This window comes from Staurois parvus, unplaced genomic scaffold, assembly GCF_062004578.1.
Source record: "Staurois parvus isolate SC_StPar_1 unplaced genomic scaffold, SC_StPar_1.0 ptg002166l, whole genome shotgun sequence".
Lineage (NCBI taxonomy): Eukaryota > Metazoa > Chordata > Amphibia > Anura > Ranidae > Staurois > Staurois parvus.
The window spans coordinates 27,189-99,277 of record NW_028319962.1 but is presented as its reverse complement, the minus strand read 5'-3'; the positions used below and the strand labels follow the sequence as shown (position 1 = coordinate 99,277).

Here is a 72,089-nt window from a genome sequence, read left to right as displayed (position 1 = left end):
ATTGCGACCGATCCCCCGATCCCGAACATTGCGACCGATCCCCCGATCCCGAGCATTGCGACCGATCCCCCGATCCCGAGCACCGCGACGATCCCCCCGATCCCGAGCACTGCGACCGATTCCCCCGATCCCGAGCACCGCGGCCGATCCCCCGATCCCGAGCACCGCGACCGATCCCCCGATCCCGAGCACCGCGACCGATTCCCCCGATCCCGAGCACAGCGACCGATCCCGAGCACCGCGACCGATCCCCCGATCCCGAGCACCGCGACCGATCCCCCGATCCCGAGCACCGCGACCGATCCCCCGATCCCGAGCACCGCGACCGATCCCCCGATCCCGAGCACCGCGACCGATCCCTTGATCCCGAGCACCGCGACCGATCCCCCGATCCCGAGCATTGCGACCGATCCCCCGATCCCGAACATTGCGACCGATCCCCCGATCCCGAGCATTGCGACCGATCCCCCGATCCCGAGCACCGCGACGATCCCCCCGATCCCGAGCACTGCGACCGATTCCCCCGATCCCGAGCACCGCGGCCGATCCCCCGATCCCGAGCACCGCGACCGATCCCCCGATCCCGAGCACCGCGACCGATTCCCCCGATCCCGAGCACAGCGACCGATCCCCCGATCCCGAGCACCGCGACCGATCCCCCGATCCCGAGCACCGCGACCGATCCCCCGATCCCGAGCATTGCGACCGATCCCCCGATCCCGAGCACCGCGACCGATTCCCCCGATCCCGAGCACCGCGACCGATCCCCCCGATCCCGAGCACCGCGACGATCCCCCCGATCCCGAGCACCGCGACCGATCCCCCTATCCAGAGCACCGCGACCGATCCCCCCCGATCCTGAGCACCGCAACCGATCCCCCAATCCCGAGCTCCGAAACCGGATCACAATATCACCCCATTGTGGGAGGGGCAGACAGAAATATCTGGAATTCGGACTTTGTGGTCCGGTCGGGTTGTCGGGTTGGGAGTTCCGGGTTGTCGGTGAACGGCCGTTGTCAGGAGGATTTCAGTGCGTTGGATTCCGGGCCGAGGTGAGGAGCTGCCATGGGAACCGCTTTGTCCGGATGTTGGGATTCAGGGAAGGCAGTTGAGGGTTGGCAGTTGGGATGATAATTGTGTGATTGGTTGAGTCACGTTCAGTGTTTGTACAAAACAAAGTTTTATTTAGATAGAAGCGGAGACAAGGTGACGGGATTGTTCCTGGAAGAGCCCCTCCCCCCCCCCCCCCGCCAGACTTCTGCTCATTGTCTTGGTGGTGGAACCCTCCTCCCCCCCTCTATAAGGTGTCATGGCGGATGGCTCTGTAGATGACGGAAATCTTCTGTTGGTGCCTCACCCCAATCACCCCCCTCACCCCAATCACACCCCTCACCCCAATCACCCCCCTCACCCCAATCACACCCCTCACCCCGCTCTCCCCAATCACACCCCTCACCCCAATCACACCCCTCACCCCGCTCTCCCCAATCACACCCCTCACCCCAATCACACCCCTCACCCCGATCACACCCCTCACCCCGATCACTTCGCTCACCCCGATCACACCCCTCACCCCAATCACCCCGATCACACCCCTCACCCCGATCACTTCGCTCACCCCGATCACACCCCTCACACCAATCACCTCACTCACCCTGATCACACCTCTCACCCTGCTCACCCCGATCACCCGCTCACCCCGATCACCCGGTTGCCCAGATCACCCTGATCACCCCAATCACTCCACTCACCCCACTCACTCCACTCACCTAGATCACCCCGCTCACCCCAATCACCCCGCTCACCCCAATCACTCCACTCACCCCGCTCACACCGATCACTCCGCTCACCCCAATCACCCCGCTCACCCTGCTCGCCCCAATCACTCCTCTCACCCCGCTCACCCCAATCCCGACTTATAGTGAAGTCGCAGGATTTGGAAGTGGGGCGAGATGCCGCTTTCAGGTGGATTTGCCGGACGTAGCGCATGGACTAGTAATTGGTGCGGCTCGGACCGGGTCAGAACCGCACTGATAGGACCGCGCTAATTGCAGACAATAGACAAATCGCACGCCAAGTCCCACCCAGTGTGGGCGGGACTTAATGATTGTGATTTCTCTGAAGACTCTCTGCCCGTGTTTCCATGCGGCGTCGGCATCATCTGAGCATTCTGGTCGCGCTCGCGGTGTCTTTCATCGTTAATGGCGCCCCAGACGTGAAACAAATGCGGCAAAATGCAAAGTCGACAAAAACACGCCGCGCTCGACGCCGAGAAAGGTGCGTTTGTGGCACGGAGGGCTGCCCATTGAAATTCATTGGCTGCCCTCTATGTGTAGTGCGAAAAGGCACGCAAAAACTCGGAAAAACGCACGTTCTGGAGAAAGGACCCAAAGTCTGAGCCGCCTGGGAAAATGCACCCCTTCTCTGAGTTTACTGCGATCCCCCCCTCCCCCACACACTAGAGCATGAGAGGGAGGTTGCACAACCAGGAACCATGGAAGGTAAAGCCCGGCACCCAATCTCTGCGATACGCCCACCCAGCCTGGATTCATCTAATGGTGGACAGCGTGGACCTCCTGACTTTAGCACGCTTGCAGGGTTCCCTGCCCTGTATCGGTCGTGTGTCGCCTGCATCGGCTCTGGAAGGATCTCCACCTGTAGGGCGGTTGGGAATCGGTTGGAACATTTTCCCATCTCATGCAGAAGGGGGCAGCAGAGCTCAGGATATGGAGAATCCATCAGGGTTGGTCATCAGGTGGGTGAGGGGTGACCAGAGCTCCCAGCACACAATGTTCCCCCCACCATAGAGGTCACCCAACGTGTTCTGCGTGTTCTCCAGATTCCTGGAACGGATCCATTCACCTCTATGAAGACAAATCCGTATAAATCCGGAAATCGATGGGAAGGACAGTACGTATACGAGCAGGAGCGGACTGACAACTCATGGGGCCCCCGGGCAATAGGGGATCATGGGGCCCCCGGGCAATAGGGGATCATGGAGCCCCTGGGCAATAGGGGATCACGGGGCCCCTGTGTCCTTGCCCAAACTCAAAAAAACCTATGAAAAAGGTACCAGGGGCATCTCATGGGGCCCCCTACTGACCCCGGGCCCTCGGGCAGTGCCCGAGCTTCCAAATGGTCAGTCCGCCCCTGTATACGTGGTCTACCTGAAGGAAGAGGTCCATGGCTCAGCTCCAACCAATAACCCCCCAAAAATGTGACCTACCAGTCCCTGGATGTGGGGACTGCATTCCTTTTCATTGATCCCGCCAGGAACACACTTCCTGTCTGAGGGTGACAACGCTCACTGTACTGCATCTATGGAGGGAACGAAGATGTTACCCAAGGACAACACCTCTCCTCATCTCCATAACGGAGGAGGTGTTCTGTAGTACCACCTGATAGGGGTAAGGGTCAGAATCCCCTGAATCAGAGACCCCTGGGCCTTGTAGTGGTTACTTGCCTTGCCACCCATTTCCTTGACACCACCCAGTATGGTGTCACCTTATCCTTGTGCTACTGATGGTCGATGGATAAGAGTCTGAAGACTGATTGGGATTTGAGTTTCGTTACGTTGACATTTTTTGTTTCTTCTGGCAGATAATCGGCCCGTGAACGGGATATTGCCCAACACAGAAACCCTCCAGATTGGGGGATGGGTCTGTGTGTACGTCATACATGGGCTTATCTCCATTCATGAGGAAATCTCCTCACCTTGTCGTTGTCACCCACATTGTTCACCTCCACCAGGAATTTATTGGCGGAATTGATCAGCGGTTAATCATCTCCCTTTATGAGCGGAAGACAACAGGAGAACAAACACAATCAGCTGAGCAAACCTCAAAGTGATAAAGAGGACCTGTTCTGCCTGAATGTTGTTTGTCCAAAATGAGGACCTGAGGGACCCCAACATGGGCAGGAGAACATCAGACTCCCCTGAACCTTCCGGAACCCCAGAATAATGGAGAGGTCAGAAGGGTGGGAATTGTACTCCAAAATGTGAACTAAGGTCTGATGGAATCTCAATCTCCTCCCGTTGTCCATGTAGGATCATTCTTGGGAAAGAACTCTCATAGGGTTGGAATTCTGTAGCCATTTACCATCGTGCGATCTTTGGGCATGTCTGTTACCCGAACGATTGTGCTCTGTACGTGTTTCCTGCATCTGGAGACGTCAGCTCGGTCTCGGGATGGAAGGCGCCTGGGGCATCCCAAAAGTGGGTGTCGTAGTGACCACCAATCAGATGACATCAGTGTCAAAAGATTTGAAAATGAACAAATGCCAACACGACCCCAAACTGGTCAGAATCCATGGATGGACCTCTTCCTCCAGCAATAGGTCGCTCTTCCCCGGTGAAGGGTCCATTGATCATTCCAATAGGTCTCGTGTCTTTCTGTGACCTTATGAGCAGTTTGGTTTGCTGGTGACACTTCGTTCAACATTAACACTTCTAGATATTATATGTTGTGAACGGAAGATCTGGGAAATGAAGGTCACCATCCATGGAAAGATCTTCCACAAGTCTTGGGAGTTTGGCCTGATTTCAGGGAGTTGAGGAACATATAGGGGAAAGATCTGAAAATGAACAAATGCCACCACGACCCCAAACTGCTCAGAAAGATCCATGGATGGAACTCGTCCTCCAGCAATAAGTCGCTCTTCCCCGGTGAAGGGTCCATTGATCACTCCAATAGGTCTTGTGACTTTCTGTGACACATAGAAGCTCCTTATGAGCAGTTTGGTTTGCTGGTGACACTTCGTTCAACATTAACACTTCTAGATATTAGATGTTGTGAACGGAAGATCTTCTGGGAAATGAAGGTCACCATCCATGGAAAGATCTTCCACAAGTCTTGGTCTGATTTCAGGGAGTTGAGGAACATATAGGGGGAATCAAGAGCACCACAACAAAGCCTGAGAGGTCCAGGAGAATTTATTTCATCCTTCAAGTTCAAAGGTAACAAAGCAACGTGCTTCAGGGGTTGTCAGGTTCTCCATTCATCAAGACTCCAGTGCTGGTTTGGACGGAGCAGACTTCCTCAACCTTTTTTACCAGGGAGGAACCCCCTGAGATGATTAGATCTACACCACAGTGGTGGTCATTGATGGTGCATGAGAAAAACACCCAATTCAATGGTGGTCAATGTAGGGTGCCCATGTATTGGGGGTCAGTGGGAAGAATGTCCCTTACATTGGGGGTCAGTGGGAAGAATGTCCCTTACATTGGTGGTCAGTGGGAAGAATGTCCCTTACATTGGGGGTCGGGGGGAAGAATGTCCCTTACATTGGGGGTCAGTGGGAAGAATGTCCCTTACATTGGGGGTCAGTGAGAAGAATGTCCCTTACATTGGGGGTCGGTGGGAAGAATGTCCCTTACATTGGGGGTCGGTGGGAAGAATGTCCCTTACATTGGGGGTCAGTGGGAAGAATGTCCCTTACATTGGTGATCAGTGGGAAGAACGTCCCTTACATTGGGGGTCAGTGGGAAGAATGTCCCTTACATTGGGGGTCAGTGGGAAGAATGTCCCTTACATTGGTGGTCAGTGGGAAGAATGTCCCTTACATTGGGGGTCAGTGGGAAGAACGTCCCTTACATTGGGGGGTCAGTGGGAAGAATGTCCCTTACATTGGGGGTCAGTGGGAAGAATGTCCCTTACATTGGGGGTCAGTGGGAAGAATGTCCCTTACATTGGGGGTCAGTGGGAAGAATGTCCCTTACATTGGGGGTCAGTGGGAAGAATGTCCCTTACATTGGGGGTCAGTGGGAAGAATGTCCTTACATTGGGGGTCAGTGGGAAGAATGTCCCTTACATTGGTGGTCAGTGGGAAGAATGTCCCATACATTGGGGGTCAGTGGGAAGAATGTCCCTTACATTGGTGGTCAGTGGGAAGAATGTCCCATACATTGGGGGGTCAGTGGGAAGAATGTCCCTTACATTGGTGGTCAGTGGGAAGAACGTCCCTTACATTGGGGGTCAGAGGAAAGAATGTCCCTTACATTGGGGGGTCAGTGGGAAGAATGTCCCTTACATTGGGGGTCAGTGGGAAGAATCTTCCCCTATAGACAGTGAACTTGATTGTTGGTGTCTATGATGACGTACCAGAGAAACAAGAGGAGAAGATCCAGTGGTCCCATTCTGGTGGTCCTGCTGAGTGATGTTGATGCCAGAACGAAGGCCACCAGGAGGCAGAAGATCGATCCATCTCTGCTCATTGCTCAGTGAACCCCTGGAAACCTCTGGAGGAACCATGGAGTTGCACAGAACACTGGCTGAGCGATGGATTGATGGTGGAAGGATTGATGGAGGATGGATGGATGGATGGAGGATGGATTGATGGAGGATGGATGGATGGATGGAGGATGGATTGATGGAGGATGGATGGATGGAGGATGGATGGATGGAGGATGGATTTATGGAGGATGGATGGAGGATGGATTGATGGTGGAAGGATTGATGGATGGATGGATTGATGGATGGATGGAGGATGGATGGATGGAGGATGGATGGATGGAGGATGGATGGATGAAGGATGGATGGAGGATGGATGGATGGAGGATGGATGGAGGATGGATGGATGAAGGATGGATGGAGGATGGATGGATGGAGGATGGATGGATGGAGTATGGATGGAGGATGGATGGATGGAGTATGGATGGAGGGATGGAGGAGTTGGCTTCCTCAATCCTTCCCTGGTTGTGTGATGTCTGTGAACGACTTTCTGTAGATGAGAGGGAGATGACAGGAGGAAGATGGCGGAGAGCGGGAGGAGCGTGGCTGCAGTGCCTGGTGTCTAGGTGGGGTGACTCCTCTGGGAAGTGTCGTCTCATTTCCAGAATTTCTGAGATTTCTTCAGATGTTATGAATGTATTTCACCAAAATTGTTACCGAATATTTTCACCGCCTGCCCTGGGCGCCGTCCGCCATTGTTGGTGGAGGAAACCGGAAGCCTCAGGCAGATCGAGAAAACATCGACATTCTTTTTTTTCCTGAATTGTTCTTTATTGTCTTTTATTCGTCCCGAACCTTCTACAGATTGGAGGGAACTCTGGTGGCTCATTTGTGGGATCACACGGGGCCCCGCGCAGGAACCTGAACTCTGACCTCCGGAACAGAGAAGTCAGAGGCGGCGATATCTGATAGGGCAGGAGGCTGGGAAGATGATGAAAGCTACGTGGGCCCTCAATTCCCTCCGTGTCACGCCGAGCGCCCGCCATTGACACGCCGAGCGACCGCCATTGACACGCCGAGCGCCCGCCATTGACACGCCGAGCGCCCGCCATTGACACGCCGAGCGCCCGCCATTGACACGCCGAGCTCCCGCCATTGACACGCCGAGCTCCCGCCATTGACACGCCGAGCGCCCCCCAATGACACGCCGAGCTCCCACCATTGACACGCCGAGCGCCCGCCATTGACACGCCGAGCGCCCCCCAATGAAACGCCGAGCGCCCGCCATTGACACGCCGAGCGCCCGCCATTGACACGCCGAGCGCCCGCCATTGACACGCCGAGCGCCCGCCATTGACACGCCGAGCGCCCGCCATTGACACGCCGAGCGCCCGCCATTGACACGCCGAGCGCCCGCCATTGACACGCCGAGCTCCCGCCATTGACACGCCGAGCGCCCGCCAATGACACGCCGAGCGCCCGCCATTGACACGCCGAGAATTGTAGAGGATTAGCAGAACGAACGGCTGACTTCACAAAGGAGCCCAAAGATCCGGTCGTTCCCATTGTAAGCCGGGGCCCCTCCACATTCCTGGCCCCGGACGTCGGCCTACAGCGCCCAATCTGGAGGCTCCGTGCCGCGCGGTGTGTGTGTTGTAAGGCGGGGCCCCTCCACATTCCTGGCCCCGGACGTCGGCCTACAGTGCCCAATCTGGAGGCTCCGTGCCGCGCGGTGTGTGTGTTGTAAGGCGGGGCCCCTCCACATTCCTGGCCCCGGACGTCGGCCTACAGCGCCCAATCTGGAGGCTCCGTGCCGCGCGGTGTGTGTGTTGTAAGGCGGGGCCCCTATCAGCCTGAGAATCTCTGAGATGTTTTATTGTCTGATAATCCCGCTGAGAGCCGAGAGCAAAACAGACAAAAGGTGTTCAGCCGGAACGTCCCGCCCCATTGGAGGACTAGATTGTCAGCTCCTGAGACCAGAACCTCCTTCCCATTGGACCAGACCTTCACTGAGCACCACCAGGAGCCCCAAATCTACCCGACCCTTGTACCCCAACACCTCTACTGCACCCCAACCTACCCCAACCCTTGTACCCCAACACCTCTACTGCACCCCAACCTACCCCAACCCTTGTACCCCAACACCTCTATTATACCCCAGTCTACCCCAACCATACACCGCCTTAACCGCTACTTCCATGTTATAGCCCAACCCCCCCCCATTGTACCACAACCCCCCCCCCATTTCCCCCTACAGAACCCCAGCATCCCACCATACTACCTGAATCCCTCGCTCCATATTATACCCCAACCCCCATCATCTCTCCATTGTACCCCAATATACCCCTCTATCCCCCTTCATCTCTCCAATGTACCCCAATATACCCCTCTATCCCCATCATCTCTCCATTGTACCCCGATATACCCCTCTATCCCCATCATCTCTCCATTGTACCCCAATATACCCCTCTATCCCCCATCATCTCTCCATTGTACCCCAATATACCCCTCTATCCCCATCATCTCTCCATTGTACCCCGATATACCCCTCTATCCCCATCATCTCTCCATTGTACCCCAATATACCCCTCTATCCCCCATCATCTCTCCATTGTACCCCAATATACCCCTCTATCCCCCATCATCTCTCCATTGTACCCCAATATACCCCTCTTTCCCCCATCATCTCTCCATTGTACCCCAATATACCCCTCTATCCCCATCATCTCTCCATTGTACCCCAATATACCCCTCTATCCCTCCTCATCTCTCCATTGTACCCCAATATACCCCTCTATCCCCCATCATCTCTCCATTGTACCCCAATATACCCCTCTATCCCCCATCATCTCTCCATTGTACCCCAATATACCCCTCTATCCCCCATCATCTCTCCATTGTACCCCAATATACCCCTCTATCCCCCACCATCTCTCCATTGTACCCCGATATACCCCTCTATCCCCCATCATCTCTCCATTGTACCCCAATATACCCCTCTATCCCCCACCATCTCTCCATTGTACCCCAATATACCCCTCTATCCCCCATCATCTCTCCATTGTACCCCGATATACCCCTCTATCCCCCCTCATCTCTCCATTGTACCCCGATATACCCCTCTATCCCCCATCATCTCTCCATTGTACCCCGATATACCCCTCTATCCCCATCATCTCTCCATTGTACCCCGATATACCCCTCTATCCCCATCATCTCTCCATTGTACCCCGATATACCCCTCTATCCCCCACCATCTCTCCATTGTACCCCAATATACCCCTCTATCCCCCATCATCTCTCCATTGTACCCCAATATACCCCTCTATCCCCCCTCATCTCTCCATTGTACCCCAATATACCCCTCTATCCCCCATCATCTCTCCATTGTACCCCAATATACCCCTCTATCCCCCATCATCTCTCCATTGTACCCCAATATACCCCTCTATCCCCATCATCTCTCCATTGTACCCCAATATACCCTCTATCCCCATCATCTCTCCATTGTACCCCAATATACCCCTCTATCCCCCACCATCTCTCCATTGTACCCCAATATACCCCTCTATCCCCCATCATCTCTCCATTGTACCCCAATATACCCCTCTATCCCCATCATCTCTCCATTGTACCCCAATATACCCCTCTATCCCCCATCATCTCTCCATTGTACCCCGATATACCCCTCTATCCCCATCATCTCTCCATTGTACCCCAATATACCCCTCTATCCCCCATCATCTCTCCATTGTACCCCAATATACCCCTCTATCCCCCACCATCTCTCCATTGTACCCCAATATACCCCTCTATCCCCCTATTAACATTCAGAACTTTGGTCGGGTTGGAAACGTTTGTCCAGTTCCCCGTTGTTGTCTGTTGGCAGTGATCAGGTGATCCGTTATACCAATCAGACGCTCCGGAGCCCGTTACCTGGATACACCTTCCCCTCCCCCCTCCAGAGCGGGATAGGTTGCAGGTCCGGCCCTTTCTGTGCCCCCTCCTGGTGAAGGGCCCAAGGCGTCTGCCTCTGCTGCCTCCCCCTCCGCTCCCGTCCCCAATCCCGGGATTGGTGTCACAACTGAAACGTTGGCGTTGTCCCTGGATGGGCTGAAATGTCGGCAGGTCAGGCGGGTTGTCATCTCCGGGTACATATTGACTCTCCACTTCACCGAAATCCATCGTCTTCTCGGGACAACGTGATGACAGACTCTTCTCACCGTGTGTGTGTGCCGAAATACCCGATACTCCACCAGATACCCAACCTATATCTCACAGAGCCACACACCTCACAATCTGATTGTACAAAGCCGGCCACACACCTCACAATCTGATTGTACAAAGCCGGCCACACACCTCACAATCTGATTGTACAAAGCCGGCCACACACCTCACAATCTGATTGTACAATCTGCCTAAAGCCGGCCACACACCTCACAATCTGATTGTACAAAGCCGGCCACACACCTCACAATCTGATTGTACAATCTCCTTACAGCCGGCCACACACCTCACAATCTGATTGTACAAAGCCGGCCACACACCTCACAATCTGATTGTACAATCTCCTCACAGCCGGCCACACACCTCACAATCTGATTGTACAATCTCCTTACAGCCGGCCACACACCTCACAATCTGATTGTACAAAGCCGGCCACACACCTCACAATCTGATTGTACAATCTCCTTACAGCCAGCCACACACCTCACAATCTGATTGTACAATCTCCTCACAGCCGGCCACACACCTCACAATCTGATTGTACAAAGCCGGCCACACACCTCACAATCTGATTGTACAAAGCCGGCCACACACCTCACAATCTGATTGTACAATCTCCTTACAGCCAGCCACACACCTCACAATCTGATTGTACAAAGCCGGCCACACATCTCACAATCTGATTGTACAATCTCCTTACAGCCGGCCACACACCTCACAATCTGATTGTACAAAGCCGGCCACACACCTCACAATCTGATTGTACAATCTCCTTTAGCTATAATAACGAGAACATTGTGTGCCTGTTGTATGGGAAGCAGAGATTCCAGCAGCAAAAGGAGCCAATCAGTTCACGTGCTGATAGGAGGAGAGAGCAGAGTGACCGAGAGATGAGCTCATCCCTGCGCCGCTTCTCCTTTCACTGTCCAATCACAGGTCCGGGATGACCTGGAGGAAGGGGATTGGACGATGCCGGCCATCAGACTGAGGACATCTAGTGGCAGAAGAGAAGTATTGCGGGGGCGGCTCTGGGAGGAAGGTGAGTATCGCAGGGATGGTGATGACTCCTCCTGGTGACCTCTGACCTAGTGAAGTCTTCTGGAAGATGTCGGTAAGTGGCTCAGATTAGAGGAAGATCCGTCCGTGAGATCCACCGATTACCGAGAGCTGCAGATAATCCTCCCCTGACATCAGAGGCCAACTAAGGGATGAACGTCTGTCCGAGGATTACTCGTCCTCCAATCATCGGCTCAGAGGAGGAATGTGGGGGCCAAGTGCCTCCTATCCAGGAATGTGGAGGGATCACCGGACCGAACCGGAGCCGTCCTACACACTGTGTACTGTATGTGGAAATGTGTGGGTGCCGGTCTATTGATTGATCAATCGACCAATCAATGATCAATCCATCCATCTATCGATCTATCAATTATCGACCAATCAATGATCAATCCATTCGTTCCCCTGCTCCAGTCATCACGTGTCCAGGCCCGTCTGAAGGTTCCCCTGCTCCAGTCATCACATGTCCGGGCCCGTCTGAAGGTTCCCCTGCTCCAGTCATCGCATGTCCGGGCCCGTCTGAAGGTTCCCCTGCTCCAGTCATCGCATGTCCGGGCCCGTCTGAAGGTTCCCCTGCTGAAGTCATCACATGTCCGGGCCCGTCTGAAGGTTCCCCTGCTCCAGTCATCACATGTCCGGGCCCGTCTGAAGGTTCCCCTGCTCCAGTCATCACATGTCCGGGCCCGTCTGAAGGTTCCCCTGCTGAAGTCATCACATGTCCAGGCCCGTCTGAAGGTTCCCCTGCTCCAGTCATCACATGTCCAGGCCCGTCTGAAGGTTCCCCTGCTGAAGTCATCACATGTCCAGGCCCGTCTGAAGGTTCCCCTGCTGAAGTCATCACATGTCCAGGCCCGTCTGAAGGTTCCCCTGCTCCAGTCATCACATGTCCGGGCCCGTCTGAAGGTTCCCCTGCTCAAGTCATCACATGTCCAGGCCCGTCTGAAGGTTCCCCTGCTCCAGTCATCACATGTCCAGGCCCGTCTGAAGGTTCCCCTGCTCCAGTCATCACATGTCCGGGCCCGTCTGAAGGTTCCCCTGCTCCAGTCATCACATGTCCAGGCCCGTCTGAAGGTTCCCCTGCTCCAGTCATCACATGTCCGGGCCCGTCTGAAGGTTCCCCTGCTCAAGTCATCACATGTCCAGGCCCGTCTGAAGGTTCCCCTGCTCCAGTCATCACATGTCCAGGCCCGTCTGAAGGTTCCCCTGCTCCAGTCATCACATGTCCAGGCCCGTCTGAAGGTTCCCCTGCTCCAGTCATCACATGTCCGGGCCCGTCTGAAGGTTCCCCTGCTCCAGTCATCACATGTCCGGGCCCGTCTGAAGGTTCCCCTGCTCCAGTCATCGCATGTCCGGGCCCGTCTGAAGGTTCCCCTGCTCCAGTCATCACATGTCCAGGCCCGTCTGAAGGTTCCCCTGCTCCAGTCATCACATGTCCAGGCCCGTCTGAAGGTTCCCCTGCTCCAGTCATCACATGTCCAGGCCCGTCTGAAGGTTCCCCTGCTCAAGTCATCACATGTCCAGGCCCGTCTGAAGGTTCCCCTGCTCCAGTCATCACATGTCCAGGCCCGTCTGAAGGTTCCCCTGCTCCAGTCATCACATGTCCGGGCCCGTCTGAAGGTTCCCCTGCTCCAGTCATCACATGTCCAGGCCCGTCTGAAGGTTCCCCTGCTCCAGTCATCACATGTCCGGGCCCGTCTGAAGGTTCCCCTGCTCAAGTCCTCACATGTCCGGGCCCGTCTGAAGGTTCCCCTGCTCCAGTCATCGCATGTCCGGGCCCGTCTGAAGGTTCCCCTGCTGAAGTCATCACATGTCCAGGCCCGTCTGAAGGTTCCCCTGCTGAAGTCATCACATGTCCAGGCCCGTCTGAAGGTTCCCCTGCTCCAGTCATCACATGTCCAGGCCCGTCTGAAGGTTCCCCTGCTCCAGTCATCACATGTCCAGGCCCGTCTGAAGGTTCCCCTGCTCCAGTCATCACATGTCCGGGCCCGTCTGAAGGTTCCCCTGCTCCAGTCATCACATGTCCGGGCCCGTCTGAAGGTTCCCCTGCTCAAGTCCTCACATGTCCGGGCCCGTCTGAAGGTTCCCCTGCTCCAGTCATCGCATGTCCGGGCCCGTCTGAAGGTTCCCCTGCTGAAGTCATCACATGTCCAGGCCCGTCTGAAGGTTCCCCTGCTGAAGTCATCACATGTCCAGGCCCGTCTGAAGGTTCCCCTGCTCCAGTCATCACATGTCCAGGCCCGTCTGAAGGTTCCCCTGCTCCAGTCATCACATGTCCAGGCCCGTCTGAAGGTTCCCCTGCTCCAGTCATCACATGTCCGGGCCCGTCTGAAGGTTCCCCTGCTCAAGTCCTCGCATGTCCGGGCCCGTCTGAAGGTTCCCCTGCTCCAGTCATCGCATGTCCGGGCCCGTCTGAAGGTTCCCCTGCTGAAGTCATCACATGTCCAGGCCCGTCTGAAGGTTCCCCTGCTCCAGTCATCACATGTCCAGGCCCGTCTGAAGGTTCCCCTGCTCAAGTCATCACATGTCCAGGCCCGTCTGAAGGTTCCCCTGCTCAAGTCATCACATGTCCGGGCCCGTCTGAAGGTTCCCCTGCTCAAGTCATCACATGTCCAGGCCCGTCTGAAGGTTCCCCTGCTGAAGTCATCACATGTCCAGGCCCGTCTGAAGGTTCCCCTGCTGAAGTCATCACATGTCCAGGCCCGTCTGAAGGTTCCCCTGCTGAAGTCATCACATGTCCAGGCCCGTCTGAAGGTTCCCCTGCTGAAGTCATCACATGTCCAGGCCCGTCTGAAGGTTCCCCTGCTCCAGTCATCACATGTCCAGGCCCGTCTGAAGGTTCCCCTGCTCCAGTCATCACATGTCCAGGCCCGTCTGAAGGTTCCCCTGCTCCAGTCATCACATGTCCAGGCCCGTCTGAAGGTTCCCCTGCTCCAGTCATCACATGTCCAGGCCCGTCTGAAGGTTCCCCTGCTCCAGTCATCACATGTCCAGGCCCGTCTGAAGGTTCCCCTGCTCAAGTCATCACATGTCCAGGCCCGTCTGAAGGTTCCCCTGCTCAAGTCATCACATGTCCGGGCCCGTCTGAAGGTTCCCCTGCTCCAGTCATCACATGTCCGGGCCCGTCTGAAGGTTCCCCTGCTCCAGTCATCACATGTCCGGGCCCGTCTGAAGGTTCCCAATGACCATCTGGATGATCCAGAGGAGGCATGGGAGAAAGTCATGTGGTCAGAGGAGGCATGGGAGGAAGTCATGTGGTCAGAGGAGACCAAAGGAGAACTTTTTGGTCTAAACTTCACTCGTCGTGTTTGGAGGAAACAGAAGGATGAGTTGCATCCCAAGAACACCATCCCTACTGTGAAGCATGGGGGTGGTAACATCACACTTTGGGGGTGCTTTTCTGTGAAGGGGACAGGACGACTGCACTGTATTAAGGAGAGGATGAATGGGGCCATTTATGGTGAGATCTTCAGCAACAACCTCCTTCCCTCAGTCAGAGCATTGAAGACGGGTCGTGGCTGGGTCCTCCAACATGACAACGACATGAAGCACACAGCCAGGAGAACCAAGGAGTGGCTCCGTAAGAAGCATATCGAGGTTCTGGAGTGGCCTAGCCAGACTCCACACCTAAATCCAATAGAACATCTTTGGAGGGAGCTGAAACTCCGTGTTGCTCAGCGACAGCCCCGAAACCTGACAGATCTAGAGGAGATCTGTGTGGAGGAGTCGGCCAAAATCCCTGTTGTAGTGCAAACCTGGCCAAGGACTACAGGAAACGTCTGACCTCTGGAATTGCAGACAAAGGCTTCTGTACCAAATATTAACACGGATCTTCTCAGGGGTTCAAATCCTTCTGTTCTATCTATCGGATCCCGTGTGATGATCGATGAACAATCCCCGTCCACCCCCCCATCTGCGGATTGTTCCGGAATGTTGGAGGGTGTGTGGGGTTAATCCCATCCTCCGTCTTCGGTTTCAGTCCGCAGACTGCGGGAGGTCTGACAGGTGGAGGTGTGATCGGGTGTCATCGGAGTCATTGTGCGGCACGAGGAGGAATGTGGAGGTGGGGCAGAACAATTCCTCCATCACTGATCCCTCCAACCAAAGGTGACCACACACCTGGCAATCTGATTGTACAATCTCCTACCGACTCTCATCCAATGGGCTGAGCACAGACGGGACGGGCGGCTTAGATCTGTAATCACTGTCGTCTTAGTAAATCTAGAGGATTGTAACGTGTATTGCCGGGTTTATGGAGATCATATAGAGATCGTACGGGGGGGGGGGGTTGTGCATCTATATCTTGGATTGTCCATCCATCCATCCATCCATCCATCCATCTACCCATCCATCCTTCCATCCATCCCTCCATCCCATCCATCCATCCACCCATCCATCCTTCCATCCATCCCTCCCATCTATCCATCCGTCCATCCCTCCCATCCCTCCCATCCATCCATCCCTCCATCCATCCATCCCTCCATCCCATCCATCCATCCATCCTTCCATCCCTCCCATCTATCCATCCATCCATCCCTCCCATCCATCCATCCATCCCTCCCACCCTCCCATCCATCCCTTTATCCATCCCTCCCTCCCTCCCATCCATCTATCCATCCCTCCATCCATCCATCCCTCCCTCCATCCATCCTTCCATCCATCCCTCCATCAATCCATCCCTCCCTCCCATCCATCTATCCATCCATCCCTCCATCCCTCCCTCCCTCCATCCATCCATCCATCCCTCCCTCCATCCATCCTTCCATCCATCCCTCCCTCCCATCCATCTATCCATCCATCCCTCCATCCCTCCCTCCATCCATCCATCCCTCCCTCCATCCACCTATCATATGTATATGATGTACAGGAGTTGTGACCTCATACACGGTTGGACGATGGGAATTGTTCTCAGCATTGTCTGGCGGATCCACAATAATCGATGTGATTGGTTCTGCTTCCCTGTAGAAGTTCCGAAGATCAGGATTGAGCGCAGATCTCACCGTCTGTGACGTCACCCAGATGTCGATAAACGGGCGCAGAGTTTGTGGACCAGAAATAAACGGAAATAAATTGTGACCAGGAAGGAAATCTCCAGAATGATCTGAGGAGCCCCAGTACAGGGCAGTCATGGGTGGGCCCTTCGTCCTCTGGGGGCCCCCGGGTACAGGGCAGTCATGGGTGGGCCCTTCGTCCACTGGGGGCCCCAGGTACAGGGCAGTCATGGGTGGGCCCTTCGTCCTCTGGGGGCTCCGGGTACAGGGCAGTCATGGGTGGGCCCTTCGTCCTCTGGGGGCCCCGGGTACAGGGCAGTCATGGGTGGGCCCTTCGTCCTCTGGGGGCCCCGGGTACAGGGCAGTCATGGGTGGGCCCTTCGTCCTCTGGGGGCCCCGGGTACAGGGCAGTCATGGGTGGGCCCTTCGTCCTCTGGGGGCTCCGGGTACAGGGCAGTCATGGGTGGGCCCTTCGTCCTCTGGGGGCCCCGGGTACAGGGCAGTCATGGGTGGGCCCTTCGTCCTCTGGGGGCCCCGGGTACAGGGCAGTCATGGGTGGGCCCTTCGTCCTCTGGGGGCCCCGGGTACAGGGCAGTCATGGGTGGGCCCTTCGTCCTCTGGGGGCTCTGGGTACAGGGCAGTCATGGGTGGGCCCTTCGTCCTCTGGGGGCTCCGGGTACAGGGCAGTCATGGGTGGGCCCTTCGTCCTCTGGGGGCTCCGGGTACAGGGCAGTCATGGGTGGGCCCTTCGTCCTCTGGGGGCCCCCGGGTACAGGGCAGTCATGGGTGGGCCCTTCGTCCACTGGGGGCCCCGGGTACAGGGCAGTCATGGGTGGGCCCTTCATCCTCTGGGGGCTCCGGGTACAGGGCAGTCATGGGTGGGCCCTTCGTCCTCTGGGGGCTCCGGGTACAGGGCAGTCATGGGTGGGCCCTTCGTCCTCTGGGGGCCCCGGGTACAGGGCAGTCATGGGTGGGCCCTTCGTCCTCTGGGGGCCCCGGGTACAGGGCAGTCATGGGTGGGCCCTTCGTCCTCTGGGGGCCCCGGGTACAGGGCAGTCATGGGTGGGCCCTTCGTCCTCTGGGGGGCCCCGGGTACAGGGCAGTCATGGGTGGGCCCTTCGTCCTCTGGGGGCTCCGGGTACAGGGCAGTCATGGGTGGGCCCTTCGTCCTCTGGGGGCTCCGGGTACAGGGCAGTCATGGGTGGGCCCTTCGTCCTCTGGGGGGCCCCGGGTACAGGGCAGTCATGGGTGGGCCCTTCGTCTTCTGGGGGCCCCGGGTATAGCCGCCCATGCCCTTCCCCCTATAATAATTCATCCCGGATTGCACAGGCGTGTTTATGGCGAGGCGCGGCTCATTCTCGTGTTTATAGGGAAAGGTGAAGTTTTTATGACGGAGCCCAGAGGTCACATGATGGCCAATCCATGCACCCTGACCTGGTCCATATAACACGCTACACGTGCGGATGACATGTGCTGAGCACAACCGTCACTGAGCGACACCGGCACACGGGAGGCTGATGAGGACTGTAATTCTCCTTGTTTTAAGGGTGGCTCCGGCCAGAACCGGAACTTCAGTGTTTGCTGGATGTGGGAGGGATGAAGCGCCACGTGGGTATTCTGTGATCTCCACCCTCCTCGGGGGCGTTACCATAATCTCCACCCTCCTCGGGGGCGTTACCATAATCTCCGCCCTCCTCGGGGCCGTTACCATAATCTCCGCCCTCCTCGGGGGCGTTACCATAATCTCCGCCCTCCTCGGGGGCGTTACCATAATCTCCGCCCTCCTCGGGGGCGTTACCATAATCTCCACTACTGCAACCCCCTCCTCCTCATTGGCTTATCTTTACATAGGCCACCCCCCTCCAGTCCATCATAAATGCTGCCTCCAGACTCCTCCACCTTACCTACCATTCCATGTCCCCCACCCCTTTCCTCCAATCCCTCCACTGACCTCCACTCAGTGTCCTCCACCCCTTTCCTCCAATCCCTCCACTGGCCTCCACTCAGTGTCCTCCACCCCTCTCTGCCAATCCCTCCACTGGCCTCCATTCAGTGTCCTCCACCCCTTTCCTCCAATCCCTCCACTGGCCTCCACTCAGTGTCCTCCACCCCTCTCTGCCAATCCCTCCACTGGCCTCCATTCAGTGTCCTCCACCCCTTTCCTCCAATCCCTCCACTGGCCTCCACTCAGTGTCCTCCACCCCTCTCTGCCAATCCCTCCACTGGCCTCCATTCAGTGTCCTCCACCCCTTTCCTCCAATCCCTCCACTGGCCTCCACTCAGTGTCCTCCACCCCTCTCTGCCAATCCCTCCACTGAGCTTCTCCCATCCTATGGAACTCCCTACCCCAATCTGTCCGGCTGTCTCCTAATCTATGCACCTTAGATGATCCCTGAAAACCTTTCTCTTTAAAGAAGTCTATCCTGCTTCTACCTAATGCACTGCGTTTTTACTTCCTCCATCAGCCCATCCCCCACAGCTATTACCTTTTGTATCCCTCAATCCTTCCTCTTAGATTGTAAGCTCCCAGGATCAGGGCCCTCGGATTCCTCCTGTACCAAATTGTATTGTGACTGTAATGTCTGCCTTCATGTTGTACAGCGCTGCGCACACTGTTGGCGCCATTAAATCCTGTATAATATTCTCTGCTTTCCTTGGGTGCATTACCATAATCTCCACCCTCCTCGGGGGCATTACCATAATCTCCACCCTCCACGGGGGCATTACCATAATCTCCACCCTCCACGGGGGCATTACCATAATCTCCACCCTCCACGGGGGCATTACCATAATCTTCACCCTCCTCGGGGGCATTACCATAATCTCCACACTCCACGGGGGCATTACCATAATCTCCACCCTCCTCGGGGGCATTACCATAATCTCCACCCTCCACGGGGGCATTACCATAATCTCCACCCTCCTCGGGGGCATTACCATAATCTCCACCCTCCTTGGGGGCATTACCATAATCTCCACCCTCCTCGGGGGCATTACCATAATCTCCACCCTCCTTGGGGGCATTACCATAATCTCCACCCTCCTTGGGGGCATTACCATAATCTCCACTCTGGTGCATTTCCAAAACCTCTTCTCTCCTCGGGGGCATTACTGCTATCTTTGCTTTGGGATTCTTGTAATCTCTGCCCTCATTGGGGCCTACCTGTATTCTCTGCTCTCCTCGGGGGCGTTTCCAGAACCTCTGCTCTCCTCGGGGGCGTTTCCAGAACCTCTGCTCTCCTCGGGGGCGTTTCCAGAACCTCTGCTCTCCTCGGAGGCGTTTCCAGAACCTCTGCTCTCCTCGGGGGCGTTTCCATAACCTCTGCTCTCCTCGGGGGCGTTTCCAGAACCTCTGCTCTCCTCGGGGGCGTTTCCATAACCTCTGCACTCCTTGGAGGCGTTTCCAGAACCTCTGCTCTCCTCGGAGGCGTTTCCATAACCTCTGCTCTCCTCGGGGGTGTTTCCAGAACCTCTGCTCTCCTCGGGGGCGTTTCCATAACCTCTGCTCTCCTCGGGGGTGTTTCCAGAACCTCTGCTCTCCTCGGGGGCGTTTCCATAACCTCTGCTCTCCTCGGAGGCGTTCCCATACTCTTCAGACAATACTGACCTCCTGTCCTGGTTGCATTTTTGCCGGCTGGCGGTCTTGAAGGTCCGCAGAGAAGTGCCTGGCTGTCTCATATCATTGTCATATTCCACCAATCGTACAATAGAGTCCTCCATTGGCCCCCACAGACTGGAGTCGTCTTCTTGTGGGGGATGTCTCTGGAGGACTCTGCGCAGCGGGAAGTGTCTCTGGAGGACTCTGCGCGGTGGGGGATGTCTCTGGAGGACTCTGTGCGGTGGGGGATGTCTCTGGAGGACTCTGTGCGGTGGGGGATGTCTCTGGAGGACTCTGCGCAGCGGGGGATGTCTCTGGAGGACTCTGCACAGCGGGGGATGTCTCTGGAGGACTCTGCGTAGTGCGGGGGATGTCTCTGGAGGACTCTGCGTGGTGGGGGATGTCTCTGGAGGACTCTGTGCGGTGCGGGATGTCTCTGGAGGACTCTGCGCCGTGGGGGATGTCTCTGGAGGACTCTGCGCAGCGGAGGGATGTCTCTGGAGGACTCTGCGCAGCGGTGGACGTCTCTGGAGGACTCTGCGCAGCGGGGGATGTCTCTGGAGGACTCTGCGCCATGGGGGATGTCTCTGGAGGACTCTGCGCAGCGGGAGATGTCTCTGGAGGACTCTGCACGGTGCGGAATGTCTCTGGAGGACTCTGCACAGCGGGGGGATGTCTCTGGAGGACTCTGCACAGTGGGGGGATGTCTCTGGAGGACTCTGCACAGCGGGGGGATGTCTCTGGAGGACTCTGCACAGCGGGGGGATGTCTCTGGAGGACTCTGCGCAGCGGGGGATGTCTCTGGAGGACTCTGCGCAGTGGGGGATGTCTCTGGAGGACTCTGCACGGTGCAGGATGTCTCTGGAGGACTCTGCACAGCGGGAGGATGTCTCTGGAGGACTCTGCACAGCGGGGGATGTCTCTGGAGGACTCTGCACAGCGGGGGGATGTCTCTGGAGGACTCTGCGCAGCGGGGGGATGTCTCTGGAGGACTCTGCACGGTGCGGGATGTCTCTGGAGGACTCTGCGCAGCGGGGGGATGTCTCTGGAGGACTCTGCGCAGCGGGGGATGTCTCTGGAGGACTGTGCGCAGCGGGGGGATGTCTCTGGAGGACTCTGCACAGCGGGGGGATGTCTCTGGAGGACTCTGCGCAGCGGGGGATGTCTCTGGAGGACTCTGCGCAGCGGGGGGATGTCTCTGGAGGACTCTGCGCAGCGGGGGGATGTCTCTGGAGGACTCTGCACAGTGGGGGATGTCTCTGGAGGACTCTGCGCGGTGGGGGATGTCTCTGGAGGACTCTGCGCAGCAGGGGATGTCTCTGGAAGTGGCGCTCCTGGCTCCGATGATGTCACCGCAGTGGCGTTGGTTTGGCACTCTTGGCCCTCATTGTTTCGGAGGTGAGGGCACCTCGGCGTTGTGTCGTCTGTTTGCTCAGGTTGAGGAAGGTAACAGGAGGAGACAATGGAGGAGTCTGGGGGGAGGGGGGAACCTATACATCCTCTGCTCTGCTAAGGGGGGACTCCGCTCAGGATGACTCTCCTCTCCAGGCCCATTGGTAGGTGGGTGGGGTCACCCCAAGAACGCAGGATAATAAAGCCATAACAGCTTCCAGCGAAGGCTTCTCACCCAGGGATCACCCACCGACCGAGCTCAGGAATCGGGGGGGCATCCTCAGGAGGGATTCCCCGGATCTCAGACCTCCCCGGAGGAAGGATCATCATTCTGGAGATATGAGGATGTCTGATCCCGGGATCCCCAGAATTCCTCCTCACTGATTGGATAGTCAGGAGACTCAGCACAGGCACCTATGAAGGGGGAGGGGATCACCATGGGGGGGCAAGGATCAATATGGGGGAAGGTATCATAATGGGGGGGTAGGGGATCACTATGGGGGGAGGGATCATTATGGGGGTTGGGGATCACTATGGGCGGAAGAGATCACTATGGGGAGAGGGGATCATGATGGGGGGAGGAGTTTGCTATAGGGGAAGGGATCACTGTGGGGGGGAGGGGATTGATATGGGGGAGAGATCACTGTGGGGGGGAAGAGATCACTGTGTGGGGAGGGGATTACTATGGGGGGAAGAGATCACTATGGGGAGAGGGGATCATGATGGGGGGAGGAGTTTGCTATGGGGGAAGGGATCACTATGGGGGGAAGAGATCACTGGGGAAGGGATCACTGTGGGGGGAAGGGATTGATATGGGGGAAGGGATCACTATGGGGAGAGGGGATTGATATGGGGGAAGGGATCACTGTGGGGGGAGGGGATTGATATGGGGGAAGGGATCACTGTGGGGGAGGAGTTTGCTATGGGGGAAGGGATCACTATGGGGGGAGGAGTTTGCTATGGGGGAAGGGATCACTGTGGGGGGAGGGGACTGATATGGGGGAAGGGATCACTGTGGGGAGAGGGGATTGATATGGGGGAAGGGATCACTGTGGGGGGAGGGGACTGATATGGGGGAAGGGATCACTGTGGGGGGAGGGGACTGATATGGGGGAAGGGATCACTGTGGGGGGAGGGGACTGATATGGGGGAAGGGATCACTGTGGGGAGAGGGGATTGATATGGGGGAAGGGATCACTGTGGGGAGAGGGGATTGATATGGGGGAAGGGATCACTGTGGGGGGAGGGTATTGATATGGGGGAAGGGATCACTGTGGGGAGAGGGTATTGATATGGGGGAAGGGATCACTGTGGGGGGAGGAGTTTGCTATGGGGGAAGGGATCACTGTGGGGGGAGGAGTTTGCTATGAGGGAAGGGATCACTGTGGGGGGAGGGGATTGATATGGGGGAAGGGATCACTGTGGGGGGAGGGGATTGATATGGGGGGAGGGATCACTGTGGGGGGAGGGGATTGATATGGGGGAAGGGATCACTGTGGGGGGAGGGGATCACTGTGGGGAGAGGGGATTGATATGGGGGAAGGGATCACTGTGGGGGGAGGGGATTGATATGGGGGAAGGGATCACTGTGGGGGGAGGAGTTTGCTATGGGGGAAGGGATCACTATGGGGGGAGGAGTTTGCTATGAGGGAAGGGATCACTGTGGGGGGAGGGGATTGATATGGGGGAAGGGATCACTGTGGGGGGAGGGGATTGATATGGGGGAGGGGATCACTGTGGGGGGAGGGAATTGATATGGGGGAAGGGATCACTGTGGGGGGAGGGGATCACTGTGGGGAGAGGGGATTGATATGGGGGAAGGGATCACTGTGGGGGGAGGGGATTGATATGGGGGGAGGGATCACTGTGGGGGGAGGGGATTGATATGGGGAAGGGATCACTGTGGGGGGAGGGGATTGATATGGGGGGAGGGATCACTGTGGGGGGAGGGGATTGATATGGGGGAAGGGATCACTGTGGGGGGAGGGGATTGATATGGGGGAAGGGATCACTGTGGGGGGAGGGGATTGATATGGGGAAGGGATCACTGTGGGGGGAGGGGATTGATATGGGGAAGGGATCACTGTGGGGGGAGGGGATTGATATGGGGGGAGGGATCACTGTGGGGGGAGGGGATTGATATGGGGGAAGGGATCACTGTGGGGGGAGGGGATTGATATGAGGGAAGGGATCACTGTGGGGGGAGGGGATTGATATGGGGGGAGGGATCACTGTGGGGGGAGGGGATTGATATGGGTCAGGGATCACTGTGGGGGGAGGGGATTGATATGGGGAAGCGATCACTGTGGGGGGAGGGGATTGATATGGGGGAAGGGATCACTGTGGGGGGAGGGGATTGATATGGGGGAGGGGATCACTGTGGGGGGAGGGGATTGATATGGGGGAGGGGATCACTGTGGGGGGAGGGGATTGATATGGGAGAGAGATCAATAAATGTCCATCTGTGGAGGTTTGGAGGTCCCTGCATGGTGGACTTGGAGACCCCTCGCTGGTATCACTGACGTGGCAGGGAGTCCACACTTGGTCGGGGCGCCCTCTTCTCCATTGTGGGAGGAGTCCTAGGAGGGCAGCTCCTGAGAGGAGCCAAGAGGAGCGTCTGTCCTACCCCTGAGCACCACACCTGACCGCAGGAGGTCGCATCTTGGGGGAGGGGATCACTGGGGGGGGTTACTGGGGGATAGCTGGGGGAGGGGATCACTGGGGGGGGGGGTTACTGGGGGAGGGGATCACTGGGGGGGGGGTTACTGGGTGATAGCTGGGGGAGGAGATCACTGGGGGGGGTTACTGGGGGATAGCTGGGGGAGGGGATCACTGGGGGGGGGGGTTACTGGGGGAGGGGATCACTGGGGGGGGGGGTTACTGGGGGATAGCTGGGGGAGGAGATCACTGGGGGGGGTTAATGGGGGATAGCTGGGGGGGAGGAGATCATTGTGGGGAGATAATTATCATTAACAGGTAAGTCGTGGTTATATGGGGGGTAAGTGATCACTATGGGGGGAGGTGTAAGTGACATGTATGGAGTAAGGTTATAATTATAGAGAGGTAAGTGGCCATTGTGGGGGGGAAATCATCTTTATGGAGAAATTTTATGGAGAGGTAAGTGATCATCCAGGGGAGGGGGGTATTGTTATGGGGGGAGTGTCATTTTATTTAGGTAAGTGATCCATATAGAGAGGTGATTATAATTCTGGGGAAGTAGGTGATGATTGGGGGAGGGGGTTGTTATTAGGAGGGGGTAGGTGGTCATTCTGGGGAGGTAAGTGATGATTGGGGGAGGGGGATTGTTATTAGGAGGGGGTAGGTGGCCATTCTGGGAAGGTAAGTGATGATTGGGGGAGGGGGATTGTTATTCTGGGAAGGTAAGTGATGATTGGGGGAGGGGGATTGTTATTAGGAGGGGGTAGGTGGCCATTCTGGGAAGGTAAGTGATGATTGGGGGAGGGGGATTGTTATTCTGGGGAGGTAAGTGATGATTGGGGGAGGGGATTGTTATTAGGAGGGGGTAGGTGGTCATTCTGGGGAGGTAGGTGATGATTGGGGGAGGGGGATTGTTATTAGGAGGGGGTAGGTGGCCATTCTGGGAAGGTAAGTGATGATTGGGGGAGGGGGATTGTTATTAGGAGGGGGTAGGTGGCCATTCTGGGAAGGTAAGTGATGATTGGGGGAGGGGGATTGTTATTAGGAGGGGGTAGGTGGCCATTCTGGGAAGGTAAGTGATGATTGGGGGAGGGGGATTGTTATTAGGAGGGGGTAGGTGGCCATTCTGGGAAGGTAAGTGATGATTGGGGGAGGGGTGGTGCAGTGAAGGGTGGACAGGAAGGTGGGGGGAGGGGGGGCACATGGAAATGTTATTGCTCCGTCTCCGGGATCAGGCAGAGAATTGCACAGCCTGGGGCACTAATAGCCCGCTACGCGTCTCCTGCCATTCGACCAATCAGAGCACAGCAAGCATGGAGTCTGCAGAGGGAAGTGAACCTGTCAGCTGGAAAGGGCATACAGGGCATGTGAGCACACTTCCCGCACTTTATACATTGTTACTGTCATATACACTTCCCGCACTTTATACATTGTTACTGTCATATACACTTCCCGCACTTTATACATTGTTACTGTCATATACACTTCCCGCACTTTATACATTGTTACTGTCATCATATACATTTCCCACACTTTATACATTGTTACTGTCATCATATACATTTCCCACACTTTATACATTGTTACTGTCATTATATACGTTTCCCACACTTTATACATTGTTACTGTCATTATATACATTTCCCACACTTTATACATTGTTACTGTCATTATATACATTTCCCACACTTTATACATTGTTACTGTCATCATATACATTTCCCACACTTTATACATTGTTACTGTCATTATATACGTTTCCCACACTTTATACTTTGTTACTGTCATTATATACGTTTCCCACACTTTATACATTGTTACTGTCATTATATACGTTTCCCACACTTTATACATTGTTACTGTCATTATATACGTTTCCCACACTTTATACATTGTTACTGTCATTATATACGTTTCCCACACTTTATACATTGTTACGGTCATTATATACATTTCCCACACTTTATACATTGTTACTGTCATTATATACGTTTCCCACACTTTATACATTGTTACTGTCATCATATACATTTCCCACACTTTATACATTGTTACTGTCATTATATACGTTTCCCACACTTTATACATTGTTACTGTCATTATATACATTTCCCACACTTTATACATTGTTACTGTCATTATATACGTTTCCCACACTTTATACATTGTTACTGTCATCATATACATTTCCCACACTTTATACATTGTTACTGTCATTATATACATTTCCCACACTTTATACATTGTTACTTTTATCTTTCTATCTGTGAACTTGTCAAAAGAATAATATTTGTTTATCGGGGGTGGGGGTGGGGGGGGGTCTATGCTGGGACCTTTCCAGGGACAGACCTCTCAGACTCAGGAGTGGCCCTCACAGCAGAGTCAGCAGTCCGAGACCGTCCCCCTCCCTGGGATTTGGTTGTTAGTTGCCCCCCCCCCCCCAGGTGAAATCTGCAGAAGGGGTTAATGGCTGGAAGTTTCTATAAATAAGTCGGTAAATTTGTTTAGTGACCTCAGAGGTCCTCTCCACAGAACGCCTATCAGGCAGGCGGGGCGGAGGAGGGGGGGGGCGGCTGATCCACCTGCCTACAGGTGCCTGAGGGACTGAAGTTCTGGCAGACAGTCGGAGGAGCAGCAGACGGAGGAGCAGCCAAGATGTCCGTCACCACGACCCTCGCACTCCTCACCCTCACGTTATGTAAGTGCCGCTTCTTCTGCCCCACACATTGGCCACTCCAATTGTTGGAGATTTGGGGGGGTCACAGGGGGTCGCACCAAGCGCAGAACCTGGGAATAGGTTTTGGGGTGTTCGTTGGAGATATCTGGGTCCCAAACTTCTCCTAGGCGTGGGGGGCCCACAGGGGTTATTGAGGACCCTGTGACTTTAGGAAGGTCAGGTGACATCTCCTCCAGAGATCCAGAATTTCCAGAGATCTGACCTCGGCTGGAATTGTAGAGAACGTTCTTCAGCAAAGAGCACCTTCATTTATTGGGGAGCGACGGTCAAGGGGCCCCCAGCCTGGAGAGGAGGAACATTCGGGGACTGAAGTTCTCAAGACATTTCATTTTTCTCTGCCGAGTAGATGGGAGTCCCCAACGTTTCGTTGACGGGGTACAAAGGAATAAAAATCGTAGGAGGTGGAGGAGACCAACCATTCCGGAGGGGTACTGGGGTCCGATCTGGTGATGATTGGGAGAGGATTGTTATTTGGAGGTGGTAGGTGGCCGTTCTGGGGGGGGGGGGTAAGTGATGATTGGGGAGGGGGATTGTTATTTAGAGGGTCATTTATTAGGGAGCGACAGTCAAGGGGCCCCCAGCCTGGAGAGAAGGAACATCGGGGACCGAAGTTCTCAAGACATTTCATTTTTCTCTGCCGAGTAGATGGGAGTTCCCAACGTTTCGTTGGCAGGGTACAAAGGAATAAAAATCGTAGGAGGTGGAGGAGACCAACCATTCCGGAGGGGTACTGGGGTCCGATCTGGTGATGATTGGGGGAGGGGATTGTTATTTAGAGGGTAATTTATTAGGGAGCGATGGTCAAGGGGCCACCAGCCTGGAGAGGAGGAACATCGGGGACCGAAGTTCTCAAGACATTTCATTTTTCTCTGCCGAGTAGATGGGAGTCCCCAACGTTTCGTTGGCAGGGTACAAAGGAATAAAAATGGTAGGATGGAGGAGACCAACCATTCCGGAGGGGTGCTGGGGTCCGATCTGGCTTTGGGGCCCCTGTTGAGTAGACCTCCTGCCGTAAATGTCATCTGGGAGAACTGGATACTCAGAGAGATGTTTGGGAGACGTAGAAGGTGCTGGGATAACAGCCCCGAAGTTCAGGGAGTTTTGGGGTCCCTACTGAGAATAGACGAGGCATCTACTTGCTGCGTTGGTATATGTGGGGGGGGGGATGGGTAATCCACGTTTTGGAAGTAGTAAGAAGCCCCTTTGTTGTAGAAGCAGAAGATCTGGTCCACCAAACTCTCCGGAGGGGTAGAATGTCCCGGGGTCTGATCTGGGATGGGAAATCGGGTGGAGAGGACATTTGTTCTTTGAGACGATCGGGAGACGAACAAGTCGTACGAAACGTCTTTGCTGTAGGGACAGAAAGCAGGACACCAACCATTGTGAAGGGGTCTGGCCTGAGGGTTTGGGGGTCCCTGATGAACACACCCCACGGTTAAATATTGTCAATGAGGGCATTTAGAGTTGAGAGAAAGTTGGTTTTTGAAAGTAATGTTCGGAAGACTTGGAAAGTAGCGTGACCGGATCTATGGGGGCCCCCGAAACTCAGGATGTGTATTGGGGTCCCTACTGAGCATACACAAGCCTTCAACCATTGTGGAGCTGAAGAGGGGCAATTGTTTAGAAGAATGGATGAGGAGACCTCTTGTAGAATTTAATGGGAGTCCTAATAATGTGGTAGATGTTGGTGGACCTAAGGGTGTGATTGGGGGGCTTCTTCGGCAGGGACGTCTGATAGGGATCACGGTAAGCTGTAGATGTTGGTGGACCTAAGGGAGTGATTGGGGGGCTTCTTCAGCGGGGACGTCTGATAGGGATCAGTGTAAGCTGTAGATGTCGGAGGACCCAAGGGTGTGATTGGCGGGCTTCTTCAGCAGGAACGTCTGATAGGGATCAGTGTAAGCTGTAGATGTTGGTGGACCTAAGGGAGTGATTGGGGGGCTTCTTTGGCAGGGACGTCTGATAGGGATCAGTGTAAACTGTAGATGTTGGTGGACCTAAGGGTGTGCTTGGGGGGCTTCTTCAGCGGGGACGTCTGATAGGGATCAGTGTAAGCTGTAGATGTTGGTGGACCTAAGGGAGTGATTGGGGGGCTTCTTCGGCAGGGACGTCTGATAGGGATCAGTGTAAGCTGTAGATGTTGGAGGACCTATGGGTGTGATTGGGGGGCTTCTTCGGAGGGCTGTGTAAAAGAGATCACGGTAAGCTGTAGATGTTGGTGGACCTAAGGGTGTGATTGGGGGGCTTCTTCAGTGGGGACGTCTGATAGGGATCACGGTAAGCTGTAGATGTTGGAGGACCTATGGGTGTGATTGGGGGGCTTCTTCGGAGGGCTGTGTAAAAGAGATCACGGTAAGCTGTAGATGTTGGTGGACCTAAGGGTGTGATTGGGGGGCTTCTTCAGCGGGGATGTCTGATAGGGATCAGTGTAAACTGTAGATGTTGGAGGACCTATGGGTATGATTGGGGGGCTTCTTCGGAGGGCTGTGTAAAAGAGATCACGGTAAGCTGTAGATGTTGGTGGACCTATGGGTGTGATTGGGGGGCTTCTTCAGTGGGGACGTCTGATAGGGATCACGGTAAGCTGTAGATGTTGGTGGACCTAAGGGTGTGATTGGGGGGCTTCTTCGGCAGGGACGTCTGATAGGGATCACGGTAAGCTGTAGATGTTGGTGGACCTATGGGTGTGATTGGGGGGCTTCTTCGGCAGGGACGTCTGATAGGGATCACAGTAAGCTGTAGATTTTGGAGGACCTATGGGTGTGATTGGGGGGCTTCTTCGGACGGCCATCTAAAAGAGATCAAGGTAAGCTGTAGATGCTGGTAAAGAACGGCCAGTTCCATCACCCATGGACCTCCACTGAAGGGGTCGATGAAAGAAGCCATGGAAACGTTTGAGGCTCACTGTGGTGATTTCCAGCCACCATGGAATAATAGTTTTACGTTCCGGTGGAACAATCCTTCGGCTGCCCCGGGGGTTGCGGCATAAGTCGACTCAAAGATAGCATTTTACGGGGCGCGGCCACCGTGAAGGGGTAAACCTTTTATCGCTCTTCATACCTCAACGGATCTTTTGACATTTTATTCTACCAAGAACTGAAAGGTTCCCTCAAGACAACTACGAATGTCAAAGAAAATACAAAATTTCAATCTTTTTATCTTTTTTTTTGAGTTGAGGATAAAAAGTTCAATTACAGCTTTGTGAGAATGAGAGATTCCTATCTGGAACCTTCCGTGGTTAAATCTTCTGCGGGGGATTATCTGGTTGGGAGGAGAACGTTCTTTAGTCATTAAATCTGTAATCTCCTCTCTCCATCAGTGCAGGTGGAAGCTTTTTGATGTTAGAACGTTTCTTTTAACGAGATTTCCTGTTGGAAGGTGATATGTTGTTCCGTGAAGGAAGTTGATGAGATGAATTGTCCTTTTATTCGGAAAAAGCCCCATGGTGTCAACGCTTCCGTAATGTTTCATTCTTCTTAGCAGGTGTTCTAACGTATAATTTTCTGGTCAGTTTGTTCTATGACAACATTCTCTGTAGAAAGATCTGAAATCTCATCTTCTGGTTAGATTGTTCTGTAGCAATGTTCTCCATAAAAGATTCTGGAATCTCCTCCTCTGGTTAGATCCTTCTATGGTGATATTCTCCATAGAAAGTTCTGTAACGTCCTCCTCTGGTTAGATCCTTCTATGATCATATTCTCCATGGAAAGTTCTGTAACATCCTCCTCTGGTTAGATTGTTCTGTGATGATATTCTCCATAGAAAGTTCTGTAACGTCCTCCTCTGATTAGATCGTTCTGTGATGATATTCTCCATAGAAAGTTCTGTAACGTCCTCCTCTGGTTAGATCCTTCTGTGATCATATTCTCCATGGAAAGTTCTGTAACGTCCTCCTCTGGTTAGATCCTTCTGTGATGATATTATCCATGGAAAGTTCTGTAACGTCCTCCTCTGGTTAGATCCTTCTGTGATGATATTATCCATGGAAAGTTCTGTAACGTCCTCCTCTGGTTAGATCGTTCTGTGATGATATTCTCCATAGAAAGTTCTGTAACGTCTTCCTCTGATTAGATCGTTCTATGGTGATATTATCCATGGAAAGTTCTGTAACGTCCTCCTCTGGTTAGATCCTTCTATGATCATATTCTCCATGGAAAGTTCTGTAACGTCCTCCTCTGGTTAGATCCTTCTATGATCATATTCTCCATGGAAAGTTCTGTAACGTCCTCCTCTGGTTAGATCCTTCTATGATCATATTCTCCATGGAAAGTTCTGTAACGTCCTCCTCTGGTTAGATCCTTCTAGGATCATATTCTCCATGGAAAGTTCTGTAACGTCCTCCTCTGATTAGATCGTTCTATGATGTTATTCTCCATAGAAAGTTCTGTAACGTCCTCCTCTGGTTAGATCCTTCTGTGATCATATTCTCCATAGAAAGTTCTGTAACGTCCTCCTCTGGTTAGATCCTTCTGTGATGATATTATCCATGGAAAGTTCTGTAACGTCCTCCTCTGGTTAGATTGTTCTGTGATGATATTCTCCATAGAAAGTTCTGTAACGTCTTCCTCTGATTAGATCGTTCTATGGTGATATTATCCATGGAAAGTTCTGTAACGTCCTCCTCTGGTTAGATCCTTCTATGATCATATTCTCCATGGAAAGTTCTGTAACGTCCTCCTCTGGTTAGATCCTTCTATGATCATATTCTCCATGGAAAGTTCTGTAACGTCCTCCTCTGGTTAGATCCTTCTATGATCATATTCTCCATGGAAAGTTCTGTAACGTCCTCCTCTGGTTAGATCCTTCTATGATGATATTATCCATGGAAAGTTCTGTAACGTCCTCCTCTGGTTAGATCCTTCTATGATGATATTATCCATGGAAAGTTCTGTAACGTCCTCCTCTGGTTAGATTGTTCTATGATGTTATTCTCCATAGAAAGTTCTGTACCGTCCTCCTCTGGTTAGATTGTTCTATGATGATATTCTCCATAGAAAGTTCTGTAACGTCCTCCTCTGATTAGATCGTTCTGTGATGATATTCTCCATAGAAAGTTCTGTAACGTCCTCCTCTGATTAGATTGTTCTATGATGATATTCTCCATAGAAAGTTCTGTACCGTCCTCCTCTGGTTAGATTGTTCTATGATGATATTCTCCATAGAAAGTTCTGTAACGTCCTCCTCTGATTAGATCGTTCTGTGATGATATTCTCCATAGAAAGTTCTGTAACGTCCTCCTCTGATTAGATTGTTCTATGATGATATTCTCCATAGAAAGTTCTGTAACGTCCTCCTCTGATTAGATCGTTCTGTGATGATATTCTCCATAGAAAGTTCTGTAACGTCCTCCTCTGGTTAGATCCTTCTATGATGATATTATCCATGGAAAGTTCTGTAACGTCCTCCTCTGATTAGATTGTTCTGTGATGATATTCTCCATAGAAAGTTCTGTAACGTCCTCCTCTGATTAGATTGTTCTATGATGATATTCTCCATAGAAAGTTCTGTAACGTCCTCCTCTGGTTAGATCCTTCTATGATGATATTCTCCATAGAAAGTTCTGTAACGTCCTCCTCTGATTAGATCGTTCTGTGATGATATTCTCCATAGAAAGTTCTGTAACGTCCTCCTCTGGTTAGATCCTTCTATGATGATATTATCCATGGAAAGTTCTGTAACGTCCTCCTCTGGTTAGATCCTTCTATGATGATATTATCCATGGAAAGTTCTGTAACGTCCTCCTCTGATTAGATCGTTCTGTGATGATATTCTCCATAGAAAGTTCTGTAACGTCCTCCTCTGATTAGATCGTTCTATGATGATATTATCCATGGAAAGTTCTGTAACGTCCTCCTCTGGTTAGATCGTTCTGTGATGATATTCTCCATGGAAAGTTCTGTAACGTCCTCCTCTGGTTAGATCGTTCTGTGATGATATTCTCCATAGAAAGTTCTGTAACGTCCTCCTCTGATTAGATCGTTCTATGATGATATTCTCCATGGAAAGCTCTGTAACGTCCTCCTCTGGTTAGATCCTTCTAGGATGATATTCTCCATAGAACGTTCTGTAATTTTGTTCTATGGTTAGATTGATAATGATTTTCTCCATAGAAAGTCCCGTAATGTCACCTTCTGGATAGATTGTTCTATCATGTTCTCTGTAGAAGGATCTGTAATGTAGTCTTCTGGATAGATTGTTGTTCTATCATGTTCTCTGTAGAAGGATCTGTAATGTAGTCTTCTGGGTAGATTGTTTTACACAATATTCTCCATAGAAAGTTGTGTTATGTCTTTCTCGGGTTATATTGTTCTATGATGATGTTCTCCATAGAAGCTTCCATAATTTGTTCTTACTAGTTTGTTCTACGATGATGTCTATGTGGAAGATTTGATAATGTCCTCCTCTGACTAGATTGTTTTATGATTATGTTCTCCATAGAACGTTTTGTAGTGTCATCTTCTGGCTAGAATGTTCTCTGTAGAAGGTCCATAATGTTGTATTCTGACTAGTTTGTTCTACAAAAAAGTTCTCCTTAGGAAGTTCTGCAATGTCATCTTCTGGCTAGATTGTTCTATGATGATGTTCTCTATAGAAGGTTCTATAGTGTCATCTTCTGGCTAGATTGTTCTATGATGATGTTCTCTATAGAAGGTTCTATAGTGTCATCTTCTGGCTAGATTGTTCTATCACGATGTTCTCCTTAAGAAGTTCAGTAATGTTGTCTTCCAGCTAGATTGTTCTATGATGATGTTCTCCACATAGAAGGTTCTGCAGAGTCACCCTCTAATTAGATTTTTCTATGAGGATGTCTCTGTAAAAGTTCTTGCAACATTGTCTTCTGGGTAGATTGAGTTGACGATATCTCTGTAGAAAGTTCTGTAATGTTGTTTTTTGGTCAGATTGTTCTATCATGATGTTCTCTTTAAAAAGTTCAGTAATGTTATCTTCCAGCTCGATTGTTCTATGATGATGTTCTCTATGGAAGGTTCTGCAATATCATCCTCTAGTTAGATTTTTCTATGAGGATGTCTCTATAGAAGTTCCTGTAACGTTGTCTTCTGGCTAGATTGACGTGACGATATCTCTGTAGAAATTCCCGTAATGTTGACTTCCAGCTAGATTGTTCTATGATAATGTTCTCCATAGAAGGTTCTGCAGAGTCATCCTCTAGTTAGATTTTTCTATGAGGATGTCTCTGTAGAAGTTCCTGTAACGTTGTCTTCAGGCTAGATTGATGTGACGATATCTCTGTAGAAAATTCTGTATTGTTGTCTTCCACTTAGATCTATGATGATCTCCATAGAAGGTTCTGCAGAGTTGTCCTCTAGTTAGATTTTTCTATGAGGATGTCTCTGTAGAAGTTCCTGCAACGTTGTCTTCAGGCTAGATTGACGTGACGATATCTCTGTAGAAAGTTCTGTATTGTTGTCTTCCACTTAGATCTATGATGATCTCCATAGAAGGTTCTGCAGAGTTGTCCTCTAGTTAGATTTTTCTATGAGGATGTCTCTGTAGAAGTTCCTGTAACGTTGTCTTCAGGCTAGATTGATGTGACTATATCTCTGTAGAAAGTTCTGTATTGTTGTTTTCCAGCTTGATTGTTCTATGATGATGTTCTCTATAGAAGGTTCTGCAGATTGTTCTATGATGATGTTCTCCATAGAAGGTTCTGCAGAGTCACCCTCTAGTTAGATTTTTCTATGAGGATGTCTCTGTAGAAGTTCCTGTAACGTTGTCTTCAGGCTAGATTGATGTGACGATATCTCTGTAGAAAGTTCTGTATTGTTGTTTTCCAGCTTGATTGTTCTATGATGATGTTCTCTATAGAAGGTTCTGCAGATTGTTCTATGATGATGTTCTCTATAGAAGGTTCTGCAGAGTCACCCTCTAGTTAGATTTTTCTATGAGGATGTCTCTGTAGAAGTTCTTGTATCGCTGTCTTCTGGCTAGATTGACGTGACGATATCTCTGTAGAAAGTTCTGTATTGTTGTCTTCCACTTAGATCTATGATGATCTCCATAGAAGGTTCTGCAGAGTTGTCCTCTAGTTAGATTTTTCTATGAGGATGTCTCTGTAGAAGTTCCTGTAACGTTGTCTTCAGGCTAGATTGATGTGACGATATCTCTGTAGAAAGTTCTGTATTGTTGTTTTCCAGCTTGATTGTTCTATGATGATGTTCTCTATAGAAGGTTCTGCAGATTGTTCTATGATGATGTTCTCTAAGAAGGTTCTGCAGAGTCACCCTCTAGTTATATTTTTCTATGAGGATGTCTCTGTAGAAGTTCCTGTAACGTTGTCTTCTGGCTAGATTGACGTGACGATATCTCTGTAGAAAGTTCTGTATTGTTGTCTTCCACTTAGATCTATGATAATGTTCTCCATAGAAGGTTCTGCAGAGTCACCCTCTAGTTAGATTTATCTATGAGGATGCCTCTGTAGAAGTTCCTGTAACGTTGTCTTCTGGCTAGATTGACGTGGCAATATCTCTGTAGAAATTCCCGTAATGTTGACTTCCAGCTAGATTGTTCTATGATGATGTTCTCCATAGAAGGTTCTGCAGAGTCATCCTCTAGTTATATTTTTCTATGAGGATGTCTCTGTAGAAGTTCCTGTAATGTTGTCTTCTGGCTAGATTGACGTGACAATATCTCTTTAGAAAGTTCTGTATTGTTGTCTTCCAGCTTGATTGTTCTATGATGATGTTCTCTATAGAAGGTTCTGCAGATTGTTCTATGATGATGTTCTCCATAGAAGGTTCTGCAGAGTCATCCTCTAGTTATATTTTTCTATGAGGATGTCTCTGTAGAAGTTCCTGTAATGTTGTCTTCTGGCTAGATTGATGTGACGATATCTCTGTAGAAAGTTCTGTATTGTTGCCTTCCAGCTTGATTGTTCTATGATGATGTTCTCTATAGAAGGTTCTGCAGATTGTTCTAGATGATGTTCTCTATAGAAGGTTCTGCAGAGTCACCCTCTAGTTATATTTTTCTATGAGGATGTCTCTGTAGAAGTTCCTGTAACGTTGTCTTCTGGCTAGATTGACGTGACGATATCTCTGTAGAACGTTCTGTAATGTTGTTTTTTGGTCAGATTGTTCTACGACCGTGTTCTTCTAGAATGTCATTTTCTGGTTGGAATATTCTATGACATTTCTGGCTGGGATGTGTCTGATGTCCTTTCTCTGATGTCACCTCCTGCTCGGAACGTTCTGTACACCCCGGAATCAGATCCTTCTCATTGTTTTTGTAGTTGATGATCAGATTTGCCTGTCAGGTGACTTCCCGCCCCGTCCCCGGCTCTTCTCTTTCTATGTTATTATTATGTCCTCCGGAATCCAAAGAGGAACAATCTATAGAATTCTCCGTAAACCTTTGTCCCGGAGGTGGAACCGTCCATAGATCTATAACAATCAGGCAGTGCCAAGGCCCAACTCTGGCCAAAAGCTTGTCTTCAGTATTGGATGGGGGGTGGTGGGGGATGGGCAGACTGACAATTCATGGGGCCCCCGGGCAATAGGGGATCATGGGGCCCCTGTGTCCTTGCCCAAACTCAAAAAAGCCTATGAAAAAGGTACCAGGGGCATCTCATGGGGCCCCCTACTGACCCCAGGCCCTCGGGCAGTGCCCGAGTTTCCAAATGGTCAGTCCGCCCCTGGGGATGGGTGAAGAACTTATATCACAGATAGAATAAATGGATAAATTCTTGTATGTGTGTGGGGGCGTGGCCTCCCTATGTGGTAGAGGAGCCTCATACATCCGGTGTGTCCTTCATAGAGTATCTGCGCCACGTGACCGCCCTTTCTACTGTTTTACTGCCAAATGTCCCCCATTACGGAGGTCTGAGGTGGAAGAATGAGACAAAAAATGAAACCAGGTCGGAAGAATTCGGCCTGAAGGACGGTCCTTGTCCCGTCTCCCAGCAGTGGAAATGATGGCGGAAATTCCCAGAGGAAAAATGGTGGAAAACTTTGTGAACAGGAACATTATTGTCCCCTATGAGGAAATGATTGTCCCGATGAGTGGAATAATCTGACATCATATTTCATGTGGAAGTGGAGAAACCACCACCCTCCACTTTATTAATATGGGACCATTGGTGGAGAGACCATTGGTGGAGAGACCATTGGTGGAGAGATCATTGGTGGAGAGATCATTGGTGGAGAGACCATTGGTGGAGAGATCATTGGTGGAGAGATCATTGGTGGAGAGATCATTGGTGGAGAGATCATTGGTGGAGAGATCATTGGTGGAGAGATCATTGGTGGAGAGATCATTGGTGGAGAGATTATTGGTGGACAGACCATTGGTGAAGAGATTATTGGTAGGGAGACCATTGGTGGGGAGACCATTGGAGGAGAGATCACTGGTGGATAGATCATTGGTGGAGAGATTTTTGCTTTGGAAATCATTGGTGGAAATTATTGGTGATGACATCATTGGTGGAGAAATCATTAGTCGAGAGATCAATGGTGGAGAGATTATTGGTGGACAGACCATTGGTGGACAGATCATTGGTGGACGGGTCATTGGTGGACAGGTCATTGGTGGACAGGTCATTGGTGGACAGGTCATTGGTGGACAGGTCATTGGTGGAGAGATCATTGGTGGAGCGATTACTGGTGGGGAGATTATTAGTGGAGAGATCGACGGTGAAGAGATTATTGGTGGGGAGATGATTGGTGGACAGATGATTGGTGGAGAGATGATTGGTGGACAGATCATTGGTGGACAGATGATTGGTGGAGAGATGATTGGTGGACAGATTATTGGTCAATGAAGGGTTAGTTGAATGATATTTTGGGAACTGTTCATCTACTGGGGATCATCGGGACGTCCAAACTGTAGAATATTTGGAAGGGGAATTGTTGGAGCTGGGATTGGAACTGATGGACTGTGCACTCATCATCCACTACAGAGCCGCAGAATCATTTGGAAGTCTCTGCTCTCTCCTCCCCAGACTCTGCCGTCTCTGCTCACTCCTCCCTGGACTCTGCCGTCTCTGCTCTCTCCCCCCCGGATCTGCCGTCTCTGCTCTCTCCCCCCGGACTCTGCCGTCTCTGCGCTCTCCTCCCCCGGACTCTGCCGTCTCTGCGCTCTCCTCCCCCGGACTCTGCCGTCTCTGCTCTCTCCCCCCTGGACTCTGCCGGCTCTGCTCTGTCCTCCCCCGGACTCTGCCGTCTCTGCTCTCTCCCCCCTGGACTCTGCTCTCTCCCCCCCGGACTCTGCCGTCTCTGCTCTCTCCTCCCCCGGACTCTGCCGTCTCTGCTCTCTCCTCCCTGGACTCTGCCGTCTCTGCTCTCCTCCCCAGACTCTGCCGTCTCTGCTCTCCTCCCCAGACTCTGCCGTCTCTGCCCTCTCGTCCCCGGACTCTGCCGTCTCTGCTCTCTCCTCCCTGGACTCTGCCGTCTCTGCTCTCTCCTCCCCGGACTCTGCAGTCTCTGCTCTCTCCTCCCCGGACTCTGCCGTCTCTGCTCTCTCCTCCTCGGACTCTGCCGTCTCTGCTCTCTCCTCCCCGGACTCTGCCGTCTCTGCGCTCTCCCCCCTGGACTCTGCCGTCTCTGCTCTCTCCTCCCCGGACTCTGCTGTCTCTGCTCTCTCCCCCCCGGACTCTGCCGTCTCTGCGCTCTCCTCCCCCGGACTCTGCCGTCTCTGCGCTCTCCTCCCCCGGACTCTGCCGTCTCTGCTCTCTCCTCCCCCGGACTCTGCCGTCTCTGCTCTCTCCTTCCCCGGACTCTGCCGTCTCTGCTCTCTCCTCCCCCGGACTCTGCCGTCTCTGCTCTCTCTCCCCCGGACTCTGCCGTCTCTGCTCTCTCCCCCCCGGACTCTGCCGTCTCTGCTCTCTCCCCCCCGGACTCTGCCGTCTCTGCTCTCTCCTCCCCGGACTCTGCCGTCTCCGCTCTCTCCTCCCCCGGACTCTGCCGTCTCTGCTCTCTCCTCCCCCGGACTCTGCCGTCTCTGCTCTCTCCTCCCCCGGACTCTGCCGTCTCTGCTCTCTCCTCCCCCGGACTCTGCCGTCTCTGCTCTCTCCTCCCCCGGACTCTGCCGTCTCTGCTCTCTCCTCCCTGGACTCTGCCGTCTCTGCTCTCTCCTCCCCGGACTCTGCTGTCTCTGCTCTCTCCCCCCTGGACTCTGCCGTCTCTGCTCTCTCCCCCCCGGACTCTGCCGTCTCTGCTCTCTCCCCCCCGGACTCTGCCGTCTCTGCTTTCTCCTCCCTGGACTCTGCTGTCTCTGCTCTCTCCCCCCTGGACTCTGCCGTCTCTGCTCTCTCTTCCCTGGACTCTGCCGTCTCTGCTCTCTCCTCCCCGGACTCTGCCGTCTCTACTCTCTCCTCCCCCGGACTCTGCCGTCTCTGCTCTCTCCCCCCTGGACTCTGCCGTCTCTGCTCTCTCCTCCCCGGACTCTGCCATCTCTGCTCTCTCCTCCCCGGACTCTGCCGTCTCTGCTCTCTCCTCCCTGGACTCTGCCGTCTCTGCTCTCCCCTCCCCGGACTCTGCCGTCTCTGCTCTCTCCCCCCTGGACTCTGCCGTCTCTGCTCTCTCCCCCCTGGACTCTGCTGTCTCTGCTTTCTCCTCCCCGGACTCTGCCGTCTCTGCTCTCTCCCCCCTGGACTCTGCTGTCTCTGCTTTCTCCTCCCTGGACTCTGCCGTCTCTGCTCTCTCCTCCCTGGACTCTGCTGTCTCTGCTCTCTCCTCCCCGGACTCTGCCGTCTCTGCTCTCTCCTCCCCGGACTCTGCCGTCTCTGCGCTCTCCTCCTCCCTCCACGTGTCCCGTGTTCTGCTCTGTAACTCCTCTGCATGCCAACCTGTGTGTTTTGGCATCAGACTCTGCACCCCGAGGAAGAGTCACCTCCACCCAACTACAGACCACGGGGGTGAGAGGAGTTCACAGAGGGGGAGGGGGCATTCCTCCAATAGTAATAATACGAAACATTGGAGAGGAGAGAGCCACGGAGAGGACAGAGCAACGGGGAGGAAAGATCCACGGAGAGGACAGAGCCTCGGAGAGGACAGAGCCTGGGAGAGGACAGAGCCTGGGAGAGGACAGAGCCACGGAGAGGACAGAGCCACGGAGAGGACAGAGCATCTTAGAGGACAGAGCCACTTAGAGGACAGAGCCACTTAGAGGACAGAGCCTTGGAGAGGACAGAGCCACGGAGAGGACAGAGCCACGGAGAGGACAGAGCCACGGAGAGGACAGAGCCACGGAGACCTACACATTCCATTCCTATTATACATTGATATAGCGCTGACACATACCGTGGCGCAGTACGGCTCACACTGCACTATTAGTGGTACGTTTTCCATGTGGTGGGATTAGTTCTGTTTATAATTTCTGATTTTCTCTTTTAGTGGTCGGGGCAGAGATCAGCGTTGGCACCACTAATACTACTACCACGGCACCAAATGCCACGGACACAACCGCAGCAAGTACCGCAAATAGTACTACAGCTGCACCACATGCCACGGACATAACCGCAGCAAGTAACGCAAGTACTGCAAACAGTACTACCGCTGCACCACATGCCACGGACACAACCGCAGCAAGTACCGCAAATAGTACTACCGCTGCACCGCATGTCACGGACACAACCGCAGCAAGTAACGCAAGTACTGCAAATAGTACTACCGCGGCACCACATGCCACGGACACAACCGCAGCAAGTAATGCAAGTACCGCAAATAGTACTACAGCTGCACCACATGCCACGGACACAACCGCAGCAAGTAACGCAAGTACTGCAAATAGTACTACCGCTGCACCACATGCCACGGACACAACCGCAGCAAGTAACGCAAGTACTGCAAATAGTACTACCGCGGCACCACATGCCACGGACACAACCGCAGCAAGTAACGCAAGTACTGCAAATAGTACTACCGCGGCACCACATGCCACGGACACAACCGCAGCAAGTAACGCAAGTACTGCAAATAGTACTACCGCTGCACCACATGCCACGGACACAACCGCAGCAAGTACCGCAAGTACCGCAAATGGTACTACAGCTGCACCACATGCCACGGACACAACCGCAGCAAGTAACGCAAGTAACGCAAATAGTACTACCGCTGCACCACATGCCACGGACACAACCGCAGCAAGTAATGCAAGTACCGCAAATAGTACTACCGCTGCACCACATGCCACGGACACAACCGCAGCAAGTAACGCAAGTACTGCAAATAGTACTACCGCTGCACCACATGCCACGGACACAACCGCAGCAAGTAACGCAAGTACCGCAAATAGTACTACCGCGGCACCACATGCCACGGACACAACCGCAGCAAGTAACGCAAATAGTACTACCGCTTCACCACATGCCACGGACACAACCGCAGCAAGTAACGCAAGTACCGCAAATGGTACTACAGCTGCACCACATGCCACGGACACAACCGCAGCAAGTACCGCAAGTACCGCAAATGGTACTACAGCTGCACCACATGCCACGGACACAACCGCAGCAAGTACCGCAAATAGTACCATTGCTGCACCACATGCCACGGACACAACCGCAGCAAGTACCGCAAGTACAGCAAATAGTACCACTGCTGCACCACATGCCACGGACACAACCGCAGCAAGTAACGCAAGTACCGCAAATGGTACTACAGCTGCACCACATGCCACGGACACAACCGCAGCAAGTAACGCAAGTACCGCAAATGGTACTACAGCTGCACCACATGCCACGGACACAACTGCAGCAAGTAACGCAAGTACCGCAAATGGTACTACAGCTGCACCACATGCCACGGGCACAACCGCAGCAAGTAATGGAAACTCTACCAATAATACTTCAAATACTCAAAGCACTGCAAGTACCGTGACATCCACAGCAACTTCAAATGTCACAGGATCAACCACAGCTCAAAACACAAGCGTGGCCACAGCACCCAGCACCACTGTGGTACAGACCACAAGTCAGCTCATCACTACTATCTACATGAGGCTGCACATCACCAACGTGGAGTATTCCACCGTCCTCAATGATCCCACCTCCACCCTCTTCCTGGACCTGCAGACCAGGATCCAACAGCTGGTGAGGGATTTGTCTGGCCACGAATGTATATTGTCCTCCCACCATCCTCTGGGCATCATCTAATCTCTTGTTTGCATTCTTTACAGTTTAACAATGTGTATAACTGCTCCGCCTGCTCGACCCGTGGCACCTACCTCGGTGTATTAATTCTGACATTCAGGTTAGTAATGAATTTACACAACTTTTGTACAGACAGACGAGTGGCAAAGGAGGATTAGAGGATAGGCCACGTAGGCAGAGGTCCAGGGTGACGATGTTTCCAGGGGAGGTAGTCTGCTATCTTATCAGGTATCCCCCTTATCTATACAAAGACTAAACAATGGAGATCGAACTTCCATACAGTGTAGATACTCCGTGGATGTACTGCGTGTACAGTGTATATACTCCGTGGATGTACTGCGTGTACAATGTATATACTCCGTGGATGTACTGCGTGTACAATGTATATACTCCGTGGATGTACTGCGTGTACAATGTATATACTCCGTGGATGTACTGCGTGTACAATGTATATACTCCGTGGATGTACTGTTTGTACAATGTATATACTCCGTGGATGTACTGCGTGTACAATGTGTATACTCCGTGGATGTACTGCGTGTACAATGTATATACTCCGTGGATGTACTGCGTGTACAATGTATATACTCCGTGGATGTACTGTTTGTACAATGTATATACTCCGTGGATGTACTGCGTGTACAATGTGTATACTCCGTGGATGTACTGCGTGTACAATGTATATACTCCGTGGATGTACTGCGTGTACAATGTATATACTCCGTGGATGTACTGCGTGTACAATGTATATACTCCGTGGATGTACTGTTTGTACAATGTATATACTCCGTGGATGTACTGCGTGTACAATGTGTATACTCCGTGGATGTACTGCGTGTACAATGTGTATACTCCATGGATGTACTGCGTGTACAATGTATATACTCCATGGATGTACTGCGTGTACAATGTATATACTCCGTGGATGTACTGTGTGTACAATGTATATACTCCGTGGATGTACTGCATGTACAATGTATATACTACGTGGATGTACTGCGTGTACAATGTATATACTACGTGGATGTACTGCGTGTACAATGTATATACTACGTGGATGTACTGCGTGTACAATGTATATACTCCGTGGATGTACTGCGTGCACAATGTGTATACTCCGTGGATGTACTGCGTGTACAATGTATATATCCGTGGATGTACTGCGTGTACAATGTATATACTCCGTGGATGTACTGCGTGTACAATGTATATACTCCGTGGATGTACTGCGTGTAAAATGTATATTCTCCGTGGATGTACTGCGTGTACAGTGTATATACTCCGTGGATGTACTGCGTGTACAACGTGTATACTCCGTGGATGTAGTGCGTGTACAATGTATATACTCCGTGGATGTACTGCGTGTACAATGTGTATACTCTGAGGATGTACTGCGTGTACAATGTATATATCCGTGGATGTACTGCGTGTACAATGTATATATCCGTGGATGTACTGCGTGTACAATGTATATAATCCATGGATGTACTGCGTGTGCAATGTATATATCCGTGGATGTACTGCATGTACAATGTATATACTCCATGGATGTACTGCGTGTACAATGTATATACTACGTGGATGTACTGCGTGTACAATGTGTATACTCCGTGGATGTACTGCGTGTACAATGTGTATACTCCGTGGATGTACTGCGTGTACAATGTGTATACTCCGTGGATGTACTGCGTGTACAATGTATATATCCGTGGATGTACTGCATGTACAATGTATATACTCCATGGATGTACTGCGTGTACAATGTATATTCTCCGTGGATGTACTGCGTGTACAATGTATATACTCCGTGGATGTACTGCGTGTACAATGTGTATACTCCGTGGATGTACTGCATGTACAATGTATATACTCCGTGGATGTACTGCGTGTACAATGTGTATACTCCGTGGATGTACTGCGTGTACAATGTATATTCTCCGTGGATGTACTGCGTGTACAATGTGTATTCTCCGTGGATGTACTGCGTGTACAATGTATATTCTCCGTGGATGTACTGCGTGTACAATGTGTATACTCCGTGGATGTACTGCGTGTACAATGTATATTCTCCGTGGATGTACTGCGTGTACAATGTGTATTCTCCGTGGATGTACTGCGTGTACAATGTATATATCCGTGGAAACTGTAGATTCTGTAGATTCTCTGTAGATTCTGTAGATTCTGTAGATTCTCTGTAGATTCTGTAGATTCTGTAGATTCTCTGTAGATTCTGTAGATTCTGTAGATTCTCTGTAGATTCTGTAGATTCTGTAGATTCTCTGCAGATTCTGTAGATTCTGTAGATTCTGTAGATTCTCTGTAGATTCTCTGTAGATTCTGTAGATTCTCTGTAGATTCTCTGTAGATTCTCTGTAGATTCTGTAGATTCTGTAGATTCTGTAGATTCTGTAGATTCTCTGTAGATTCTGTAGATTCTCTGTAGATTCTGTAGATTCTCTGTAGATTCTGTAGATTCTGTAGATTCTGTAGATTCTCTGCAGATTCTGTAGATTCTGTAGATTCTGTAGATTCTCTGTAGATTCTCTGTAGATTCTGTAGATTCTCTGTAGATTCTCTGTAGATTCTGTAGATTCTCTGTAGATTCTCTGTAGATTCTGTAGATTCTCTGTAGATTCTCTGTAGATTCTCTGTAGGTTCTGTAGATTCTGTAGATTCTCTGTAGATTCTCTGTAGATTCTCTTTAGATTCCGTATATTCTCTGTAGATTCTGTAGATTCTGTAGATTCTCTGTAGTTTCTCTGTAGATTCTCTGTAGATTCTGTAGATTCTCTGTAGATTCTGTAGATTCTGTAGATTCTGTAGATTCTCTGTAGATTCTGTAGATTCTGTAGATTCTCTGTAGATTCTGTAGATTCTGTAGATTCTCTGTAGATTCTGTAGATTCTCTGTAGATTCTCTGTAGATTCTGTAGATTCTCTGTAGATTCTCTGTAGATTCTGTAGATTCTCTGTAGATTCTGTAGATTCTCTGTAGATTCTCTGTAGATTCTGTAGATTCTCTGTAGATTCTGTAGATTCTCTGTAGATTCTCTGTAGATTCTGTAGATTCTCTAGATTCTCTAGATTCTCTGTAGATTCTGTAGATTCTCTGTAGATTCTCTGTAGATTCTGTAGATTCTCTGTAGATTCTCTTTAGATTCTCTGTAGATTCTGTAGATTCCGTAGATTCTCTGTAGATTCTGTAGATTCTCTGTAGATTCTCTGTAGATTCTCTTTAGATTCTGTAGATTCTCTGTAGATTCTCTGTAGATTCTCTGTAGATTCTGTAGATTCTCTGTAGATTCTGTAGATTCTCTGTAGATTCTCTGTAGATTCTGTAGATTCTCTGTAGATTCTCTTTAGATTCCGTAGATTCTCTGTAGATTCTCTGTAGATTCTCTGTAGATTCTGTAGATTCTCTGTAGATTCTGTAGATTCCGTAGATTCTCTGTAGATTCCGTAGATTCTCTTTAGATTCTGTAGATTCTGTAGATTCTCTGTAGATTCTCTGTAGATTCTGTAGATTCTCTGTAGATTCTCTGTAGATTCTGTAGATTCTCTGTAGATTCTCTTTAGATTCCGTAGATTCTCTGTAGATTCTGTAGATTCCGTAGATTCTCTTTAGATTCCGTAGATTCTCTGTAGATTCTGTAGATTCCGTAGATTCTCTGTAGATTCTCTGTAGATTCTGTAGATTCTCTGTAGATTCTGTAGATTCTGTAGATTCTCTGTAGATTCTGTAGATTCTCTGTAGATTCTCTGTAGATTCTGTAGATTCTGTAGATTCTCTGTAGATTCTGTAGATTCTCTGTAGATTCTCTGTAGATTCTGTAGATTCTCTGTAGATTCTCTTTAGATTCCGTAGATTCTCTGTAGATTCTCTGTAGATTCTCTGTAGATTCTCTGTAGATTCTGTAGATTCTCTGTAGATTCTGTAGATTCCGTAGATTCTCTGTAGATTCCGTAGATTCTCTTTAGATTCTGTAGATTCTGTAGATTCTCTGTAGATTCTCTGTAGATTCTGTAGATTCTCTGTAGATTCTCTGTAGATTCTGTAGATTCTCTGTAGATTCTCTTTAGATTCCGTAGATTCTCTGTAGATTCTGTAGATTCCGTAGATTCTCTTTAGATTCCGTAGATTCTCTGTAGATTCTGTAGATTCCGTAGATTCTCTGTAGATTCTCTGTAGATTCTGTAGATTCTCTGTAGATTCTGTAGATTCTCTAGATTCTCTGTAGATTCTCGGTAGATTCTGTAGTTTCTCTGTAGATTCTCTGTAGATTCTGTAGATTCTCTGTAGATTCTGTAGATTCTGTAGGTTCTGCAGATTCTGTAGATTCTGTAGATTCTGTAGATTCTCTGTAGATTCTCTGTAGATTCTCTGTAGATTCTGTAGATTCTCTGTAGATTCTCTGTAGATTCTGTAGATTCTCTGTAGATTCTCTGTAGGTTCTGTAGATTCTGTAGATTCTCTGTAGATTCTCTGTAGATTCTCTTTAGATTCCGTATATTCTCTGTAGATTCTGTAGATTCTGTAGATTCTCTGTAGTTTCTCTGTAGATTCTCTGTAGATTCTGTAGATTCTCTGTAGATTCTGTAGATTCTGTAGATTCTCTTTAGATTCCGTAGATTCTCTGTAGATTCTGTAGATTCTCTGTAGATTCTGTAGATTCTGTAGATTCTCTGTAGATTCTGTAGATTCTCTGTAGATTCTCTGTAGATTCTGTAGATTCTCTGTAGATTCTCTGTAGATTCTGTAGATTCTCTGTAGATTCTGTAGATTCTCTGTAGATTCTCTGTAGATTCTCTAGATTCTCTAGATTCTCTAGATTCTCTGTAGATTCTGTAGATTCTCTGTAGATTCTCTGTAGATTCTGTAGATTCTCTGTAGATTCTCTTTAGATTCTCTGTAGATTCTGTAGATTCCGTAGATTCTCTGTAGATTCTGTAGATTCTCTGTAGATTCTCTGTAGATTCTCTTTAGATTCTGTAGATTCTCTGTAGATTCTCTGTAGATTCTCTGTAGATTCTGTAGATTCTGTAGATTCTCTGTAGATTCTCTGTAGATTCTGTAGATTCTCTGTAGATTCTCTTTAGATTCCGTAGATTCTCTGTAGATTCTCTGTAGATTCTCTGTAGATTCTCTGTAGATTCTGTAGATTCTCTGTAGATTCTGTAGATTCCGTAGATTCTCTGTAGATTCCGTAGATTCTCTTTAGATTCTGTAGATTCTGTAGATTCTCTGTAGATTCTCTGTAGATTCTGTAGATTCTCTGTAGATTCTCTGTAGATTCTGTAGATTCTCTGTAGATTCTCTTTAGATTCCGTAGATTCTCTGTAGATTCTGTAGATTCCGTAGATTCTCTTTAGATTCCGTAGATTCTCTGTAGATTCTGTAGATTCCGTAGATTCTCTGTAGATTCTCTGTAGATTCTGTAGATTCTCTGTAGATTCTGTAAATTCTGTAGATTCTCTGTAGATTCTGTAGATTCTCTAGATTCTCTGTAGATTCTCGGTAGATTCTGTAGTTTCTCTGTAGATTCTCTGTAGATTCTGTAGATTCTCTGTAGATTCTGTAGATTCTCTGTAGATTCTGTAGGTTCTGTAGATTCGGTAGATTCTCTGTAGATTCTGTAGATTCTCTGTAGATTCTCTGTAGATTCTGTAGATTCTCTGTAGATTCTCTGTAGATTCTCTGTAGATTCTCTTTAGATTCTCTTTAGATTCTCTGTAGATTCTCTGTAGATTCTCTGTAGATTCTGTAGATTCTCTGTAGATTCTCTGTAGATTCTCTTTAGATTCTGTAGATTCTGTAGATTCTCTGTAGATTCTCTGTAGATTCCGTAGATTCTCTGTAGATTCTGTAGATTCTGTAGATTCTCTGTAGATTCTGTAGATTCTCTGTAGGTTCTGTAGATTCTCTGTAAATTCTGTAGATTCTTTGTAGATTCTGTAGATTCTCTGTAGATTCTGTAGATTCTCTGTAGATTCTCTGTAGATTCTGTAAATTCTCTGTAGATTCTGTAGATTCTCTGTAGATTCTCTGTAGATTCTGTAGATTCTCTGTAGATTCTCTGTAGATTCTGTAGATTCTCTGTAGATTCTGTAGATTCTCTGTAGATTCTCTGTAGATTCTGTAGATTCTCTGTAGATTCTGTAGGTTCTGTAGATTCTCTGTAGATTCTCTAGATTCTCTGTAGATTCTCTAGATTCTCTGTAGATTCTCTGTAGATTCTGTAGATTCTCTGTAGATTCTGTAGATTCTCTGTAGATTCTCTGTAGATTCTGTAGATTCTCTGTAGATTCTGTAGATTCTCTGTAGATTCTCTAGATTCTGTAGATTCTCTGTAGATTCTGTAGATTCTCTGTAGATTCTGTAGATTCTGTAGATTCTCTGTAGATTCTGTAGATTCTCTGTAGATTCTCTGTAGATTCTGTAGATTCTCTGTAGATTCTCTGTAGATTCTGTAGATTCTCTGTAGATTCTCTGTAGATTCTGTAGATTCTCTGGATTCTCTGTAGATTCTGTAGATTCTGTAGATTCTCTGTAGATTCTCCGTAGATTCTGTAGATTCTCTGTAGATTCTGTAGATTCTCTGTAGATTCTGTAGATTCTGTAGATTCTCTGTAAGTTCTGTAGATTCTCTGTAGATTCTGTAGATTCTCTGTAGATTCTCTGTAAGTTCTGTAGATTCTCTGTAGATTCTGTAGATTCTCTAGATTCTCTGTAGATTCTCTGTAGATTCTGTAGATTCTCTGTAGATTCTCTGTAGATTCTGTAGATACTCTGTAGATTCTCTGTAGATTCTGTAGATTCTCTGTAGATTCTGTAGATTCTCTGTAGATTCTTTGTAGATTCTCTGTAGATTCTGTAGATTCTCTGTAGATTCTGTAGATTCTCTGTAGATTCTCTGTAGATTCTGTAGATTCTGTAGATTCTCTGTAGATTCTGTAGATTCTGTAGATTCTCTGTAGATTCTGTAGATTCTCTGTAGATTCTGTAGATTCTGTAGATTCTCTTTAGATTCTGTAGATTCTCATTAGATTCTGTAGATTCTGTAGATTCTCTGTAGATTCTCTGTAGATTCTGTAGATTCTCTGTAGATTCTCTGTAGATTCTGTAGATTCTCTGTAGATTCTCTGTAGATTCTGTAGATTCTCTGTAGATTCTGTAGATTCTCTGTAGATTCTGTAGATTCTCTGTAGATTCTCTGTAGATTCTCTGTAGATTCTGTAGATTCTCTGTAGATTCTCTGTAGATTCTGTAGATTCTCTGTAGATTCTGTAGATTCTCTGTAGATTCTCTGTAGATTCTGTAGATTCTCTGGATTCTCTGTAGATTCTGTAGATTCTGTAGATTCTCTGTAGATTCTGTAGATTCTGTAGATTCTCTTTAGATTCTGTAGATTCTCATTAGATTCTGTAGATTCTGTAGATTCTCTGTAGATTCTCTGTAGATTCTGTAGATTCTCTGTAGATTCTCTGTAGATTCTGTAGATTCTCTGTAGATTCTCTGTAGATTCTGTAGATTCTCTGTAGATTCTCTGTAGATTCTGTAGATTCTCTGTAGATTCTGTAGATTCTCTGTAGATTCTCTGTAGATTCTCTGTAGATTCTGTAGATTCTCTGTAGATTCTTTAGATTCTCTGTAGATTCTGTAGATTCTCTGTAGATTCTCTGTAGATTCTGTAGATTCTCTAGATTCTCTGTAGATTTTCTGCAGATTCTGTAGATTCTCTAGATTCTCTGTAGATTTTCTGCAGATTCTGTAGATTCTGTAGATTCTCTGTAGATTCTGTAGATTCTCTGTAGATTCTCTGTAGATTCTGTAGATTCTCTGTAGATTCTCTGTAGATTCTGTAGATTCTCTGTAGATTCTCTGTAGATTCTGTAGATTCTCTGTAGATTCTGTAGATTCTCTGTAGATTCTCTGTAGATTCTGTAGATTCTGTAGATTCTCTGTAGATTCTGTAGATTCTCTGTAGATTCTCTGTAGATTCTGTAGATTCTCTGTAGATTCTCTGTAGATTCTGTAGATTCTCTGTAGATTCTCTGTAGATTCTCTGTAGATTCTGTAGATTATGTAGATTCTCTGTAGATTCTCTGTAGATTCTGTAGATTCTGTAGATTCTCTGTAGATTCTCTGTAGATTCTGTAGATTCTGTAGATTATGTAGATTCTCTGTAGATTCTCTGTAGATTCTGTAGATTCTGTAGATTCTCTGTAGATTCTCTGTAGATTCTCTGTAGATTCTGTAGATTCTGTAGATTCTCTGTAGATTCTCTGTAGATTCTGTAGATTCTCTGTAGATTCTGTAGATTCTCTGTAGATTCTGTAGATTCTGTAGATTCTCTGTAGATTCTGTAGATTCTCTGTAGATTCTCTGTAGATTCTGTAGATTCTGTAGATTATGTAGATTCTCTGTAGATTCTGTAGATTCTGTAGATTCTCTGTAGATTCTCTGTATATTCTGTATATTCTGTAGATTCTGTAGATTATGTAGATTCTCTGTAGATTCTCTGTAGATTCTGTAGATTCTGTAGATTCTCTGTAGATTCTCTGTAGATTCTGTAGATTCTCTGTAGATTCTGTAGATTCTGTAGATTCTCTGTAGATTCTCTGTAGATTCTGTAGATTCTCTGTAGATTCTGTAGATTCTCTGTAGATTCTGTAGATTCTCTGTAGATTCTGTAGATTCTCTGTAGATTCTCTGTAGATTCTGTAGATTCTGTAGATTCTCTGTAGATTCTGTAGATTCTGTAGATTCTCTGTAGATTCTGTAGATTCTGTAGATTCTCTGTAGATTCTGTAGATTCTGTAGATTCTCCGTAGATTCTGTAGATTCTCTGTAGATTCTCTGTAGATTCTGTAGATTCTCTGTAGATTCTGTAGATTCTCTGTAGATTCTCTGTAGATTCTGTAGATTCTCTGTAGATTCTGTAGGTTCTGTAGATTCTCTGTAGATTCTCTAGATTCTCTGTAGATTCTCTAGATTCTCTGTAGATTCTCTGTAGATTCTGTAGATTCTCTGTAGATTCTGTAGATTCTCTGTAGATTCTCTGTAGATTCTGTAGATTCTCTGTAGATTCTCTAGATTCTCTGTAGATTCTCTAGATTCTGTAGATTCTCTGTAGATTCTGTAGATTCTCTGTAGATTCTGTAGATTCTGTAGATTCTCTGTAGATTCTGTAGATTCTCTGTAGATTCTCTGTAGATTCTGTAGATTCTCTGTAGATTCTCTGTAGATTCTGTAGATTCTCTGTAGATTCTCTGTAGATTCTGTAGATTCTCTGGATTCTCTGTAGATTCTGTAGATTCTGTAGATTCTCTGTAGATTCTCCGTAGATTCTGTAGATTCTCTGTAGATTCTGTAGATTCTCTGTAGATTCTGTAGATTCTGTAGATTCTCTGTAAGTTCTGTAGATTCTCTGTAGATTCTGTAGATTCTCTGTAGATTCTCTGTAAGTTCTGTAGATTCTCTGTAGATTCTGTAGATTCTCTAGATTCTCTGTAGATTCTCTGTAGATTCTGTAGATTCTCTGTAGATTCTCTGTAGATTCTGTAGATACTCTGTAGATTCTCTGTAGATTCTGTAGATTCTCTGTAGATTCTGTAGATTCTCTGTAGATTCTTTGTAGATTCTCTGTAGATTCTGTAGATTCTCTGTAGATTCTGTAGATTCTCTGTAGATTCTCTGTAGATTCTGTAGATTCTGTAGATTCTCTGTAGATTCTGTAGATTCTGTAGATTCTCTGTAGATTCTGTAGATTCTCTGTAGATTCTGTAGATTCTGTAGATTCTCTTTAGATTCTGTAGATTCTCATTAGATTCTGTAGATTCTGTAGATTCTCTGTAGATTCTCTGTAGATTCTGTAGATTCTCTGTAGATTCTCTGTAGATTCTGTAGATTCTCTGTAGATTCTCTGTAGATTCTGTAGATTCTCTGTAGATTCTGTAGATTCTCTGTAGATTCTGTAGATTCTCTGTAGATTCTCTGTAGATTCTCTGTAGATTCTGTAGATTCTCTGTAGATTCTCTGTAGATTCTGTAGATTCTCTGTAGATTCTGTAGATTCTCTGTAGATTCTCTGTAGATTCTGTAGATTCTCTGGATTCTCTGTAGATTCTGTAGATTCTGTAGATTCTCTGTAGATTCTGTAGATTCTGTAGATTCTCTTTAGATTCTGTAGATTCTCATTAGATTCTGTAGATTCTGTAGATTCTCTGTAGATTCTCTGTAGATTCTGTAGATTCTCTGTAGATTCTCTGTAGATTCTGTAGATTCTCTGTAGATTCTCTGTAGATTCTGTAGATTCTCTGTAGATTCTCTGTAGATTCTGTAGATTCTCTGTAGATTCTGTAGATTCTCTGTAGATTCTCTGTAGATTCTCTGTAGATTCTGTAGATTCTCTGTAGATTCTTTAGATTCTCTGTAGATTCTGTAGATTCTCTGTAGATTCTCTGTAGATTCTGTAGATTCTCTAGATTCTCTGTAGATTTTCTGCAGATTCTGTAGATTCTCTAGATTCTCTGTAGATTTTCTGCAGATTCTGTAGATTCTGTAGATTCTCTGTAGATTCTGTAGATTCTCTGTAGATTCTCTGTAGATTCTGTAGATTCTCTGTAGATTCTCTGTAGATTCTGTAGATTCTCTGTAGATTCTCTGTAGATTCTGTAGATTCTCTGTAGATTCTGTAGATTCTCTGTAGATTCTCTGTAGATTCTGTAGATTCTGTAGATTCTCTGTAGATTCTGTAGATTCTCTGTAGATTCTCTGTAGATTCTGTAGATTCTCTGTAGATTCTCTGTAGATTCTGTAGATTCTCTGTAGATTCTCTGTAGATTCTCTGTAGATTCTGTAGATTATGTAGATTCTCTGTAGATTCTCTGTAGATTCTGTAGATTCTGTAGATTCTCTGTAGATTCTCTGTAGATTCTGTAGATTCTGTAGATTATGTAGATTCTCTGTAGATTCTCTGTAGATTCTGTAGATTCTGTAGATTCTCTGTAGATTCTCTGTAGATTCTCTGTAGATTCTGTAGATTCTGTAGATTCTCTGTAGATTCTCTGTAGATTCTGTAGATTCTCTGTAGATTCTGTAGATTCTCTGTAGATTCTGTAGATTCTGTAGATTCTCTGTAGATTCTGTAGATTCTGTAGATTATGTAGATTCTCTGTAGATTCTGTAGATTCTGTAGATTCTCTGTAGATTCTCTGTATATTCTGTAGATTCTGTAGATTATGTAGATTCTCTGTAGATTCTCTGTAGATTCTGTAGATTCTGTAGATTCTCTGTAGATTCTCTGTAGATTCTGTAGATTCTCTGTAGATTCTGTAGATTCTGTAGATTCTCTGTAGATTCTCTGTAGATTCTGTAGATTCTCTGTAGATTCTGTAGATTCTCTGTAGATTCTGTAGATTCTCTGTAGATTCTGTAGATTCTCTGTAGATTCTCTGTAGATTCTGTAGATTCTGTAGATTCTCTGTAGATTCTGTAGATTCTGTAGATTCTCTGTAGATTCTGTAGATTCTGTAGATTCTCTGTAGATTCTGTAGATTCTGTAGATTCTCCGTAGATTCTGTAGATTCTCTGTAGATTCTCTGTAGATTCTGTAGATTCTCTGTAGATTCTGTAGATTCTCTGTAGATTCTCTGTAGATTCTGTAGATACTCCTTAAATACTCCTTAGATGCTCCTTAGATGCTCCTCAGATGCTCCTCAGATGCTCCTCAGATGCTCCTTAGATGCTCTGCAGTTGCTCCTTAGATGCTCCTCAGATGCTCCTCAGATGCTCCTCAGATGCTCCTTAAATACTCCTTAGATGCTCCTTAGATGCTCCTCAGATGCTCCTCAGATGCTCCTCAGATACTCTGCAGATGCTCCTTAGATGCTCCTTAGATGCTCCTCAGATGCTCCTCAGATGCTCCTCAGATGCTCCTTAGATGCTCCTTAGATGCTCCTTAGATGCTCCTTAGATACTCCTTAGATGCTCCTTAGATACTCCTTAGATGCTCTGCAGATGCTCCTTAGATGCTCCTTAGATACTCTGCAGATACTCGGTGTCATGCCTTGTCATCCTCCTTGCAGCCCTGGGTCCATCAATGCCGACACCCAGGCCCAATTCCGAGGGGTGGAGACTGCGGTCAATGTGCAGGACACCCTGACGAGGGCGCTCTCCGGCAGCAGCAATGAGTTGAATGGTCTGCGGATAGACAGAGTACAAGGTAAGTGACCGCAGCCTGAATCCTGGTGCCCAGGTGAGTTCTGGGTGGGGGAGGGGAAGAACAGCCATTTCCATACCTGGCGGTGACCCCGTCACATCCCTATACACAGGGTGTCACCAGGACAGGAAGTGGTGGGTCATCCTCTCCTCATTGGTTGTATGAGGTCAGGTCTGGTTTCTCCATCCAATCATCTTCTCTCCTTCCTCCCCACAGCCAGCACCTCACCATTCGCATCCAGTTCAGCCGCTGCGGTGCCGGGGTGGGGAATCGCCCTGCTGGTCCTGGTCTCCGTCCTCCTCTTCCTCCTCCTCATCTTCATCGTTGTCATGGTGAGTATTCGGGTCCCTTCCGGCCGTGGTGGTCCTGATGTTCTCCGGATTGCCGGACTCCTCCAGTCATTCTCCTCCTCTTCCCGCAGATCGTCCTGCTCTGCCGCCGGAGGAACTCCGGATACATGGACATGTTCACCAGCCGGGGCTCCTACCACTCCATGAACGACTACACGGCGTACCAGACGCACGGGCGCTACGTGGCCCCAAACAAGTATGAGGTGAGTGATGGCGACGGCTCCATACAGTGCTGCTCCCTGCCGTGGAGTCTCACTTCTGTCGTTCCCAATCGTGCTGAAACCAAACAGATAAACCCGCACAGAGCACCTACTTCAATGTGAGGTACAGAAAGCCCCGCCCCCGAGGTGCTACACGGAGGGAGGCGACACCCTTCAGTGCCTGCAATTCTGAAAACTCCTCCTACTGGCTGCTACTGGGACTGTCAGTGACATCACACTGGTGACGCCCACCATCCCTTCTCTCCTCCCTCCTCACCACCGGCCATTGTGGCTGCAAGCCTGATTTCAGCTTTCAGCTGGTGTGTGAGGAATGATCACGTGACGTGTGGAGGCATTTGTTCCTCTTGTATGTTATTCCCACCATATCAGTCACACGCCGGCCCCTTCCCACCCCCCTCGGGGTTAATGATTGACAGGCGAGATGTGCCGTGTCCAGGAGACGGCTGAGAACAACAAATGAGAGAACACGCCCGACCGCCAACAATGCCACCATCATCATCATCATCCTCATCATCATCCTCATCATCATCGCCGCCGCCGCCCGGGATTTGCATCTGTTTGACTTGCAAATGGTGAGAAAAGTCAACGTTGGCGGAGTCACCCCATAGCCCAGCATAGGGAGGGGGAGGGGAGGGGGTATAGAAAATATACAGTGCACCAGAGGGACCTCCCCCAACACTCCACAACCAACCACCCGCCATCATCATACCAGTCTGTACCAGAGGAGCTTACACTCTAATGTCCCCTCCCCCGCAGTCCCATCAGTCTCTGTACAGAGGAGCTTACGCTCTAATGTCCCCTCCCCCACAGTCCCATCAGTCTCTGTACACAGGAGCTTACACTCTAATGTCCCCTCCCCCGCAGTCCCATCAGTCTCTGTACACAGGAGCTTACACTCTGTCCCCTCCCCCCCAGTCCCATCAGTCTCTGTACACAGGAGCTGACCCTCTATACACGCACAGTATATATCAGGCTGGGTAGCTCGGCTGTCTGATGTTTCCCCCCCCATGTCCTCTGGCGTTGTCCTTGTTGGCCGCACTCCCGGACCGGTTCCAGCAGGATAACTGTAGATGATTAGAATGTGAGATTTGCATTTTGATGTTTGCATAATAAACGCTCGGCGAGCGGACGGGGATGACGCGGTAATTGGCGAGATTCGTGAGCTCCGCCTACAATGACCGGGACCCTCCAGGGGTAATGATCCGGAGAAAACGATTGGATGCTTTGTGTCATATTTATTATCATTGTATGGATGACGCCACGTGATTGTATGGATGACGTCACGTGATTGTATGGATGACGCCACGTGATTGTATGGATGACGCCACGTGATTGTATGGATGACGTCACGTGATTGTATGGATGACGTCACGTGATTGTATGGATGACGCCACGTGATTGTATGGATGGCGCCACGTGATTGTATGGATGGCGCCACGTGATTGTATGGATGGCGCCACGTGATTGTATGGATGGCGTCACGTGATTGTATGGATGACGTCACGTGATTGTATGGATGATCTCCTGTGATTGCATCGATGACGTCATGTGATTGTATGGATGACGTCATGTGATTGTATGGATGACGTCATGTGATTGTATGGATGACGTCACGTGATTGTATGGATGACGCCACGTGATTGTATGGATGACGTCACGTGATTGTATGGATGACGTCACGTGATTGTATGGATGATCTCCTGTGATTGCATCGATGACGTCATGTGATTGTATGGATGACGTCACGTGATTGTATGGATGACGCCACGTGATTGTATGGATGACGCCACGTGATTGTATGGATGACGCCACGTGATTGTATGGATGGCGCCACGTGATTGTATGGATGACGCCACGTGATTGTATGGATGGCGTCACGTGATTGTATGGATGACGTCACGTGATTGTATGGATGATCTCCTGTGATTGCATCGATGACGTCATGTGATTGTATGGATGACGTCATGTGATTGTATGGATGACGTCATGTGATTGTATGGATGACGTCACGTGATTGTATGGATGACGCCACGTGATTGTATGGATGACGTCACGTGATTGTATGGATGACGTCACGTGATTGTATGGATGATCTCCTGTGATTGCATCGATGACGTCATGTGATTGTATGGATGACGTCATGTGATTGTATGGATGATCTCCTGTGATTGTATGGATGACGTCATGTGATTGTATGGATGATCTCCTGTGATTGCGCGGATGACGTCATGTGATTGCATCGATGACGTCATGTGATTGTATGGATGACGTCATGTGATTGCGCGGATGGCCTGACATGATTATGGTGGGAGGTCGTTGCCGGCTGTACGGAGCCATGTTAGGCTGGGAGGGGCTGACTGATGGGCCCTCCAATGGGCTCAGCGGACAGGAAGTGATGCGTGCGTCGCAGATTACCGCCCCCCCAGAACCGCCCCCGACTTGTAACATTTCCCATTTTTGGCCCCCTAGAACATAGAAATAGCCCCGCCCCCAGTCAGGCGGTTGGATTGATGGCAGATTTTTGCGCTCGGCTCGCATTTTCGCAGTCTTTCCCGTGTGAGCGCGAGCGGCTGTCTCCTCCCCCCGACGGGCGATGATTGATGGACGACCCTGAGAAGAGTGTCAACAAATACAATCACCCCGCCGCTGATTTGTAAACACGACGCGCCATGTTTGCGGTTTACACAAAGGCGTTGATGTGGGCGGCGGCCAGTTAATGATTAGCGGCCAATGACTCACCACAACCCCGCCCCTCCCCCGCCACAGCGCCAAAGTGTCAGCAATCTGACCATAGAAAGAGCGAACTGATTCAGACCAGAGAGACAATGGCGGCACACGGAAAACACATGGAAAACACACGGAAAACGCACGGAAAACGTGCTAAAATCCCAATATGCGCAAGTCACATGTCCGTATTCCCATTTGCATGGAGACAGGGCATGGCGAGGAGGCAGAAAATGTACAGAGCACGCACAGAACACGGACAGAACACGCACAGAACACAGACAGAACACAGACAGAACACAGACAGAACACAGACAGAACACAGACAGAACACGCACAGAACACGCACAGAACACGCACAGAACACGCACAGAACACGCACAGAACACGCACAGAACACGCACAGAACACGCACAGAACACGCACAGAGCACAGAACACGCACAGAACACGCACAGAACACGCACAGAACACGCACAGAACACGCACAGAACACGCACAGAAAATGCACAGAACACGCACAGAAAATGCACAGAACACGCACAGAACATGGACAGAAAATGCACAGAACACGCACAGAAAATGCACAGAACATGGACAGAAAATGCACAGAACACGCACAGAACACGGACAGAAAATGCATAGAACACGCATGGAAAATTTCATGCATTGTATTACATTTTAAGGCGACACAATAAAAGTCGCTGACAAGGCACTGAGGACGATCGCACACACATGCTCTGACGCAATGTCACATAGGACTTGGGTCACACCCACCAGTGTGGCCCCGCCTGCGCTTTCCATGGACTGCCGCACACGCGTGTAGTGCTGCGTCGCCATGCAGTTTGTTGCGTGTGCAGAAAGGGAAAGCGATTTTTGTTGTTCCCGCGGTCGGTAACGTGAACTTCGCCCTTCGGTCCGCCAGGCCTGCACGCCAAATCACGTGTTTTCCTGACATGTCGCTGGGCAGACACGCGGTGACGCCACGAATCGGTAATGGAACCCCACACGGCGGCGAATGTGCGTTTCTGAGTGCAGATGCATGGCTGCCCGGAGAGCGCCCCCGTCTGGTCACGCGTGTAGGGAGCACCTGGGGAATTTTCACTTCCATGACCAGCTGTCTGGAGGGGCGGCAGCGTGGGGGTGCGCAGCACTTGGTGGGGGGAGGGGGATCCTGCTCTCTCCACTGTCCAATGGCAGTTATCTGTGGGCCGGACAGAGCTGAGGACACGCCTCTTTCTTAGTACTGACCCCCTCTGGGGAGTGAGGCCGGCTGCCCTTGAGGATAGGTTGCAGGTTCCGCCCCTTTTTGCACCCCTCTTCTCTGCCGAAGCACCCAAGGCACCTCCCCCTTCTGCTCCCCCCCCTTGTCATGCCCATCCCTCGGATTTAATACTTATTGAACCTCTGGATTGCCGCCTTGTATGTGGGAGGAGCCAGTAAAGGCAGCCAATCACACGGAGCCTGTCCAGTGGTTTCCTCCGGACAACCTCCCACCATCTCTGCCATGGGGACCCCATTTGTGTTGGTACCCCTGGATTGTGAGATGGACCTGTCATGGCGGAGTTCTGTGAGCCTCCTGGTTCTGGGGGGTCCGGCCTCGGGGGGGGGGTGACAGGTTCTCTTTTTGGGGTGGCACCTCTGACAGTTCTCGTTTCTTCTCTTTCAGACAGCCGGGAATGGAACCAAGAACCAATACTCCTACTCCAACCAGGGCCTGGAGACCGACAACCTGTGAGAGCGCTCCTCGGGGGAGGGACCTATGACTGGAGAGACGCTGGGACATTTCATTGGTGGAGGACTGGGGATACAAGGCTCCTCCTCCGGGAACTCTTCCTTCTATGGAACTCCGCCTGAAACGGAACTCTGACCCCGCCCTCAGGCCTGCGAACTCGGCTTAAAGGGGAACTCCCCCCGCTATATCATTCCTGCTATGGGACATCTACACTCCTTCCTGTCTATAGTGTCCACAGGCCTCTAACCGCCAGGAGGTAACCCTCAGCTGCCACCCCTTCCCTGCTCTGTTCCTGCATGAGAACCAAGGGCGTTCCGTGGGACCGGGGGAGCGCTCCGATATGGGGGGGGGGCTCCTGTGTCTGATTCTCAGCTCCGCCCCCTCTGACACAACCAATGCCTACGGATCTCACTATCACCTGTATGTGGAATGCAGCTGGAGAAGTGAGACTCTGTAATGGCGGAAGATCCAGGAATCCTGCCGGTGCCCCACCCCTCCCCCACCCTGAATGTCAGATTTGGGCGGAGTGCCTCGTCAATGTGAACGCTTCCATAGAACTGACAGCCAATGTGCATCCAGTCGGTGCGCTGATTGCGGTGAGGTGCTGAGTCAGAGCGCACGTTCCCCTCCCCCCCGTGGGTGAATGTGACAGCGCCTGGGGGACTACAAGTGCCAGCATGACCCCAACATATCAGACACACGTGTGCATCCTCCTCCCCGCGTCTTACCACATTCACCCCACATTCACCCAGTCCTCAGTCTTTCCACATTCACCCCACTTTCACCCAGTCCTCAGTCTGATGACATTCACTCCACATTCACCCAGTCCTCAGTCTTTCCACATTCACCCAGTCCTCAGTCTTTCCACATTCACCCCACATTCACCCAGTCCTCAGTCTGATGACATTCACCCAGTCCTCAGTTTGATGACATTCACCCCACATTCACCCAGTTCTCAATCTGATCACATTCACCCAGTCCTCAGTCTGATCACATTCACCCCACATTCACCCAGTCCTCAGTCTTACCACATTCACCCCACATTCACCCAGTCCTCAGTCTTTCCACATTCACCCCACATTCACTCAGTCCTCAGTCTTTCCACATTCACCCAGTCCTCAGTCTGATGACATTCACCCCACATTCACCCAGTCCTCAGTCTTTCCACATTCACCCAGTCCTCAGTCTGATGACATTCACCCCACATTCACCCAGTCCTCAGTATTTCCACATTCACCCAGTCCTCAGTTTGATGACATTCACTCCACATTCACCCAGTCCTCAGTCTGATGACATTCACTCCACATTCACCCAGTCCTCAGTCTGATGACATTCACTCCACATTCACCCAGTCCTCAGTCTTTCCACATTCACCCCACTTTCACCCAGTCCTCAGTCTGATGACATTCACTCCACATTCACCCAGTCCTCAGTCTTTCCACATTCACCCCACATTCACCCAGTCCTCAGTCTGATGACATTCACTCCACATTCACCCAGTCCTCAGTCTGATGACATTCACTCCACATTCACCCAGTCCTCAGTCTGATGACATTCACTCCACATTCACCCAGTCCTCAGTCTTTCCACATTCACCCCACATTCACCCAGTCCTCAGTCTTTCCACATTCACCCAGTCCTCAGTCTTTCCACATTCACCCCACATTCACCCAGTCCTCAGTCTGATGACATTCACCCAGTCCTCAGTTTGATGACATTCACCCCACATTCACCCAGTTCTCAATCTGATCACATTCACCCAGTCCTCAGTCTGATCACATTCACCCCACATTCACCCAGTCCTCAGTCTTACCACATTCACCCCACATTCACCCAGTCCTCAGTCTTTCCACATTCACCCCACATTCACTCAGTCCTCAGTCTTTCCACATTCACCCAGTCCTCAGTCTGATGACATTCACCCCACATTCACCCAGTCCTCAGTCTTTCCACATTCACCCAGTCCTCAGTCTGATGACATTCACCCACATTCACCCAGTCCTCAGTATTTCCACATTCACCCAGTCCTCAGTTTGATGACATTCACTCCACATTCACCCAGTCCCTCAGTCTGATGACATTCACTCCACATTCACCCAGTCCCTCAGTCCGGATGACATTCACTCCACATTCACCCAGTCCCTCAGTCTGATGACCATTCACTCCACATTCACCCAGTCCTCAGTCTGATCACATTCACCCCACATTCACCCAGTCCTCAGTCTGATGACACTCACCCCACATTCACCCAGTCCTCAATCTGATCACATTCACCCAGTCCTCAGTCTGATCACATACGTCCCACATTCACCCAGTCCTCAGCCTGATCACATTCACCTCACATTCACCCCACATTCACCCAGTCCTCAGTCTGATCACATTCACCCCACATTCACCCAGTCCTCAGTCTGATCACATTCACCCCACATTCACCCAGTCCTCAGTCTGATCACATTCACCCCACATTCACCCAGTCCTCGGTCTTATCACATTCACCCACATTCACCCAGTCCTCGGTCTTATCACATTCACCCCACATTCACCCAGTCCTCAGTCTGATCACATATGTCCCACATTGGCTCCGCTCTCAGTCTCGTCCCATGCACCCCACACTGACTCCGCTCTCAGTCTCATCCCATGCACATTGGCTCCGCTCTCAGTCTCGTCCCATGCACCCCACACTGACTCCGCTCTCAGTCTCGTCCATGCACATTGGCCCCGCTCTCAGTCTCGTCCCATGCACATTGGCTCCGCTCTCAGTCTCGTCCCATGCACATTGGCTCCGCTCTCAGTCTCATCCCATGCACATTGGCTCCGCTCTCAGTCTCGTCCCATGCACCCCACACTGACTCCGCTCTCAGTCTCGTCCCATGCACATTGGCCCCGCTCTCAGTCTCGTCCCATGCACATTGGCTCCGCTCTCAGTCTCGTCCCATGCACATTGGCTCCGCTTCTCAGTCTCATCCCATGCACATTGGCCCCGCTCTCAGTCTCATCCCATGCACATTGGCCCCGCTCTCAGTCTCATCCCATGCACATTGGCCCCGCTCTCAGTCTCATCCCATGCACATTGGCCCCGCTCTCAGTCTCGTCCCATGCACATTGGCTCCGCTCTCAGTCTCGTCCCATGCACATTGGCCCCGCTCTCAGTCTCGTCCCATGCACATTGGCTCCGCTCTCAGTCTCGTCCCATGCACATTGGCCCCGCTCTCAGTCTCGTCCCATGCACATTGGCCCCGCTCTCAGTCTCGTCCCATGCACATTGGCTCCGCTCTCAGTCTCGTCCCATGCACATTGGCTCCGCTCTCAGTCTCATCCCATGCACATTGGCCCCGCTCTCAGTCTCGTCCCATGCACATTGGCCCCGCTCTCAGTCTCGTCCCATGCACATTGGCCCCGCTCTCAGTCTCGTCCCATGCACATTGGCTGTGTTGCTCTGTATCTGATCATTGTATATATATAAATGTGGGGGGATGGTGGCGGTTGGGGGTGGGGGAGGGTTGCAGTCGGCGCGGTTCCAGAGACGCTGTCTGCTCGATGTGACGGTTCGATGACGGCACCTGCGCTGAGCCCGGCTCTGACAAAGGCCTTATTTATTGTACATGGCGGATTATCTGCGCACTCCATGCTGCTGGCGGATTATCTGCGCACTCCATGCTGCCGGCGGATTATCTGCGCACTCCATGCTGCCGCCGGATTATCTGCGCACTCCATGCTGCCGCCGGATTATCTGCGCACTCCATGCTGCCGGCGGATTATCTGCGCACTCCATGCTGCCGGCGGATTATCTGCACACTCCATGCTGCTGCTGCTCTCACCTGGGAACACAGACTGTTACTAATCCGGAGCTTTCCGGAACGCTCAGACGCCAAGACGGCGGGACGTCTGTGAGCGGATCTGATGGTGACACGACATTCCGAGGAGGCTGAGCCTGCACCAAAGCCCCGCCCCCGAGGAACACGACAATGTGACTTCCCATTTACTGACCTTACTATGTTTGTTTTTTCTGTAATGCAAAAAGTCTCGGCCAATCGTATTGTAAGATCTGATCTGGTGGAATGTTGGGGAGGGAGAGCTGCCGGCCCACCATACACTGTACAATCCATGAAATCGACTTCCCCTCTAATATGAGGACCCCCGTTATCTATCCAATCCTCGTAGTACGGGATTGTCAGATCTGCAGGAGATTGTACAACTTTGATGACCATATATTTACAGCATTGCTTTTCCAGGGGCCCCAGGCAGATCTGAGGGTCCCTAGGGGTGTGGCCAGGATGTCCCCCGGCTGCCTAGCCCCGCCCTCAGAGTAATCTATTTTAATCTGTATTATTAATGATTTATTTTCAATAAAGAAAATTAAACAAATCGATTCCAATTAATTCACATGACGGGGGGGGGGGGGGTCACAGGGCCCACCTTGGACAGAAGACTGGTCTTGTCTCCGCCCTCTGCTGTAGTGGGTGGAGCCTGCTGGGCCCCTCCCACAGCTCTTCTCTCTGCACCGCCCCGTGATGAGGTCACTGCTAGGTTTACAAGGTAATATCTGGGTTTACATCCAGCTGATGTTGAGGAATATATTTTGGTTTTGTGCTCCGGGGTTCCCCTTTAAGTGGATCTCTGTGATATAACGATGAGTCGGATTTCCTGGCGTTATCCTCGGGGGAGGTACGGGACGCGGCTCCGCCCTCTGATGGCGGCCTCCATGGGGTCAGGAGATTCGGAATCCTCCGAGGTTACAGGGGAACTCCGCCATGGTTCTGTGTTGGGGACTCTCAGGGGTGAAGGATGTTGTCAGTCACATGACCCGGGCGTGGCGCCTTTCCCAATTCTCTATTGTTTTAGGTAAAACAGTGATATCAGTCACATGACCTCACCGCCCCGATCTTATCGCCTGACCACACCGGGCGCTGCCGGGATTCACCTGGGACCCCCCCGCCCCACCTCCGGGCCGTCACCCATAACAACCAATCATTCACCTGGGACCCCCCGCCCCCACCTCAGGGCCGTCACCCATAACAACCATCATTCACCTGGGACCCCCCGCCCCCACCTCAGGGCCGTCACCCATAACAACCAATCATTCACCTGGGACCCCCCCGCCCCCACCTCCGGGCCGTCACCCATAACAACCAATCATTCACCTGTGACCCCCCCCCCCGCCCCCACCTCCGGGCCGTCACCCATAACAACCAATCATTCACCTGTGACCCCTCCCACCCCCACCTCAGGGCCGTCACCCATAACAACCAATCATTCACCTGGGACCCCCCCGGGACCCCCCCGCCCCCACCTCTGGGCCATCACCCATAACAACCAATCATTCACCTGGGACCCCCCCACCCCCACCTCCGGGCCGTCACCCATAACAACCAATCATTCACCTGGGATCCCCCTGCCCCCACCTCAGGGCCGTCACCCATAACAACCAATCATTCACCTGGGACCCCCCCGCCCCCACCTCAGGGCCGTCACCCATAACAACCAATCATTCACCTGGGATCCCCCCGCCCCCACCTCAGGGCCATCACCCATAACAACCAATCATTCACATGGGACCCCCCCCGCCCCCACCTCAGGGCCGTCACCCATAACAACCAATCATTCACCTGGGACCCCCCCACCCCCACCTCCGGGCCGTCACCCATAACAACCAATCATTCACCTGTGACCCCCCCCCGCCCCCACCTCCGGGCCGTCACCCATAACAACCAATCATTCACCTGGGACCCCCCCACCCCCACCTCAGGGCCGTCACCCCCCCACCCCCACCTCCGGGCCGTCACCCATAACAACCAATCATTCACCTGTGACCCCCCCCGCCCCCACCTCCGGGCCGTCACCCATAACAACCAATCATTCACCTGGGATCCCACCACCCCCACCTCAGGGCCGTCACCCATAACAACCAATCATTCACCTGGGACCCCCCGCCCCCACATCAGAGCTGTCACCCATAACAACCAATCATTCACCTGGGACCCCCCCGCCCCCACCTCCAGGCCGTCACCCATAACAACCAATCACTCACCTGGGACCCCCTTGCCCCCACCTCAGGGCCATCACCCATAACAACCAATCACTCACCTGGGATCCCCCTGCCCCCACCTCCAGGCCGTCACCCATAACAACCAATCATTCACCTGGGATCACCCTGCCCCCACCTCCGGGCCATCACCCATAACAACCAATCATTCACCTGGGATACCCCTGCCCCCACCTCCAGGCCGTCACCCATAACAACCAATCATTCACCTGGGATCCCCCCGCCCCCACCTCTGGGCCATCATCCATAACAACCAATCATTCACCTGGGATCACCCCGCCCCCACCTCCGGGCCGTCACCCATAACAACCAATCATTCACCTGGGATCACCCCGCCCCCACCTCCGGGCCGTCACCCATAACAACCAATCATTCACCTGGGATCACCCCGCCCCCACCTCCGGGCCGTCACCCATAACAACCAATCATTCACCTGGGATCCCCCTGCCCCCACCTTTGGGCCGTCACCCATAACAACCAATCATTCACCTGGGACCCCCCTGCCCCCACCTCCAGTCTGTCACTCATAACAACCAATCACAGTCCATTCGTCAGTTTTCTGGGAGCACCAACATGTGCGGGAGCGAAGAGCAAAGGGAGGATGTACAGGGAGGTCGGAGGATGGGATTCCCATACATCTCCATAGTGGATAACCACCAGAAGGGGCTTTCCTTGGGCACAATGTTACTATAGATGATTGATCGATCATTTACCAGTCTATGTATGTCCTGGACCTGATGGTGACCCCTGAGGAAGTCAGCCTCGCCCTATGAAACGTGTCAGTTGAAGATCTCCCTGTGATATATAGAATCCCGGGATGGATCATCTATATTCCTGGACCTGATGGTGACCCCTGAGGAAGTCAGCCTCGCCCTATGAAACGTGTCAGATGAAGATCTCCCTGTGATATATAGAATCCCGGGATGGATCATCTATATTCCTGGACCTGATGGTGACCCCTGAGGAAGTCAGCCTCGCCCTATGAAACGTGTCGGATGAAGATCTCCCTGTGATATATATAGAATCCCGGGATGGATCGTCTATATTCCTGGACCTGATGGTGACCCCTGAGGAAGTCAGCCTCGTCCTATGAAACGTGTCCAATGAAGATCTCGCTGTGATATATAGAATCCCGAGATGGATCATCTATATTCCTGGAACTGATGGTGACCCCTGAGGAAGTCAGCCTCGCCCTATGAAACGTGTCGGATGAAGATCTCCCTGTGATATATATAGAATCCCGGGATGGATCGTCTATATTCCTGGACCTGATGGCGACCCCTGAGGAAGTCAGCCTCGTCCTATGAAACGTGTCGGATGAAGATCTCCCTGTGATATATACAGAATCCCGGGATGGATCGTCTATATTCCTGGACCTGATGGTGACCCCTGAGGAAGTCAGCCTCGTCCTATGAAACGTGTCGGATGAAGATCTCCCTGTGATATATACAGAATCCCGGGATGGATCGTCTATATTCCTGGACCTGATGGTGACCCCTGAGGAAGTCAGCCTCGCCCTATGAAACGTGTCGGATGAAGATCTCCCTGTGATATATAGAATCCCGGGATGGATCGTCTATTTTCTTGGACCTGATGGTGACCCATGAGGAAGTCAGCCTCGTCCTATGAAACGTGTCGGATGCAGATCTCCCTGTGATATATAGAATCCCGGGATGGATCGTCTATATTCCTGGACCTGATGGTGACCCCTGAGGAAGTCAGCCTCGTCCTATGAAACGTGACAAATGAAGATCTCCCTGTGATATATAGAATCCCGGGATGGATCGTCTATATTCCTGGACCTGATGGTGACCCCTGAGGAAGTCAGCCTCGCCCTATGAAACGTGTCGGATGAAGATCTCCCTGTGATATATATAGAATCCCGGGATGGATCGTCTATATTCCTGGACCTGATGGCGACCCCTGAGGAAGTCAGCCTCGTCCTATGAAACGTGTCGGATGAAGATCTCCCTGTGATATATACAGAATCCCGGGATGGATCGTCTATATTCCTGGACCTGATGGTGACCCCTGAGGAAGTCAGCCTCGTCCTATGAAACGTGTCGGATGAAGATCTCCCTGTGATATATACAGAATCCCGGGATGGATCGTCTATATTCCTGGACCTGATGGTGACCCCTGAGGAAGTCAGCCTCGCCCTATGAAACGTGTCGGATGAAGATCTCCCTGTGATATATAGAATCCCGGGATGGATCGTCTATTTTCTTGGACCTGATGGTGACCCATGAGGAAGTCAGCCTCGTCCTATGAAACGTGTCGGATGCAGATCTCCCTGTGATATATAGAATCCCGGGATGGATCGTCTATATTCCTGGACCTGATGGTGACCCCTGAGGAAGTCAGCCTCGTCCTATGAAACGTGACAAATGAAGATCTCCCTGTGATATATAGAATCCCGGGATGGATCGTCTATATTCCTGGACCTGATGGTGACCCCTGAGGAAGTCAGCCTCGCCCTATGAAACGTGTCGGATGAAGATCTCCCTGTGATATATAGAATCCCGAGATGGATCATCTATATTCCTGGACCTGATGGTGACCCCTGAGGAAGTCAGCCTCGTCCTATGAAACGTGACAAATGAAGATCTCCCTGTGATATATAGAATCCCGGGATGGATCGTCTATATTCCTGGACCTGATGGTGACCCCTGAGGAAGTCAGCCTCGCCCTATGAAACGTGTCGGATGAAGATCTCCCTGTGATATATATAGAATCCCGGGATGGATCGTCTATATTCCTGGACCTGATGGCGACCCCTGAGGAAGTCAGCCTCGTCCTATGAAACGTGTCGGATGAAGATCTCCCTGTGATATATACAGAATCCCGGGATGGATCGTCTATATTCCTGGACCTGATGGTGACCCCTGAGGAAGTCAGCCTCGCCCTATGAAACGTGTCGGATGAAGATCTCCCTGTGATATATAGAATCCCGGGATGGATCGTCTATTTTCTTGGACCTGATGGTGACCCATGAGGAAGTCAGCCTCGTCCTATGAAACGTGTCGGATGCAGATCTCCCTGTGATATATAGAATCCCGGGATGGATCGTCTATATTCCTGGACCTGATGGTGACCCCTGAGGAAGTCAGCCTCGTCCTATGAAACGTGACAAATGAAGATCTCCCTGTGATATATAGAATCCCGGGATGGATCGTCTATATTCCTGGACCTGATGGTGACCCCTGAGGAAGTCAGCCTCGCCCTATGAAACGTGTCGGATGAAGATCTCCCTGTGATATATAGAATCCCGAGATGGATCATCTATATTCCTGGACCTGATGGTGACCCCTGAGGAAGTCAACCTCGCCCTATGAAACGTGTCAGATGAAGATCTCCCTGTGATATATATAGAATCCTGGGATGGATCGTCTATATTCCTGGACCTGATGGTGACCCCTGAGCTGGGAGCTCTGTGGGACGGCAGAGAAGACCACCGGATGGCCCCCCCACTGTTCTATCACATGTCTGAGGTCAGAGGTTATCTCCCGATGGCGTGATATCAGTGCAGACATATCACACAGACATTCCTGGCATGTCGGTGCTGTGCCAGCTGCTAAAGTGAGCCGGGGGAGTGTCAGGGCTCAGCAATGCCAGTATTTGTATGTAAATATCAGTGCTGGGCCTCCAAGGGGGGGCTCCACAGGACGGTATGATCAGTGCCGGACCTGCAAGGAGGGGGCTCCACAGGACGGTATGATCAGTGCCGGACCTGCAAGGAGGGGGCTCCACAGGACGGTATGATCAGTGCTGGACCTGCAAGGAGGGGGTTCCACAGGACGGTATGATCAGTGCTGGACCTCCAAGGAGGGGGTTCCACAGGACGGTATGATCAGTGCTGGACCTGCAAGGAGGGGGCTCTACAGGACGGTATGATCAGTGCTGGACCTGCAAGGAGGGGGCTCCACAGGACAGTATGATCAGTGCTGGACCTGCAAGGAGGGGGCTCCACAGGACAGTATGATCAGTGCCGGACCTGCAAGGAGGGGGCTCCACAGGACAGTATGATCAGTGCTGGACCTGCAAGGAGGGGGCTCCACAGGACAGTATGATCAGTGCAGGACCTCCAAGGAGGGGGCTCCACAGGACGGTATGATCAGTGCTGGACCTGCAAGGAGGGGGCTCCACAGGACGGTATGATCAGTGCCGGACCTGCAAGGAGGGGGCTCCACAGGACGGTATGATCAGTGCCGGACCTACAAGGAGGGGGCTCCACAGGACGGTATGATCAGTGCAGGACCTCCAAGGAGGGGGCTCCACAGGACGGTATGATCAGTGCTGGACCTACAAGGAGGGGGCTCCACAGGACGGTATGATCAGTGCTGGACCTCCAAGGAGGGGGCTCCACAGGACAGTATGATCAGTGCTGGACCTCCAAGGAGGGGGCTCCACAGGACGGTATGATCAGTGCTGGACCTCCAAGGAGGGGGCTCCACAGGACGGTATAATCAGTGCAGGACCTCCAAGGAGGGGGCTCCACAGGACAGTGATATCAGTGCTGGGCCTACAAGGGGGGGGGGGGGCTCCACAAGACAGTATGATCAGTGCAGGACCTCCAAGGAGGGGGCTCCACAGGACAGTGATATCAGTGCCGGACCTACGGGGGGGGGGGGCTCCACAGGACAGTATGATCAGTGCAGGACCTACAAGGAGGGGGGCTCTACAGTATACTATGATCAGTGCCGGACCTACAAGGAGGGGGCTCCACAGGACGGTATGATCAGTGCCGGACCTACAAGGAGGGGGCTCCACAGGACGGTATGATCAGTGCCGGACCTCCAAGGAGGGGGGGGGGGCTCCACAGGACAGTGATATCAGTGCTGGGCCTACAAGGAGGGGGCTCCACAGGACAGTGATATCAGTGCTGGGCCTACAAGGAGGGGGCTCCAGAGGACAGTGATATCAGTGCTGGGCCTACAAGGAGTTGGCTCCAGAGGACAGTGATATCAGTGCTGGACCTACAAGGAGGGGGCTCCAGAGGACAGTGATATCAGTGCGGCAGATGAGGGGTTAGTGGAGTCACGCAGTGTGGCGGTTGGGTTGGCATCTCGTGTCTCGGCCTGCGGTTGGTATGTACTGTGTTTGCTCTGTCAGCCGTGAGAGGCTGCAAACCTGTAATTGACTTTTTTCCACCCTCCCCTCCCCCTCCCCCAGCCTAACACGGAGCAGAGAGTTGCGGGTTACAGCACACCTAAATTGTTGGCCCCCCTCCTGAACCGCCGATGGTGGCCGTACCCATCCCCCATTGCCCCATTGCCCCATCTCTCGGAAGTCCCAACATTTCCATATAAAGCTGATATCCAAAAAGAAGTCATTCGAAAAAGTCCATCTATTCTCTTATCGCAGACGTTGAGCTACCATTGACCCCGCCCACCCGCCACAAAGGAGGGCCCCATCATGAGTTCCCCATTTTGGGGTTCTCTTTGATGAAAGAACCTGACGGCCAGCAGACTGCGAATATGACTTCTGGAGACCAGGAGACCCAGCTGAGAGCTCATCCTCCTCCATGCGTCAGGACCTGCCTGGAACAATCAACTTTACCATCTGTTTATGGTGCCGGAACGTTCTTCTGTGCCCAGGAATTTTATTGGCTTTTTAATGTGTTATTCCATTTCTGTACATATGACTCCAGAGCAACGAAAACCGGCAAACCTTTATTTACACGGAACATATGTGAACCATCTACATACGTGGAGGGGATCTACCTTCACACATACCACAGATAATCTTCATCAGTTCTAGGGCTGTAGAGATGCAGCAAGGAACTCTTCTACAATGGAATATTCCAACTACCGAAGGTACAAGGTCACCAGATAGAAAAGTATAAATAGGTAGGTACAAGGTCTCCAGATAGGTAGGTACAAGGTCTCCACATAGGAAGGTACAAGGTCTCCAGATAGGTAGGTACAAGGTCTCCAGATAGGTAGGTACATGATCTCCAGGTAGGATGATACAAGGTCTCCAGATAGGTAGGTACAAGGTCTCCACATAGGAAGGTACAAGGCCTCCACATAGGTAGGTACAAGGTCTCCAGATAGGTAGGTACAAGGTCTCCAGATAGGAAGGTACAAGGCCTCCAGATAGGTAGGTACAAGGTCACCAGATAGAAAAGTATAAATAGGTAGGTACAAGGTCTCCAGATAGGTAGGTACAAGGTCACCAGATAGAAAAGTATAAATAGGTAGGTACAAGGTCTCCAGATAGGTAGGTACAAGGTCTCCACATAGGAAGGTACAAGGCCTCCAGATAGGTAGGTACAAGGTCTCCAGATAGGTAGGTACAAGGTCTCCAGATAGGAAGGTACAAGGTCTCCAGATAGGTAGGTACATGATCTCCAGGTAGGATGATACAAGGTCTCCAGATAGGTAGGTACAAGGTCTCCACATAGGAAGGTACAAGGCCTCCAGATAGGTAGGTACAAGGTCTCCAGATAGGTAGGTACAAGGTCTCCAGATAGGTAGGTACAAGGTCTCCACATAGGAAGGTACAAGGCCTCCAGATAGGTAGGTACAAGGTCACCAGATAGAAAAGTATAAATAGGTAGGTACAAGGTCTCCAGATAGGTAGGTACAAGGTCTCCAGATAGGTAGGTACAAGGTCTCCACATAGGAAGGTACAAGGCCTCCAGATAGGTAGGTACAAGGTCTCCAGATAGGTAGGTACATGATCTCCAGGTAGGATGATACAAGGTCTCCAGATAGGTAGGTACAAGGTCTCCACATAGGAAGGTACAAGGCCTCCAGATAGGTAGGTACAAGGTCACCAGATAGAAAAGTATAAATAGGAGGATACAAGGTCTCCACATAGGAAGGTACAAGGTCTCCAGATAGGAAGGTACAAGGTCTCCA

The 72,089-nt window shown here is 50.5% G+C and overlaps 1 protein-coding gene across 1 annotated transcript; it reads left to right on the top strand.

Annotated features, from left to right (window-relative positions):
• Positions 1-21,262: 21,262 nt before the first annotated feature.
• On the top strand, positions 21,263-61,189 carry LOC149432312 (uncharacterized). The gene is made up of 7 exons (XM_089665266.1): positions 21,263-21,485; positions 40,176-41,872; positions 41,959-42,032; positions 54,018-54,154; positions 54,368-54,483; positions 54,573-54,704; positions 59,115-61,189. Exons 1-7 carry the CDS (start codon positions 21,263-21,265, stop codon positions 59,181-59,183), a joined length of 2,448 nt encoding a protein of 815 aa, XP_089521392.1. The 3' UTR covers positions 59,184-61,189.
• The last annotated feature ends 10,900 nt before the right edge of the window (positions 61,190-72,089 follow it).

Excerpts from the sequence above, each read along its gene's own strand:
- LOC149432312 (XM_089665266.1), top strand. The coding sequence starts at position 21,263 with ATGTCTCTGGAGGACTCTGCACAGTGGGGGATGTCTCTGGAGGACTCT. Across the intron at positions 21,486-40,175 it reads GTTTGCTCAGGTTGAGGAAG|TGGTCGGGGCAGAGATCAGC; the intron begins GTAACAGGAGGA and ends TTTCTCTTTTAG. Across the intron at positions 54,705-59,114 it reads TGGCCCCAAACAAGTATGAG|ACAGCCGGGAATGGAACCAA; the intron begins GTGAGTGATGGC and ends CTTCTCTTTCAG.